The sequence below is a fragment of the Podarcis tiliguerta genome, assembly GCF_965153285.1.
Source record: "Podarcis tiliguerta genome assembly, chromosome: 8".
NCBI classification, from domain to species: Eukaryota; Metazoa; Chordata; class Lepidosauria; order Squamata; family Lacertidae; genus Podarcis; species Podarcis tiliguerta.
Window position 1 is genome coordinate 33,567,237 of NC_139541.1, and position 71,650 is coordinate 33,638,886.

The following is a 71,650-nucleotide window of genomic DNA, read 5'->3' on the forward strand; positions in this document are numbered from 1 at the left end:
ACCATACATTTAAAGCCAATCACCATCCCCTTGCAGAAAGAATCCTGGGAACTGCAGTTTTGCCCCTCACAGAGGGGCTATAATTCGCAGCACCCTTAACACACTGCAGTTCCCAGGATTCTTTGGGAGAAGCCAAGTGCTTTGCATTTGTTTGAGATGTGTGGTATGTGTGCTATCTCTGCATACATCATCTTGGTCGCCCTCCTCTAAACATGTTTCAGCTTGTCAATATCCTTCTCAAAATGTGGTGCCCAGAACTGGACACGGTACTTCAGGTGGGTTCTGGCTTTTTACCAGACCCTCCCTAAGCCCAGTGCCATCCAGATATTCTGGACCACAACTCCCATCAGCCCCAGCAAGCACTGAAAATGGCCATGTTTCTTGAAGGGAGCTGTAGCCCAAAGCATCTGAAGGGCATCATGTTACTTCTGAGTAGACATGCATAAGGCTGCACTGTAAATCAATAAAATCAGAGCAGCTTTCACCTTGTGGCTCTGTAAATCACACTCAGCATGCAAGCCTCTTCTAGTCAATGAGAAACTTCTGAATAAAGCAAAATACACAATCTGCCAGAACTATTGAGATAAAATGTCCTTTGACTGAAATGGATTTCATGGTTGAAACACAGTGCTTTCCTCACTGCCATTGAGAGCGAAAATGGCACTGGGCAAGAGAATTGTTATATTGTAAGTATATTAGCATCTTTTTTTCCTTTTGATTGGGAAAATAGCTACTTACTACATTTCCAAACATCAAAATCTGAATAATGCAAGGTTAGGCAGCCTGGTGGGTAAAGGATGCTGTCCTTTCATGTCTCATTATGTTGTTAATTAGCTAATGTTTGTAAAGCACTTTGAAGATGAAAGACACCCATATAAGTTCCAAGTATTATTATCTCTGGAGACCTTGGTTCAAGTAAGAGGTGCCTAATTACACATGCAATAAATTAGATTTAATGAATCATAGAATCCTGCTTTCTGCATTGTGCAAGCTTCGATCAGCCAGTATGATACATGGAAATAATTCTCCATGATGATGGAGCCACAGATTAAAATTTCCAGAGAGAAAAAGAACAAATGTTTCCATAAAGCGACAGCTTCAGAGGTGTGGATGGTCCATCTTCTTGCTTCAAAGTTGCTCTGGTTCCTGAATGCAATGATGCTCTCTGGAGCATCATTCTAGACTCAGTTCCTGGTCCCCAGCTCCCAGCTCCCACTCATCTGCCTTTGGGCTCAGCTGCTAGGCTAGGAGAATGAGCTCAAAGAAAGCACAATACACAAGCCAACTAGTCATATGGGCAATGTGACCTGTTTGTCAGTGGAACAAAAGCAGAAATATCGTTTGCCAGTATTGTCCGGTGACTGGCAAGTGACACCCCTGTAAGAACAGAAACAGCTCATCAGTCTCCAGACTATTCTAGTTCACTCAGCGCTGGCATGCCATGCTCTAGAAGAAGTCATGCAAGACCTATAGGTCTTTCCCAGAAATGTATTACATGAAGCAGTGCCTAGATGCTGATTTTGAGCAATCATTTTCTGAAGAACTTGGAAGAACTTTCTGGAGAACTTGGACTTTCTTGGAAAGTTCTCAGCAGCTTTCCAGTAGTGGTGGGGTGGTGTATTACCACTAATACCAGTCTTCACCAGCAATGTGCAAGCACATAAAAAAAGTTGTGGCGTGTTCTGGGGCACATTCTTAAGTGCACCTTGAAGTAAAATGCTTGAAAACCATTGCTTAGGAAAAACTGTCTCCCAAGGGCTTTCACAGCATCAAGGTGAATGACAAAGATCTGAACCCATGTTCAACAATGCTGAACGAGGCTTACAGGGCATGTAGCATCTTGATGCACCCTGAGCCACCGAGGATATACTTTTATGTCTTGGCATTCTCCACAGACTCTTGGCCATGAGAAAAAGTTATTTATGGAACTGATGGGACCAGCCAGTTTCCCTTGATGCTGTCTGGATGAAGTGTCTGCAAGAAATCAAAAGCAGAAGAAGGGTTTTCGACACCCAAAGTTAGGGCATGAACTTGGAGCATGGTAACATTGTCCCTTCTGGTTTTGCTTTCAGGGTGGAGGCTTGTCATAATTTTGTGGGCCTCACTTCCCCATATAGCAGACAGTTCTGGGAGGGCAGCCTTTTACAGCATCAGCTTTCTGCTACGGGGAGAACACAGAAGGTTTATGCCTTTGTGCTTATTTATTTGCTCCATCTAAACTGAAGCACTCTGAAAAGCTGCAAAATGGGGTTTTCAGAGCAAAACCAGGAAGGAGGGAGCAGATTTGTATTAAAAGCACTGAGGATGTTTCTAAGTGGCACCCTCCCCTCTACAAATGTTGCCCATCTTCACACAGACAATCAGCTGATCTTTAAAGCAGAATCAGATCCCTCAAAACCAAGAGCAGGCCCTCACAGCTCAGTGAAATTCCTCTGCAAAAATGTGCCCTGTTTCTTTTACTGTCTACAGCTCTCTCTTCCCACCTCCAGTCATGTTCAGTAATATGAAGTTCCATGGCCTGGAATGCCTTCTTCCCCACTTTTAATTGGATTTTTGGATGAGGGCTAACTCCCAGATCAGACTTTGACCAGCTCCAGTAAAACGGTCTCCGTGGGACCTTAAGGTAGGCTTAGCCAATGTGGTGCTCTCAAGATGTTTAGGACTTTGATTTCTATCAGCCCCACCCAGCATGATGAATAGTCAGGAATAATGAGAGTTGTAGGCCAGAACATACAGAAGGCATCACACTACCTCTGCTTTGAGTGTGTGGAATGCATGGCTCTCCAGATGCAGCTGAACCACAACTCCCATCAGCCCCAGCAAGCATGGCCAATGGCAACATCAGGAGGCCAAAGGTCCCCGAGATCTGATTTGGAACGTAGGCTAAGAAAGAGCGTCTATCATCCCAAATAAGGGAATGCCTCAAGGGGGATGATGAAGGGGTTGGAGCAACTCTCCTATGAGGACAGTTTACAACATTTGCAGCTTTAAGGCAAGAGGGAACATGTGTATAAAATTATCCATAGTGTCAAGAAAGTGGTTAAGGAGATGTTCTTCCACTCTGTCATAATACTAGACTTTAGGGCTATCCAATGATTCTGAATGCTTGGAGATTCAGGACAGATGATAGAAGGTGCATACTTGGAAGTATGAAATTCACCCCCAAATGAGGTAATGGTGGCCACCAGCTTGGATGGCTTTAAAAGAGGATTAGATAAATTCATAGAGGATAAGGCTATCCATGACTACAAGCCTCAATGGTGATATTCTGCCTCCAATGTTGGAGGCAGTATGTCTCTAGATTCAAGTGAAGAGAACACCTTTGCCTTCCTATCCAGCTTGTAGGCTTCCCACAGGTATCTGGTCGGCCACTGTGAGACTAGAAGGGCCTTGGGCTGGATCTCACAGATCTCTCGGGTTCCTTAAATTAAAAATTGTTAACTAGAAAAAACACATGCCCAGTACCTACTTGCACGCAAGCTATTCTTCTGTCAGATCAGAGTGGCTTTAAGCTTTTATTAATAATAAATAAACAACAACAACAACAACAACATAGAGCCAGATTGCTGCTGCGCTTTATTAAACAACAACAACAACAACAACAACAACAACAACAACAACATAGAGCCAGATTGCTGCTGCGCTTTATTAAACATTTTCTCAAATAGCAGTAAGGCTTTGAAAAATAAAGCACTGATAAGTCAGTTGTTAATGGTAGCAAATCTAGTGATTGCCTGTTTTAAGAAGGATTTTGTCAGGAGCAACTAAAGAATATTGGAATAAAAAGATATGGCATATAGCTTTGGCTGAAAAGTTGACAAAATGCAATTGGCTAGGTGAGGTAAAAAAAGAGAGATCACTTTGGATCGGAATGGTTTGGGTTTTGTAAAGCATTTGAATAAGATAATTATTATTATTTATTAAATTTATAATCAGCTCTATACCCACAGGTCACAGAATGAGTAGTGTAATGTCACCATCTTGGTATGTTAATTTGTGGAACTCAAAGCTGTTTATTTTTGCTACAGTAGCATTAAGAAGTAATGTAATGGGAACATTTGTTATCTTTCTACTGGGGGGGGGGGAATTGTGTGATTATTGCTGTGTCTATCAGTCTCTGGAACTGAGTCAGATTTATGTTTGAAGTTATGTTTAGAATCTTATTCAGGTTTTGCATTATGGGTAAAATCTTTCTCTATAAAATTATATTTAAATAAAAATGTAATTCAATAATTTACACAAAGGAAGCTGCTCTGACGACAGCAGCATCTCTCAGCTTCTGGGAGTCATTTTGGCATCAAAATCTCTTATCTGAGTAAAACCTTATTTCTCACTAATTTCGTTTTCTTCTTTCAGCAACAAAAGAGTCACAGTCTATTTGCACAGCTTCTTTTTAAAGAAATGAACCATTTATTTAATCTCAAAAACAAAAGAGGCTTCTGATCATGGTTTTGGAGTTTTGTGTTGGTTTTCTTTTCTTTTCTTCATGGCAGTCCAATAAACAGCAACTTTGGATATAACATCTACTGTACCTCCAGGCCATGGTAAATGTTTTAATAGTGCTGCAAACTTCTCAACTAACTTTCATTTAGTTATTTGTTTACCATGAAAAGGTTTGATCCTGATGGCTTGCGACTACAGAGCTTTTTACAAGCAGGGTCAAGGAACTGTCAGACGTCTTGAAGCTCTGAAAGTAGAGAGGACCCTCTTCTGCAGTCAGATGCCCAGAACAGCTTGCTGTTTAAAGCTTTTTCTGTGGCCAGATCTTCATGAAAAGGGCACGTGGGAATTTAGGAGCCACACACTTTGTTCAGAGATCATATCTGGAAAAAGCACAAGGGGGAAATGCTATTGTTTGTTCAGCAGGCAAGGGATTGAGACCTGGGTTGCTGGCCAGAATGGGGTTGTGTAACTCTTAGGGTACTTACTGGCTAGCGTTCATACCATCATTGATTACAGTGGTACCTTGGTTCTCAAACTCCCTGGTACTCAAACTACTTGGAACCCAAACTCTGCAAACCCAGAAGTAAGTGTTCTGGTTTGTGAACTTTTTTTTGGAAGCCAAACGTGCTCCGTTTTAAGCGTTACGCTTCCATTTTGAGTGCCACACTTCCGTTTTGAGTGGTACCCTGAGGTCGGTCTGTTTTTGCTATTTATTTTGCATTTTTGCTTTTGCAGCTCTTTTTGTTTTGTTTTTGTGGCTGTGTGGAACCCAGTTCAGCTACTGATTGATTGATTGTTTGACTGCAATACATTGCTTATTGCTTTCATTTTATGGTTCAATGGTCTGGTTAGATAGTAAAATTCATGTTAAATTGATGTTTTAGGGGTTCTTTTTAAAAGTCTGGAACAGATTGATCCATTTTGCATTACTTTCTATGCGAAAGCATGCCTTGGTTTTGGAACTGAGTTCCAGAACTGATTAAGTTTGAGAACCAAGGTACCACTGTATTTGCAATACTTTTTTGTGTGTGAATCTGTGGGGCAGTCTAATTATAGATAGGGTACCACAGAAATTCCCCACAATTTTTTCCAAAAACAAAACATCCTGGAATGCATTTTAAGGACTGTGTATTCAGTGCAATTTTTCTAGAAAAAGAGGTGCCGGAACTAATCATGGACACCCCCCTTGTTCTCTTATAATGGCAATAACACCCACTTGAGAGGTGCCGGAACTGAATTCCAGAGAGTTCCGGCTGAAAAAAAGCCCTGTGCATAATTAACGACACATGAAAGCAAATGCCATAAAAATATTTAAAAGGTGAAACAGAATTGAGACAATGGGAATGTTTTGAATGTAAGTCATAGATATTCTCTCTCTCTCTCTCTCTCTCTCTCTCTCTCTCTCTCGGTAGCTTGGCTTGAGTTTAGCAAATGAAAACCTTGTCTTCTCGAGAGTCATTTTTCCCTGCCGGGATTTGCATATACATATGATATCTGTTATACTAATTATATCTATTTTCACAGGTATAGGCAGACGTACCCCTGAGCAGTGGCACCCATTAACCGATCAGGCAAGGCTGTGTGCAGCTGTGTTTTGATCAGTGGGAAAGGTTTCCTGGCACCCGAGAACTAAAATCACCTTCTCGAGGATGACAAGTGCATCCTAGCTGCTCTTGCGAGCGAAAATCAAGGGTTTCAGCAAGTAAGGAAACAGAGCAACTACCACAAGGAATTAAAAAGGAGGGAAATAACCTTTAATCACAATGACTGCGCAAACCATGGGTGGTCGCCAGTGCTAATCCTGCTCAGAGTAGACCCACTGAAGTTGAGAAGCATGGCTAATGTAGGGTCATTAATTTCAGTGGGTCTGATCTGAATACTTGGTAGAGAGCAAGAAAATGTAAAATGCCCAATGGGGCCCAACAATTAGCTAAAATAACACTTCCTTGTGAAGCTCTGAACCTGCTCGCTCACTTCCTTACTTGTTCATAAGAACATAAGAAGAGCCTGCTGGATCAGGCCAATGGCCCATCTTGTCCAGAATCCTGTTGTCACCGTGGCAACAGCGCTCTCCCCACCTGAGATTCCCAACAACTGGTACTCAGAAGCATTACTGCCTGGGACTGCAAGAGCAGAGCATAGACATCCTGGCTAGTAGTAGCCACTGAATGTGTTTAATTCTCTTTTAAAGCCATTCAGCTCGGTGGCCACACCTGCCTCCTGTGACACAGAGTTCCATAGTTTCATTAAGAGCTGTGTGAAGAAGTCCTTTCTTTTTTCTGTCCTGATTCCAACATTCAGCTTTATGGGATGTCCATGAATTCTAGAGGGGGGCGGGATTCCCAATCTGCTTTTCTGTGCCACACACATTTTTATAAATACCAGGCATGTCACCTCTTGCTCAACTTTTCTCTAAGAAGTTGCCCAATGGGGTCCTGAAGCAGTTGGCTAAATGCCACTTCCCAATGAGGTTCTCAGGCTCCTTGCTCACTTTCACACTTTTTCGCATGTGCACCACACAAAAAGATTCCCAGGGGATACTTCCTGGTTCTCAGCGGACTTCCGGAGCTGGTTTCCAGAGGACTTTTCTTCATGCAAGGCGCAATGGCTTTTCTCTCCCCAAGGTGAGAGTAACCTGCCCAGAACTTCAGGAAAACATGGTGGGACATTTGTTCTAGCAATGGTTCTCCTGAGTCTATGCTGCCACAACCTGTTGCTGTTCTAGTTCACACCAGATGTTCAATGCCAGACCAGCATCCTTGAGGTCTGTGTTGGGCGCTTTGAGTCATGAATGTAAATGCAAATCTATTCCCATCCCTTTCTCCCTTTCGTTTTCATCTTCGGCTGCTGTCTTTCTTGGAAGCCCTGCATGGTAGAAACTGAAAACAGTTCTCTAGATATATAAAATAACCCCCTGAATCTTGACGAAGATTCTGATTTTCTAAAACGGGGGCTTTTTTCGCATTAGCCATAGATTTGTGTATTTGTTTTATTTAACTGTCTTGGAGCGGACAGTATCGCTGACCATTCCTTCATCACATTTGCACTTAACCTTTTGCCCCGACATTGGCTAAGCATCCTATCGCATATCACCCTAAGGGACTTCTCTCCCTCACACCCTTTGCTTCCTTCATCATTTTCTCCAGATTATTCCACTCCAATCTCAGTCGTCTTCCTGATTCCATGAAAGGATCTGTCAATTATCTTTTAAAACAGAAAAGAAGAATATGTTATTCTACTTAAAACAATCAGTTCCTGGGGTCACACAACTGGTTTTCCATCCCCACACTTTGCTTTTGGTTTGCTGGGGCTTATGAGCAATTTCCTCGTCTGCAGACGCTTGTGTGCGTTTCATACATGCACTGTAAATTTTAATCAGTTTCAAACCTGTTTAATGTTTCATGGATCCCAGTTAGGGCTATAGTGTTTAAACCAATTAAGCAATCAGCTACAAAGGTGTCATGGCAATCAGGCAGTGGTTTTTTTGTTTTTGTTTTTTTTAAGGATTATTTTTCAGACAGAGCAGAGGAGCAAAGAAGCAGCCTTATACTGAGTCAGGTCATTGGTCCATTCAGCTCAGTGTTGTCAACACTGGATTTTAGCAAAGTCGCATAGATAATACAGATGGAGTCCAGGGGGAGAGAAAACCCTGATATTACTGTAGCTGCACTGAGGAAAACTGAACAAAAGCAGTGTATAATTTGAGGAGAATGGACCAGGAGGCTCTTGCCTTTCTTACTTTAGGCCTTGTACACAGCAGGGAAACATTCAGACAATGATACCGGGGGTGGGGAGAGAGAACCTCCCTCAGAACTACACAGCCAATCATGGCAAGTGCTACCTCAGCAAACATCATGCCACTCTGCTTGATTGCTAAGCAGCACATCCGCCACCTTCTTGGTTAGCTGACTTACTGATACAGTGGTACCTCGGGTTACGAACTTAATTCATTCTGGAGGTCCATTCTTAACCTGAAACCGTTCTTAACCTGAGGCGTGCTTTTGCTAATGGGGCCTCCCGCTACACTGCCGGCATGCGATTTCCATTCTCATCCGGGGGCAAAGTTCACAACCCAAGGTACTACTTCTGGGTTAGCAGAGTTCATAACCTGAAGTGTTTGTAACCCGAAGTGTTTGTAACCTGAGGTACCACTATAATAGAATTAACCCTTACATTGCAAACCAAATGATTCCTGCTATTAGATTTCCAACTCTGGGGGCATTCACAGCCCTATCTGGAGATGCCCAAGACTGACCCTGGGACCTTCAACATACAAAGCAGATACTTTAACACTGAGCTACAGCCATTTAGGAACTGATAAATGCTTCAGATGGTAAGCACCAACTTGCAACATGCTAGGCTGGTCATTTTTCAATTTTTTTAACCGTTATACAGTAGACTAATTTCTACACACACACACACCTCTATTCTCTATACCTATTTTGACATTAAGTGGTATATATTTTAAAACGTAAAGATAAATATGTCTGCCTCACAGTTGTATCAAGAATATCTCAGGGTGAAAACAAAATGATATTGATAATGCTAATGACAGCAGAACTTTACATCACGGCAAAGTCAAATAAACCAGCAGGCCCCTGACTGCACATCCAAAGTTCTCTCTCCCATCAAAGAAGAACCAGCAAACCCTGCAGAACTTTCTCACTTGCTCTCAGTCTTCTTGACATGCAGGCGTTTTTGTATTCCCCGAAGCACTCCTGGCAGACCTGAGAAGATTTTTTCCCCCTGAATATGATTGATTGGATAGGGTGTTCCTTTGAGCCTTGGAACGCCACCACAGGGTAAGGTGTCAGCTTCTCTCCAGGAGAGCATCTTCAGCATTCAGAGTGCTCTAGTCATTGCACAAACCATTTTGGCAGCAAGCTCTCCGTGCGCTGGGCTGAGGCCTCACATCCTATGTCTCATGCGGCCCTTAATTCAGAGGTATCTGCATGGTATGTCTCATGAGCACAGACGCACCGCTGCAGCCACACATTCAGTTTTGCATGTCGATTTGCCCAGTGCACACATCCTACATTTAAAGCATGCTTTAAGTACGTGGCTTTCCCCAACCCCCCCCCCCAAAATAAATGCAAATCCTAGGAATTGTAGTTTGCTAAATGTGCTGGCAATTGTAGCTTTGTGAGGGTCAAATGGAAGTGCCCCAGATTCTTTGTAGGAAGTCACATGCTTTAAATATATAGAATGTATGTACCTGCAATCTCATAAAGGGCTGGTTTGTGCATTCATCTATCATTCGGTTACTTGATTACTCAAAACTGAAAGGGTGCTCACACGTTACGCTCAATGAGTGTACAATCTGTGTATACAAATCATTGAGCAGCACTAATGAAAAAGGGTATGCTCTTTCACACAAATACCTGTTCACCTTGAACCTGTGTTCAGTATGGCATATGATTTAAATGCACGAAATAAATAACTAAATTTCATCGCTGCCCTCCCTCCAACAACAGCAGTTGCGTATATGCACAAACATGGCGGGCTCCAGACTTCAAAAGGCCCTCATCCTCTTGCCGCTGTGAGGCAGCAGCCAAACACTTAGGCCACATTCTGACCATACATTTAAAGCGTTATGATACCACTTTAAACAGCTATGCGTTCTCCACCTCCCAAAGAATTCTGGGAGCTGTAGTTTTGTTCAAGGTGCTGAAAGTTATTAGGAGGCCCCCTATTCTCCTCATAGAGAAACATTCCCAGAGTTAGTGGAGGAGAGGGATTGATTGTTAAACCGCTTCGGAATTATCACATGTTTATCACATTTTGAAGTCTAGTAATCTACATTATGGAAGGGACACGGGTGGCGCTGTGGGTTAAACCACAGAGTCTAGGACTTGCCGATCAGAAGGTCAGCGGTTCGAATCCCCGCGACGGGGTGAGCTCCCATTGCTCAGTCCCTGCTCCTGCCAACCTAGCAGTTCGAAAGCACGTCAACGTGCAAGTAGATAAATAGGTACCACTCCTGCGGGAAGGTAAATGGCGTTTCTGTGCACTGCTCTGGTCTGCCAGAAACGGCTTAGTCATGCTGGCCACATGACCCGGAAGCTGTACGCCGGCTCCCTCGGCCAATAAAGCGAGACGAGCGCCGCAACCCCCAGAGTCGGTCACAACTGGACCTAATAGTCAGGGGTCCCTTTAGCTTTACCTTTAATCTACATTACCATCTCAAGAGCATCCTCCCATTAAAGTAATGAAGTCTGGAATCTAAAATGCCTGAAGATAGGGACATAGGACGTTGTCTTATATTGAATCAGACCACTGGCCCATCTAGCTCAGTTTTGTCTACACTGACAGGCAGAGGCTCTCCAGGGTTTCAGGACGGCCTTTCTCCCTGGAGATGCCAAGGACCTGATCAATTGATCATAATTATATAGTCTCATAAGAACTTAGGAGTCTTTATTTCTTTTCCCACACCCTCCTATCTTTCTTCCTGTAGTTGTGAGAAGGGTGTGTGTGTTTTTCTTTTTTCTCTTACTCTCCCCTCCCCTTGCCTTCCTACTAAATCTTCATTGCAGGATGCAGGTAAGAATGGCTCCAAAATATGTATTATTTATGAACAGCCACGTCCTCCCATTATGATCTGGATTGATTGTGTCAGGGATGCTTTCGGCGATGTGCAAAAAGTCAATGGCAAGAGGGGTGGTGGTGGAGAAAAGCATCCTCAACACCACCTCATATATATATATATATATATATATTTGCTTTCGTAGATTTTCACGGGTACAGGAATGCAGGTTTTGGTGTCCTCGGGTGTCTTCCCGTGTAAAAGTTGGGGTGTCTAGGCGACGTTTCGACGAGGTCTCACTCGTCATCTTCAGGCTGGTGCTTTCGGCTTCTTGTTACTGGAACAGAGCAGGATCTCAGTGTTTGAGTTCCTATAAATACTGTTGAGGAGGTGTGGTGTATAGCCTCCAATGTTCTGGGCAGAGAGGAGGTTCCCAGGCTAGTGTGCCTTTTCTTCTTTTGTTCCTTAATTACTTGAGGGATATCTTGAGTGATTTCTTGAGTGATTTCCTGAATCCCACTTAGGTGGGTCATTAGGTGTGGATTAGCTGCTAAAGCCTTCGTGTCTTGAACTCTTGAACTTTGTGAAGAGTTTTTCTGAGAAGATGGCTGTACTGCACTTGGTTGTGCTCTGGCTTGGCTTCGTGTATAGGGGCGAGCTGTGGTTTTGTGGCCTGTGCCAGCCAGATCTGTGTAGGGATTGCAGGGGGGTGCAGCATCCGGAGGTGCCACCCTGGTTTGGCTACTGGATGGTGTCTGTAATTTATCTGTGGAGAGGGTCTGGGTTTGGGTCTGGTGTGGTTGATTGGTGATGGCGTTCTGTGTGCCTCTGGATCTGGTGTCAGATTTTGTGGGGAGGGCTAATTTCCAGATGTCTGGCAAGCGGGATGTGTCGTCACGCTTGTTCATGTTGTGAGGGTGTTTCTCTATCTCGATGGCTTCCATGATTATTCTCTTGTGGTGATGTTCCATGTTAAAGAGCAATTTGGAATCTGCAAAATTAATTTCGTGTCCTGTTTCTTTCATGTGTTGGAAAAGAGAGGAAGTTTTTTCTTCTTTTTTGACGGCATTCTTGTGTTCTGCGATACGTGCATTTATTCGTCTGTTTGTTTGTCCAATGTACGTGGCTGGGCAGACTTTGCAGGGTATTTCATAGACCCCTTGGTTTTCCAACTGAATTTTATCCTTGGGGTTTCTGAGGATATTGGCTATTTTTTGGTTGGTGCAAAAGGCTGTTTTGATATTGTGTTTATGGAGGATTTTGCTAATTTTATCTGTAGTGCCCTTGATATAAGGAAGGAGGGCTATGCCATTGTTTTCTTCTGTGTCTTGGTTTTTGGGGGGTGTTTCTTTTTGGATTAGCTTCGTAACCCTGTTTTGCTGGTATCCATTGGCAATTAACACATTTGAGAGATTCTGTAACTCAGTTGTCAAGTGGTCTTCGTCAGCCAGGCGTTTGGTTCTGGAGATGAGAGTCTTGGCTACGGAGTTTATTTGTGCAGGGTGGTGGTGTGATTGTGCATGTAAGTAGCGGTTGGTGTGTGTTTTTTTCCGGTAGATAGTGTGTCCTAGGGAGCCATCAGGCTTTTTGTAGATTAGGACGTCAAGGAAGGGAAGTTGGTTGTTGGCTTCTATTTCCATAGTGAATTGTATTTTGGGGTGTAGGCTGTTGAGATGTGTGAGGAAGCTATCCAGTTTTTCCTTCCCGTGTGGCCAAATTACAAAGGTGTCGTCAACATATCTGAGCCAAAGTTTGGGTTTGTGTTCTGACTTGTCTAAAGCATTGGTTTCAAAGTGTTCCATGTACAGGTTAGCGATGACCGGTGAGAGGGGTGATCCCATAGGTGCTCCTTCTATCTGTTTGTATCTTTGTCCATTGTGGATGAAGTACGTGTTGGTTAGGCAGTGGTTGGTCAGGTCCAAGATGTATTCGGGGGGATTGTATTTGTTTTGAATGGCTGTCAAGGCTTCATTAATGGGCACTTGTGTGAAGAGAGATACAACATCGAAGCTCACAAGTAGGTCATTGGGTTGTAGGTTTTGCTTCTTTATTGTTTCTATGAACTGGAAGGAGTTTGGAACGTGTGAAGAGATGGATTCTGCATAGGGCTGAAGTTGCTTGGCGAGAAATTTAGCGAGATTTTGTAGAGGTGAGCCTATGGAGCTGACTATTGGTCTGAGTGGTGTTCCTTCTTTGTGTATCTTGGGGAGGCCGTAGAGTTTGGGGCATCTGGATGATTTTTCTCTGGGGATGATTCTTAGCTGGATTTCTTCACTGATAGGAGAGGCTTTTATTTTGGATTTGGTGGTTTTTTCCAGATAGGTGGTGGGATCTGTTTTTATAGGTTGGTAGGTAGGGTCTTGGAGTAGATTTGATAGTTTTGCTTGGTAGTCCGATGTGTTCATCACAACAGTGGCATTACCTTTGTCTGCTGGGAGAATGATTATGTTGTTGTCTTTCCTCAGGTTGGTGAGTGCTTTCTGTTCTTCTTTGTGTAAATTGCTTCTGGGTGGTTTGCTGGAGCAGAGGATGTTGGTGACTTCAAGTCTGATTTTATTGGCTTCATCTGGATTGATTTTGGTTAGGCTGGCTTCGACTCCGCATATGATGTTTTCCGTGGGGATGCGTCTCGGGGCGACTGCAAAGTTGAAACCTTTGGAGAGTACTTTGGTTTCAGTTGAGGTGAGGATCCTGTCTGATATGTTATGTACTGTTTGTTTCATGGGTTGTTGTGGAGGGTGGCTGGGCTTCTGGCGTTTCTCTAGTTTGTGGAGTTTGTTGGTGTGTGTGTCTGTCTTGTGTGAGGTCTCCGTTTCAGCTCTCCAGACGGCTAGTTGTTTGCATTTGTCCCAGAGTGCAGGGTGGATTTTGTTACAGAGTTTGAGGTGAAGAGTGAGTAGATCTTTGTTGGTTTGGTTTAGTAGGTATCTTTTCTTGTGTAGTTCGTTTCTGATTAGAGATAGTTCAGTTCGTTTCAGGATCCTTTCGGTAGCTGGGGTTTTAGAGTGGAATTTAAGTTGGAAGCATGTGGGAATTAAGTTGTTGTCTCGGCAGTTGCGTAGGAACAAGAGATCACATAAGATGGTGGCTCTTCGGATTTCTAGTTTCTCGTAGGTTCTTGTCAGCTGGAAGGTTTCCTCCCCGTAGAGGTGAGATATTTGCTTTCGTAGATTTTCACGGGTACAGGAATGCAGGTTTTGGTGTCCTCGGGTGTCTTCCCGTGTAAAAGTTGGGGTGTCTAGGCGACGTTTCGACGAGGTCTCACTCGTCATCTTCAGGCTGGTGCTTTCGGCTTCTTGTTACTGGAACAGAGCAGGATCTCAGTGTTTGAGTTCCTATAAATACTGTTGAGGAGGTGTGGTGTATAGCCTCCAATGTTCTGGGCAGAGAGGAGGTTCCCAGGCTAGTGTGCCTTTTCTTCTTTTGTTCCTTAATTACTTGAGGGATATCTTGAGTGATTTCTTGAGTGATTTCCTGAATCCCACTTAGGTGGGTCATTAGGTGTGGATTAGCTGCTAAAGCCTTCGTGTCTTGAACTCTTGAACTTTGTGAAGAGTTTTTCTGAGAAGATGGCTGTACTGCACTTGGTTGTGCTCTGGCTTGGCTTCGTGTATAGGGGCGAGCTGTGGTTTTGTGGCCTGTGCCAGCCAGATCTGTGTAGGGATTGCAGGGGGGTGCAGCATCCGGAGGTGCCACCCTGGTTTGGCTACTGGATGGTGTCTGTAATTTATCTGTGGAGAGGGTCTGGGAAACCAAGGGGTCTATGAAATACCCTGCAAAGTCTGCCCAGCCACGTACATTGGACAAACAAACAGACGAATAAATGCACGTATCGCAGAACACAAGAATGCCGTCAAAAAAGAAGAAAAAACTTCCTCTCTTTTCCAACACATGAAAGAAACAGGACACGAAATTAATTTTGCAGATTCCAAATTGCTCTTTAACATGGAACATCACCACAAGAGAATAATCATGGAAGCCATCGAGATAGAGAAACACCCTCACAACATGAACAAGCGTGACGACACATCCCGCTTGCCAGACATCTGGAAATTAGCCCTCCCCACAAAATCTGACACCAGATCCAGAGGCACACAGAACGCCATCACCAATCAACCACACCAGACCCAAACCCAGACCCTCTCCACAGATAAATTACAGACACCATCCAGTAGCCAAACCAGGGTGGCACCTCCGGATGCTGCACCCCCCTGCAATCCCTACACAGATCTGGCTGGCACAGGCCACAAAACCACAGCTCGCCCCTATACACGAAGCCAAGCCAGAGCACAACCAAGTGCAGTACAGCCATCTTCTCAGAAAAACTCTTCACAAAGTTCAAGAGTTCAAGACACGAAGGCTTTAGCAGCTAATCCACACCTAATGACCCACCTAAGTGGGATTCAGGAAATCACTCAAGAAATCACTCAAGATATCCCTCAAGTAATTAAGGAACAAAAGAAGAAAAGGCACACTAGCCTGGGAACCTCCTCTCTGCCCAGAACATTGGAGGCTATACACCACACCTCCTCAACAGTATTTATAGGAACTCAAACACTGAGATCCTGCTCTGTTCCAGTAACAAGAAGCCGAAAGCACCAGCCTGAAGATGACGAGTGAGACCTCGTCGAAACGTCGCCTAGACACCCCAACTTTTACACGGGAAGACACCCGAGGACACCAAAACCTGCATTCCTGTACCCGTGAAAATCTACGAAAGCAAATATCTCACCTCTACGGGGAGGAAACCTTCCAGCTGACAAGAACCTACGAGAAACTAGAAATCCGAAGAGCCACCATCTTATGTGATCTCTTGTTCCTACGCAACTGCCGAGACAACAACTTAATTCCCACATGCTTCCAACTTAAATTCCACTCTAAAACCCCAGCTACCGAAAGGATCCTGAAACGAACTGAACTATCTCTAATCAGAAACGAACTACACAAGAAAAGATACCTACTAAACCAAACCAACAAAGATCTACTCACTCTTCACCTCAAACTCTGTAACAAAATCCACCCTGCACTCTGGGACAAATGCAAACAACTAGCCGTCTGGAGAGCTGAAACGGAGACCTCACACAAGACAGACACACACACCAACAAACTCCACAAACTAGAGAAACGCCAGAAGCCCAGCCACCCTCCACAACAACCCATGAAACAAACAGTACATAACATATCAGACAGGATCCTCACCTCAACTGAAACCAAAGTACTCTCCAAAGGTTTCAACTTTGCAGTCGCCCCGAGACGCATCCCCACGGAAAACATCATATGCGGAGTCGAAGCCAGCCTAACCAAAATCAATCCAGATGAAGCCAATAAAATCAGACTTGAAGTCACCAACATCCTCTGCTCCAGCAAACCACCCAGAAGCAATTTACACAAAGAAGAACAGAAAGCACTCACCAACCTGAGGAAAGACAACAACATAATCATTCTCCCAGCAGACAAAGGTAATGCCACTGTTGTGATGAACACATCGGACTACCAAGCAAAACTATCAAATCTACTCCAAGACCCTACCTACCAACCTATAAAAACAGATCCCACCACCTATCTGGAAAAAACCACCAAATCCAAAATAAAAGCCTCTCCTATCAGTGAAGAAATCCAGCTAAGAATCATCCCCAGAGAAAAATCATCCAGATGCCCCAAACTCTACGGCCTCCCCAAGATACACAAAGAAGGAACACCACTCAGACCAATAGTCAGCTCCATAGGCTCACCTCTACAAAATCTCGCTAAATTTCTCGCCAAGCAACTTCAGCCCTATGCAGAATCCATCTCTTCACACGTTCCAAACTCCTTCCAGTTCATAGAAACAATAAAGAAGCAAAACCTACAACCCAATGACCTACTTGTGAGCTTCGATGTTGTATCTCTCTTCACACAAGTGCCCATTAATGAAGCCTTGACAGCCATTCAAAACAAATACAATCCCCCCGAATACATCTTGGACCTGACCAACCACTGCCTAACCAACACGTACTTCATCCACAATGGACAAAGATACAAACAGATAGAAGGAGCACCTATGGGATCACCCCTCTCACCGGTCATCGCTAACCTGTACATGGAACACTTTGAAACCAATGCTTTAGACAAGTCAGAACACAAACCCAAACTTTGGCTCAGATATGTTGACGACACCTTTGTAATTTGGCCACACGGGAAGGAAAAACTGGATAGCTTCCTCACACATCTCAACAGCCTACACCCCAAAATACAATTCACTATGGAAATAGAAGCCAACAACCAACTTCCCTTCCTTGACGTCCTAATCTACAAAAAGCCTGATGGCTCCCTAGGACACACTATCTACCGGAAAAAAACACACACCAACCGCTACTTACATGCACAATCACACCACCACCCTGCACAAATAAACTCCGTAGCCAAGACTCTCATCTCCAGAACCAAACGCCTGGCTGACGAAGACCACTTGACAACTGAGTTACAGAATCTCTCAAATGTGTTAATTGCCAATGGATACCAGCAAAACAGGGTTACGAAGCTAATCCAAAAAGAAACACCCCCCAAAAACCAAGACACAGAAGAAAACAATGGCATAGCCCTCCTTCCTTATATCAAGGGCACTACAGATAAAATTAGCAAAATCCTCCATAAACACAATATCAAAACAGCCTTTTGCACCAACCAAAAAATAGCCAATATCCTCAGAAACCCCAAGGATAAAATTCAGTTGGAAAACCAAGGGGTCTATGAAATACCCTGCAAAGTCTGCCCAGCCACGTACATTGGACAAACAAACAGACGAATAAATGCACGTATCGCAGAACACAAGAATGCCGTCAAAAAAGAAGAAAAAACTTCCTCTCTTTTCCAACACATGAAAGAAACAGGACACGAAATTAATTTTGCAGATTCCAAATTGCTCTTTAACATGGAACATCACCACAAGAGAATAATCATGGAAGCCATCGAGATAGAGAAACACCCTCACAACATGAACAAGCGTGACGACACATCCCGCTTGCCAGACATCTGGAAATTAGCCCTCCCCACAAAATCTGACACCAGATCCAGAGGCACACAGAACGCCATCACCAATCAACCACACCAGACCCAAACCCAGACCCTCTCCACAGATAAATTACAGACACCATCCAGTAGCCAAACCAGGGTGGCACCTCCGGATGCTGCACCCCCCTGCAATCCCTACACAGATCTGGCTGGCACAGGCCACAAAACCACAGCTCGCCCCTATACACGAAGCCAAGCCAGAGCACAACCAAGTGCAGTACAGCCATCTTCTCAGAAAAACTCTTCACAAAGTTCAAGAGTTCAAGACACGAAGGCTTTAGCAGCTAATCCACACCTAATGACCCACCTAAGTGGGATTCAGGAAATCACTCAAGAAATCACTCAAGATATCCCTCAAGTAATTAAGGAACAAAAGAAGAAAAGGCACACTAGCCTGGGAACCTCCTCTCTGCCCAGAACATTGGAGGCTATACACCACACCTCCTCAACAGTATTTATAGGAACTCAAACACTGAGATCCTGCTCTGTTCCAGTAACAAGAAGCCGAAAGCACCAGCCTGAAGATGACGAGTGAGACCTCGTCGAAACGTCGCCTAGACACCCCAACTTTTACACGGGAAGACACCCGAGGACACCAAAACCTGCATATATATATATATATATATATATATATATATATATATATAAAGTTTCCTGCAAAAGGTGGGGGGGGCAAGAAATGGAATCCGAGGGATATCTATTCTAGAGAGAGCATTACCGGCACATTGCAACATATCGTGATTGCTGCTGTGAATGTGATTTACAGCTGTCCCCGGTGCTGAAGATCAGAAATATCCATGCACAAACACATCTTCCTTTGAATGATAGCGAGGGGCAGCCTGACACACATCTCTTCCAACAAGATGCCTCTGCTTCACCCCCATCACCACCATGGCCACCTTCCTCCTTTTCCTCCCCTCCCTTCCATCTTTCTTCCTTTTCTTTTTTTAGTTTTCGTCTTTCGCTCGAGGGAGGGAAAGAAAGCAGTCGATCAATAGGGCGTCTTGAGTGAAGTTGCCCGCAGCCCAGCCATTGCTCAGGATGGACACTAGCGCATGCCATCAATAGCAGTAAGAGGCTGTCTCCGACAGAAATTAAGACCCCTTCTTCTGCATGGATGTCTGGTGGCTGCTGATAAACATCTCCCAGACCCATGTCCAGATTGCAGCAAATAAACCATCTCAAGTGCAGGGCGGTGCCCCCCCTCCCTGGTGGGTTTTCTCTTCGCATTTGTCCATTTATTTACTGGGATATTTGAAAACTCATCCTGTTCAGGGAGTGCAAGGCGAGGGCTGTGATGACATTCAGAGCCGGCCCTATCATTAGGAAGATTGAGGAGTCTTATTAAGCGAACCATGTTGTTGTTTAAGTGTTTGAACTGTTTTAATATTGTAGGTTTGCATTGTTGCAGTGCACCCGGAGACCTAGGGGTGAAGGGAGAGTAAGAAATTGAAATTATTATTATTATTATTGGTAAGTGATATATCTTTATCAACATGAGGAGTGCCAGATGGATTTGTGGGCATTGCTGTCAAGGGGATTCAAAGCATATATAGTTTAAATCTCTCTGTAAAATATGACAAGGGGAAGGAAGGACACAGGAGAATCATGCTGATAATTTGTGCTTTATCTCACAGGAACCTATTCCACTCTGAGGGCCACATTTCCTTCTGGGTCACCAAAGTGGGCGGAGCAAAAAATGCAAATATTATATTTGTGCAGTAGACTAGTTCCTACACATTTTACATACCCTCCTCTGCCCTCCACTCAGTCAAGCAAGAAGCATGATCAGAACTCAAGGACACATTCCAGGCAAGCAAAAACATGTGACCAGGACCAGGGAAGGGTATGGCTTGGGAAATTCCCATGGAGTTTCTGATCCCTGTAACATTAGAGCTGGATAATGCAATGGGAAGCAGTTTGAACACTTGATGAAGGGCTTGACCACACTTCCGCTTGCCCTACCACTTCCCCCCAGGGAAACCCGCCGTTTACTGCTGAATCAATTGGTTTTTCTGTTTATGGATGTTCAGATTCACTGGTAAACAGCAGGTATTCCTGGGAAGAGTGATGGGACAAATGAAAGAAAATGCACAGACTCATGCCTAGAAAGCATAGGGCAAGCAAAAAAACCACTTGGACTCATGCTTTCTAGGCACAGGACAAATGTGGATGAGCCCAAGCACCATAAAAATGCTCAGAATCATGGTGTTCTGAGCTCTCTAGTTTTACACACAATGCACTGCTTACGTTTGGATGTATATACACCATACACATAAAGCATATTTAAATCCCAGATCCCTGCAGAGAGCTACAATTCCCAGCACCCTGAACAAATTACATTTCCCGGGATTCTTTTGGGGAACTAATGTGCTATAAATGGACTTTAAATGATCTTGTGTTTGCAAGGGGGGAAATTTCTATGCCAGGATAAGGGAAACTTTGGAACTGTATTCTGTTTCTTATGGGATATTGATATTCTGGGACAGGCAGGCAGAGACTTTGCAAAGAGACTTTTGGCAATCATAATAACTTTTTAGAATAAGCGGCATCTGGCCATCCAAGATTTATAGATACAGTATGTGCTAACAGTTGGGCCAGATCATAAGCAGTCAAACACAGGTAATATTGCTTTCCCATTATTACCCTCATGCTTTTCATATCTATGTTGCATTTAATTTCTTCAAAAGAGGAAACATTAGCAAAGTGGTTGATGGGTCTGTAAGTGATTGAAAGCTGGGCACAGAGAAATGTATTGGATTACATATTTCTCTGCAAAACCCGCCAGCAATTAATTTAAATCATTTCCCTAAATCAAAATAAGTAGAGCTTTCGGCAACCTTTGAAGTTTAGTAAGTGTTTAGACGGTCCATAAAGCTCTCTGAAGTGCCTCCCACCTCATTTAAAAGGGGGTGGAACTAGGAGTGGGCTGTGCAGGGAGGAGAAAGGATTTGGGGTGAGCTGTGAGGGAAGAGGGTGGGGCAATTTATAAGGGGGTCGGTGAGGGGCGGGTGAGATGTAAAGTGAGAGGGGTGGGGCAGGTTTAAAGGAAAGAGGGGTTGGCCAGGTGTGGGGGAAGAGGTGATAGCAAAGGGGGCAGTGAGTAGGCAGGCTTGATGAGTGGAGCAAGTAGGGATGACAGCCGTGTGTGTGTGTGTGTGTGTTGTGTACTAAGCTTGGATCCTAGAACAATAAGCAAGTAGGATCCTAGAATGCAACAACTGATTGGCTTACAGGAAAAGACCAGTCAGGCTCCAGGAAGAAGTTATTCAGCCTATTAGGCTGGTAGGATCGTAGAATGCAACAACTACAGTGGTACCTCAGGTTAAAAACTTAATCCGTTCTGGAGGTCTGTTCTTAACCTGAAACTGTTCTTAACCTGAAGCACCACTTTAGCTAATGGGGCCTCCTGCTGCCGCTGCACTGCCGCTGCACGATTTCTGTTCTCATCCTGAAGCAAAATTCTTAACCCGAGGTAATATTTTTGGGTAAGCGGAGTCTGTAACCTGAAGCGTATGTAACCCGAGTAGCTGTAATTGGCCTGCAGGAAAAGACCAATCAGGTTCCAGGAGGGAGGCAAAATCAGCCAATCAGATGGGACTCATTTTGTAAATAATGTATATAAAAGCCTGAGGGTTGGGGGGGCAATTCAATCACTGTTTTACAAGCTGCAATAAAGAGCATGAAATCACTACAGGACTCTGAGTATATTTCAGTGTGTATCAATAGATATAGATAGAGCAAGCAATACTGGACGTGGGCTAAGAAGACCTGGGTTCAGGTGTCTGCCTGCAGATGGTGCTCACTGGTTAAGCCTAGTCTGCCTCTAAGGGTTGCTGTTATGCTATAAAAAAAAGCAGCCTGAGATACTTGAAAGAAGAGCAAGTTTAAAACAAATCCTAAGATACAATATTTAAAAGTTTTCACTACATTGGCCATGCTTTGCACTCTGTGTGTGTGTGTTTGAGAGAGAGAGAGAGAAATAGAGAGAGAGAGAGTGTGTCAAACTTTTCCCTTTTCCTAGCTTATTTATACATGCCAGCAACTGAAAACCGAATATTTTCTGATATCTGGAATTCACAGCATGTCTTGCTGCTAAATTGCCACCTTAAACCTCCCCCCCCCCCCATTTACCTTCACTGAAAATGCATATTACATCAAAGTGATAGACACATGCAGAAAGAAATGTCTATCAACAGTGACGATTTCATTGGGAAGTTTGTAAAGTGTAACCCATTTAAAGTGACTTTGATTCTGGGCAGTTCTAGACAGATGCCACCAGAATCCCAAGACTCTAGCACATATTGGAGAGAAATTAGGTTGCCCAATACATTTTGCATATTTGCCCTGCCTAGAGATGCCAGGATTTGAACCTGGGACCGTTTGCTTGCACAGCACGTGCTCTACCCCAAAGTCACAACCCTCCTTCTTGAATCAACTATAGGAGGCTGCAAAGCTGCCTGCTGCTGGGCTAGGGAACCAATTTGTATCACAGTCAAAGAATCCTGGGAACTGTAGTTCTTTAAGGGTACTGAGAGTTGTTAGGAGAAGCCACAGACAGAGCTAAAGTTATCAGAAGTTGAACAGTCAACCCCTCTTCCCAGGGACTTCTGGAATGGAGCAACTCCCTTATGACAAAAGCATTCAACCATGAAACACATGGTTAAGCTATGGAACAGACTCCCACAGGAGACAGTAATGGCCACCAACTTGGATGGCTTTAAATGAGGATTGGACACATTCATTGAGGAAAGAGCTATCAACGGCTAATAGTTACAATGGCTGTGCATTATCTCCATTGTCAGTGGCAACAAGGCTTCTGAATACCAGCTGCTAGAAACCACAGGAGGGGAGAGTGCTCTTGCGCTTGGGTCTTGCTTGCAGGTTTCCTATATGTATCTGGTTGGTCACATTTCAGTCCAGCATCTTGATTCAAAATGGCACCCAGCACCCAGGTGGTGATGAAGTCTGCCACTCGCAACTTGGGAACCTTTGTGCCGAGTTTGGCACCCAATCTATGTCCCCAAATTGGTGGTGTCACACCAAAGTCATGTTTTGATCCACCATCTTAATTCAAAATGGTGCTCAGCATCTGAACATCAACAACGTCTGCTGCCCTCACCTTGGAAAGACTCATGTCAAGTTCGGAGATATGTCAAGAGGCATTTGAACTTGCTTAGAGAGAACAGACAGACAAACCACTTTCCAAAATTTATAGTAGATGCAGGAACAGGTTTTGGCGTGCAATGCTACTAGAAGTTTGCAAGCAACACCTAACCTATTTTCTCTTTTGACTCAGAGAAACTCCTGCATCCTTCATGTGTTAGCAGATGGCTTTTGCATTTAGCTCTTTGTGGACAACTGCTTCTTTTGTTTTGTATAACTATGGTTCTCCCTAACTATTTGCTATTTTGTTTCCTCCTGAGCTGCATAGAGGGACACAGGTGGCACTGTGGGTTAAACCACAGAGCCTAGGACTTGCCAATCAGAAGGTCGGTGGTTCAAATCCCCGCGATGGAGTGAGCTCCTGTTGCTCAGTCCCTGCTCCTGCCAACCTAGCAGTTCGAAAGCACGTCAAAGTGCAAGTAGATAAATAGGTACCACTCCGGCGGGAAGGTAAACGGCATTTCCGTGCGCTGCTCTGGTTTGCCAGAAGCAGCTTAGTCATGCTGGCCACATGACCTGGAAGCTGTACGCCGGCTCCCTCGGCCAATAAAGCGAGATGAGGGCCACAACCTCAGTCGGCCACAACTGGACCTAATGGTCAGGGGTCCCTTTACCTTTTTTAAGCTCCATAGAACCCAAACGTTCATGGGTTACACAAAGGCACAATGTCCAAAATTGTGTTTATGCATCACCATTGTGACAGGGGCATGTCTCTTGCCTTGCAAGCAAATGCTTAGATTTCTGTTCCAAAAAGTCCAGTGCTAAAAACCATATATTGTGGGAGTATTTAATGTAAGGTATTTTTTGTGCTGTTTTATGCTTTAGAAGCTGCCACAAACTTTCAGATAATGGCAGGGTATGACTTTTTTTAGAAATAAAAAATAAAAAATAATTTCAGTTGACTTCCCCACCCCCAAGATGGAAAATTAAAAGGAGACCACGGAGGAACTCAGGAGACCTCCAACACTGTTAATAAGTCCTTTCAGAAGCCTAATTCTTTCCAGATACAAATTGTGCAATTATTTGGAATGTTTAAACAAGCTAAGACCCTTACAAATGATACGCCATCGTTTACAACAGTGTTAATGCAAAATGATTTATATGTTGCCAACAACAAAGAACAGTTGCGGAGACGGCATCAGTTCATATGTGCAAAGGATTATTGGAAGGTCTGCCGGCCCATTAAATATCTCTTAGCCAATTAAACGTTTGGCTTTCAACTGATTCATTGTGTGATAGGTTCAGGAGTGGAGGGAGCGGTCTTCAACCCTCAGTACATTGCTGGACTACAACTCCCATCAGTCCTGTCCAATGGCCACACAGCAGAAGCTGGTGGGAGTTGGATTCCAACAACATCTGAAGGGCCACCCTTTACACTGCAATCCTGTCTACTCAGAAGTAAGTCCTACTGAGTTTGAATAGGGCTTAATCTTCCTGGGTTCTGTCCAGGGTAGATCCACTGAAATTAATTTAGACCCGTTAATTTCAATGGGTCTACTCTAAGTAGAACTCAAGTCACATCCACCCCATACATTTTAAGCACAGGGCTTCCCCCAAAGAATCTTGGCAACTGTCGTTTGTTAAGGGTGCTAAGAATTGTAGCACTGTGGGCATAAATACAGTTCCCAGGACTTTTTGGGGGGGAAGCCGTGTGTTTTAAATGTATATTATAACACACACACCCTGCCTGCAATTAAGATTGTCATCTTAATTTCCACACAATAACATCTTGCAATACTTGAATGAAGTGACTTTGGTGGCAGAGAAGGGATTGTGAAAGAAAGGGTTTCAAAGAAAAACACAGAAGGGAAGGAGGAGGAAGAGGAGGAGGAAGAGGAGGAGGAGGAGGAGGAGAAGAGGAAGAAGAAGAAGAAGAAGAAGAAGAAGAAGAAGAAGAAGAAGAAGAAGTTTATTTATTGCTTATTTATCACACTGATATACCAGCTTTATCTTCCAAGGATCTCAAGGTAGCATACAAGCTTCTCCTCCTCCCAATTTCATTCTCACAACAACCCTGTGAGGTAGGCTAGCCTGAGAGATGGTGACTAGTACAAGGTCGCCCAGTGAGCTTCATGGCTGAGTGGGGATTTGAACCCTAGTCTCCAAGGTCCCAGTCTAACCAGAAGGAAGAGGAGGAGGAGGTACATGACCAGCTCTGGGCTTTTTCCGTTTCCAAATTTAAAACATTTTCTGAGACAAGTGAAGCCAAGAGTGCCATGTTTCTGTTCTCCAAATCGGCTATGAATTTTAAAATATACCTACTTACTAATACTGGCAGAGATGTGGGACAAAACTGGAGGATCCTTGGAGAGGGCATTCTTGGTGATAAGTTCGGGATCTCCCACCTCACAGATCTGTGTCTTGTATCTTCATTATTCAGCTTTCGGCAAATGCAGATGGGGGGTTGGCTGAGGTTAGTGGGGCAGTGCTGCATTTTCCCTGTTGGTCCAGCTTCTACTACAGTGGTACCTTGGGTTAAGAACTTAATTCATTCTGGAGGTCCGTTCTTAACCTGAAACTGTTCTTAATCTGAGGTACCACTTTAGCTAATGGGGCCTCCTGCTGCCGCTGCGCGATTTCTGTTCTCATGCTGAAGCAAAGCTCTTAACCTGAGGTACTATTTCTGGATTAGTGGAGTCTGTAACCTGAAGCGTTTGTAACCCGAAGCATCTGTAACCCAAGGTACCACTGTATTTAGAGGTCTCATCCTCCTCAGTTTGGTTGGTCTGCTTCTAAATATGATTTGTACTTCTGCTAACCCTGGAGTGCCTCCAAGCTTTATGCTGCCTCCATCTTGTCAGCGGATGGTGCTATTTTGTCTACACAAAGAACCCAGTCGGAGAACTGAGTTGGCTATTTGCATATCACAAGAGAATCCAACATGGCGCTTTCCGGTTGTTGTTGGACTCTAGCTCAGCCCCAGCTCAGCTGATCAACTATCAAGGATGATAGTCTGGAAGGCACCATATTGGCTGCCCTGGAACATAAGATCATGTGATACAATGCCTTCTTTTTTTATCTTGACCTCTGGCAAGGCAAGGCAGGGGGGGAGTGTGGGTCTCTCTAACAGTTACAGGTTTAGTATACTGAAACTAAACACTCTCAAAAGAGTCTCCTGTTTTGACACAAATAGTACAAAAGCTGTCGCACTGTAAACGCCTGCCACCTTTAACATTATGCAAATACAGTTTCGGCACTTAACAATGCATTTATATTGAATTCAGTGCAACTTTTTAAGAAAATGTGCAAAAGAAATTAGGTTCACTTTATTAGTTGCAAATGTTAAGTCACGTTGCATCGCCCACCTTCTACCGGGAGATCTTCCTGTCCTGCCGTTTCATATTCACCCTCGGCACAATGGGCATTTTGGAAGCATAAATCAAGTACTGTCTCACTTAATATCATAGGCAACCCATCAAGCAGAAGCCAGGAGCAGGGAGGTCTGTTGCTCCCCAGGCAGGAACCTATTGTAATCTTCCTGGTCAGGAGAACATAAGAAGAGCCTGCTGGATCAGGCCAATGGCCCATTCAGTCTAGCATTCTGTTCTCACAGTGGCCAACCAGAGGACAGTGGGAAAACAGCAAGCAGCATTTGGGCATGAGAGCACTTTCCCATCCTGTGGCATTCAGAAGCACAGTAGCCTCCAACTATGAAGGCAGAGCATAGCCATTATGGCTAGTAACCACTATGGGGGCCACTGCAGCTCATGAACCTTTTATTGCACAAGGACTGCTCTGTTCAGGTAGTCCAGAGGGCAGAATGTGGCCCTCCAGGTCTCTCTGTCTGACCTTCAGGACTCTTTGTAGTTTATCAAGGGTGCTGAGAGTTATTAGGAAAACCAACCTTAGAAGGTTCCCTGTGAGGATGCTCAAGGTTCCCCCACTGCTGCTCTGCCCTGTAACACCCCCCCCCCCAAGGTGGAAGTGAAGCAATGCAAAAGTCCCTGGCCTTGCATTCTAATAAATACAACTGGACATGATGAAAATGGGAGGTGCAGGTCGAATCACACCATAAATTTTTCATGCAGTAAAATGCTGCAAGTGGCAGAATGGACTCTACCATTACTGTGGGGAGAGGGGCGTCACATTTTTTTAATGCTCTAATATTTAACCCACTGCAAGTAGAAGCACAAGACTAGATTTGGCTGGGGACGGATTTGACTATCATACTCCATCCCAAAGTGCAAGGGTTTTTTGGTTTAGTTTTAATCTGTTGCGAGCAATCAGTGAACTGCCCATTTGCTTCATTTGACAGGATTGCACCTCGCATCCAATTCAGATCATAATCTACTGCAAATGCCAAATGTTGTTTGGGGTGGTGGAGTTTCCCCCAGCGCAGCCGGAAGCCCAGCGCTCCAAGGTTGCAATCGACAGGGACTAATAGCCACCTCCTAAACTGCTATCATAGATGTTTTCTCAACATTTGTGTGTTGCTTTTAATCATCATCTTGCTTTTAATCATCATCACCACCACCACCATCATCATCCTCCCAACTTATGCCTTTCATCTGGGGTTTGATTTCCAGCAATTGCATTGTATATATGCAGGGGAGGGGGGGAAGAGAGATGCCATTTCAGGTTGTGATTTGAAGGTCCACTGCAGCTTTGATACACCAATTAAATTAAGCTATATGGGAGTAGTAGTGGCTCATAAGGACCTGGCCAGCATCTATGAGGAGGAAGAGATGGAGGATTTCCCATCTGAAGTTACTGCTCCTTGCAGACTTTCAAAGAACAAGAAGCAGCCTCAAATATGGCAAGCAAAATGATGCCCAGTTCAGATTTTGCAGAACAGAGCTATGTTTAAAGCAAATAAAAGTGGAGGGTTACATGCAGAGCCAGTGTGGGTTTGTGGTTAGACTTGGGAGAGAACAGGATTCAAATCCCCACTCAGCCATGAAGTTTACCTTGAGCCAGTCACTGCCACTCAGCCTAACCTGCCTCACAGGGTTGTTGCGAGGATTAAATGGGGAGCCAAGAGAACCGCGTGTAACATCTTGAGCTCCTTGGAAGAAAGATGGGTGACAAATGCAGTAAGCAAACTAACTAAGCGGACCCACTGAAATTAATGGACCCAAGTTAGTCATGTCCATGAGCTTCAATGAGTCCACTCTGAGTAGGACTATCATTGGATGTCACCCAGAAGTGAACTGTTTCTGGACTGCTGAAGGCAGAAATGAGTGTCCATAGATGTTTCCAGCCTTCCTACCTGCAGAGAATGCTTCCCCCATCCGCTTGACTTGGCAGGGTCCTGCATCTGAGCTGAGGAATCCCACAGTCAACCAAAGACATTGTGCTACTGAGGAGAAGACAGTGCTGTCTCCACACCTCAACCCACATTGTATCCTGATGCCAGCTGTACTGGCAGCTGGATCTTTCTTCAACATTGATTAGAGAATAGTTTCCTCAGTCCTACTTTTCGGAGTGCAGGGCATGCAGCAATGTGGCATACACAGCTTTGTCTTCCAGCAAAGCAGAATGCTCTGCGACCTCAAAAGGAACACCCAGAGGGCCTGGTCACTGCTGGCCCTTTACGATACATCAGCACCTGCTACCTGAGGCAGCCACCTCACTCTGCCCAATGGTAGAGTTGGCTTGACCCTGAGGAATCATTTCACATTCCAAAGGATTCTGAGAGGTGTTTTGTGTATGCACATCTAGGACTGTATATGACTTGATTCATCCTCCGAGTTGTTCCTCTGTTTAAACAGAGTTGTTTAAAGCAGATTTAAAGAGCATGGGATTTAAAGAATCCTGGGAACTGTAGTTTATTTGGTGTGCTGGGTACTGTGGGAGTAAACTACAGTTCCCATAATTCTTTGGGGGAAGCTATATGCTATAAAGATATAGTGTATATATGGCCCCAGAGTAGGATCTGCTCTGAATGTGACTAGTGCTGGATACAACCCGAAGACATTAATTTGTAATTAGTTAACTAATATGTCACCTTTCTCCAGGGGGCATAGCTGGGATTTCCATCATGGTCTCCCATCCAGGCATTGACCGGATCCAGGCCTGCTTAGCTTCATCTGTCTAGTTGTATGGTGTGCCCCCAGAGTATGTAACAGGATCAATAAGCTCAAGTATGCTGGACTGTGGTCTTTGACCAAGAACACGTTTCCTGTATGATGCCAGACATCTTCTCGGTTATATTTGCTGTTCTGCTTCTCCAAACACATCTTTTAAAAAATGTGCTGGGATTCTATTTTAACTCTAAAACACCTGAAAGCATTCTAAGAACACGTCAGGGAGTAAAAAACAACAACCCCAAGCTTAGAGTGATTTACTCCAAAGTGTACACCTTTAGCATTGCCCCATAACAATCACATATTTTAAAATGCGGACTTTTAAAGCACATATTAACCTGGAGTTGTCCCTTGAGAAATGCCATTTTAGCACTGAAGAGCCCTGTTGTAAATAATCTATGTGCTTCTTCTGATTCAGACAATGCATTTAAGATGATCCACTTTGCCTGCCCCCCCCAACCGTTAACAAATTATTCCTCTCTGTTATTTAGTCAAAGGAAACTTAGCTTTATTAAATATCCTCACTTAACTATCCTATCCTGTTGACTGCCGCATTGATTTTAATAGAAGCACAGATTGATCCATTGGCTAAAAGCATGGCAATCAATTGGCGGGCAAAGCTCCTTAATCAGTGGATGGTCCTGTCTAGGAGGAATATCACGGTTTCCACATAATCAATATTACAAAGTAATAATCATGCTGGCCAAATTAATGAGGGGGGGACGCACAAAAGAAAATGAGTTTTGCATCTGTAAACTTAATCAGAACACCTGAAGAGGCAGCTTACAAAAGCTGTGAGGCTGCATTGACATTTGTCTCAAAGTTTAATGTTAAATACTCAGAAACACTGTGGTTAATTCTTTAGATGATGCTGAGAATACCACCTCTAACCATTCAGGGTGGAAACTGCAGCCAGAGGAAGATGATTTTCTACCACCTGAACTGGGGCTTTGCACCCTCCACTCCAACCATTTGATAACACATTAATTGACTCTTTTACTTAGAACCCCACCCAAAATTATTTTCTGGATTTGCTAACATACAGACTGCTATTTTTCCTTTTTATTTCCACTCTTTGGAATGAAGTGTAACAGCTCATGTTACGGCTACAACACCCAGCCTAATTTCTGTGCCTTCCTCTACCCCTTCTCCTGCTTTGAAGAACCTCTTGCCTGATGAAGAGTTTTTGGGAAACATGAAAACTTACTTTTGTGACATTTTTTGTTGCTGCTTCTAATAAAAGTATTTCCCAGTTGTGGATTTTGGAGAGCTGTCCCCTTTTATGGGCCAGCACAGCTACCAATGTTTCCTATAGGTGCATGAGATATTTGTATGGTGAGGAGGACTATGCTATGCTTTATAAATCAGCTTTGCTGGATTAGATCAAAGTTGCATTTCATTTGGTGCTCTGCTTCCTCCAGCAGCAAGCCAGATGGAAGCTCCAGAAAGCACAGAAACTGGGCATGGAGGTAACCAACAGCCTTGCTTCTCCCCAACATCTGGAATTCAGGGGAAGGGAATGCCATGAGCTGAGAAATCCACACACAACAGACAACATGGGGGGGGGGGGGCAAACTCCATTTTGCAGAGGAGGCTGGAAAGTTCCCTCCTGGCAAAAAAAGGACATCGTAAAAACATGGGTAACCTGACCTCTTCATCAGGCAAAGTGGAGAGGGAAGGAGACTTCTGATCCCTTTCAAATGACGGTGAGAGTTTTGATACAGGGATCTGTGTACCCTGATACAGGGATCTGTGTACCCAGAAGTCTTGATGGAGCTGTTAGCACCGTCTTCTAAGTTGATGTCATTGCATTGTTAACATCTGCAAGAGGGGTAGGTGGAAGAGATGCAGATGACATGGTTACCAAAGGATGCTGCAAATAGTAATTTTTTTCAGGATCTTAGGGCAGCAAATCTCCCTGAACAGGGCAAAACCTCTCTTGAAGATGAGAGGCGCTTCAGAAACAGTTTGTGAGCTAGCATAGGGATCAGTTGATTCAAGAGTAAGCCATACTTACCTGGGAATAAGGCCCATTGAATTAAGTAGAACTTCATCTCAATAAACACATATATAATCAGTTAGGCAGACAATAATTTATTTAGATAAGCCATAACAGAATAGAAAGCAAAAAACCTCAATCAGAGTTGAGCCACGAATGTAGCTCTTAATTTACTGGCTTAATTTCCAGAACAAATAAGTAAACATACAAAGTTACATAATTTTAATTATCAAACAGCACACACACACAAATATATATATATATATATATATATATATATCCTGAGATCTTGATACGCATGATGTCAGTCAATTGGCTATGTCTATACCACAGTTTGGGATTTAGTTGCAACTATCTTAAGTCCATGAGATGTAACTGTGGTTGATTTTTGGCTGAATTATCCCCCATTAATTTAAGAAGCCTAGCAACATGTAGAATTGAGAGCCAGCCTGGTGTAGTGGTTAGAGGGTTGGACTAGGAGCTGGGAGACCAGGGTTCAAATCCTCTCTTGGCCAGATGAAGCCCCCTAGGTGACCTTGGGCCAGTCACTGCCTCTCAGCCTAAACTACCTCACAGGGTTATTGTACATGGTTCTCTCCCTTAATCCCCACATCACCTTGAACTCCTTGGAGGAAAACGTGGAATATAAATGCCTTTTTTAAAAAAACAAAATTGCAGTCCAATTTGGGGATTGCAGTCCAATTTGATGGGCTGCACAGCTTTTTGGATTCTGCCCAGGTTGGTTTATTACTGACATTCACATTCATCAGAAAGCACACTTGTGTTGTTGTGAAGAAACCTAAGGACCTAAGTTAACTTTCTTAAAGTATCTTGTACCGCAGGTAAGCCTCTTCCCATTCCAGCCGATTTGCCTAGCCCACAATTTGTACCTCTCGAAACTGACATCGTCCTTCTGGAACGTTTGCCTCCTCACCTGAAACAAGCATATTCCATACCAGAACTGTAATAAAACAGCGGAAAAGAGCAAATTAAGAAGGCTCCGTACAAGAGTCTGATTGATTGGGGCCGATCTGATTATTTCCCTCTGCAGGTCGGATGTGATAGCTGTAAATCTCCAGATGATCAGTTTGCATCCAAGATCCGGGGGCAGCTGAGGTGTGAAAACGAGCAGGCAAAAAACAAAAGCGAGAAAAGCCAACAAGAGGGGGCGGCGGCGGGGGGGGGGAGGCCACTGAGTAAAATACTTTCACTCTTCACTGCTTATGACACTGGTCAATTTCATCCCTTTCTCGTGTTTTTTGTTTTTGTTTCTGGTTTTTTTAGGTAAGCACCTCCTTCACTTGGGTGCTTCCCCCACCTGTTCTCCCTCTCTCTCTCCTCAATTGACATTGCTTATGATTCAATTATAAGGCTAAAAGCTGAGCTGGCTGAGCAATGATCAATTATTAGTTGTCAGTAATAATGGCGAAGCATTCGATTTTGGTCCTGGCGTTCTGCAGGATGATCATTAGAAAATAAATCAAAAAGGGGGGGGGGACGGGAGGGGGGATAGGGGAGCTATCGACGGCCCGCTTAAAATAAGGGGGAGGTCATCTCTCCCGCCCCCTTTTCTCTCCCCCACCCCTCCTCTGTCAAAGTCGAGGGGCTGAAATGAACCGCTTGATCACAGGAGATTGATAGGGAAACAGGCAATTTCAGGAAACAATTTTCGTTGCATCTTCTGGGATGGCGGCAGAGCAAACTCCAAAGTCTCTCGTGGAAGTTTGATGTGCATCTTTGAAAGCGCCGAAGCTCCCATTTTTATTTATTCGTCTCTCTTTATACTGGAATTCTCCTGTCTGTTCAAGATACGGAGGTTGACATAGGTCTTTTTTTGCACAGTTAAGGTTAAATTCAGCACTGCAGAATAATAAATTTGTCCAACATTCCCCCAAAATCAGATATTGATATGGAGATTTTGCTTAACTGATTTCTCTCTCGGGCCACAACTAACAACACGCGGTTTTTTTCCTCCAAGTGCTAACATAACTGCGAAAAATATTTTACAAAATAATACTGTACAGTATATGTTTTCCTACTTTCCCTCCACATGGAGGTTTAACATGCGCAAAATTTTGTAAAGGCAACGTGGGATATTTTTGACATCTCCCGCAATGTACTCTGGAATGACTTCAGTAAATAAATGTCAATAAATTCTCCTATTTTTGCGCTGCGGCGGTGAAGAGTTAATTTGATGGCTTTGCGGGATTCGTGAGCGCCTGTTTCACGACGGAGGCGGTTGTAGAAACGCTTCGGTGGAAATGTGTGCAGTTTTGGGGTGTGCCTATTTTAAATTCAAAATTTGAAAATTAAATTTTTTTTTTATTATATATATGTGTGTGTGTGTGTAGATATAGATATGTTGATATTAATAACGTTTTTGACATTTTGAAGTCAACCGGAAGATGTCTTTCTCAGAAGTTGCTAGAGGCGCGTGGAAACTTAGAAGTGAAGTGTGTTTTCTACAAACGCCAGAAATCGCAGCTGGATTTTTCAAGACCGGGAAGCGGCGTAGGAAATCGCCCTCGGAAAATCAATGGGCTTTCCCACCCACCCCCTCTCTGGCCGCGGAGCGATGCCTTCATTATTAAACTCCGCGCGGGCTCTGTGCCTTTTTAACCCCTGAGCGGTAAAGGTTGCTCTGCCTGATCCCGAAGCGTAAGAACAATGATCCGGAGCAAAGGTGCGTCGCATTGCCTCTCTCCGCCGGCCTGAGCTGCAAATTATCCCCGTGTTTGCAGGCTCCTTCCAAGACTCCCTCCGCGCGATCGATCCCCCAGTGCGGCTGTCTCTCCTATCGCGGGCTTGATTTGCATTGAAGAGAGTGATCCCACCTTCACAGACCCTTCAGATCCTCAGGGTGAAAGGAGGAGGAGATCTTGGAGAGGGGGTGAAATCTCTTGCATTTTGCCATCTCCCTGGGGGATGGGGGAGGGGACCAGATCGCGGTCTTTACGTGTGTAAACACTTCCAACTCCTGTTCCAAGCAATGACGTTTAATTGAATGATTGCTCGCAGGATACAATAAAGGCCGATTCTTCTTTCTCCGTGAAAACAGCGCTGTTTTCTCCTAACACACAGCCCTTCACCCCCCGCCCTCCCTCCGAGCAACCCCCCCTCACCCCCCCCAGACATACCCTAAGCAAAAGGGAAGAAAAACCAGCAAGAAATAACCATCCTTGTAGTCCGAACGTAGGCATGTTTACTTGGAAGTAAATCGCACGGAATGCCATGGGCTTTCTCCCGAGGATGCCAGCACAGGATTTGCAGCCTTAAATTAAGCACTATGCAATTTCTTTTTGTTTCTTTCTTTCTGCTGGGAAATGATTAAAAAGAAAAAGCTCAACTTTCGCCAATTGCTTGTTTTTCACTTTAAATGGCTTTCTGCAGCTTTCTCATTTTTCTTGATAGTTTGGAGAGATCTCTTTCAAATAGATCGATATATGTATATATATTAATGGCCATTGTGAACTTTGGTCGTATTTTAAGCGCCCTGTCTGAATCAGAAATACACTTTTTTGGAAATTTTGTTTTGTCAGGTCTAGTAAAAAAAAAGAAAAGGTGCGATGTCAAAAGATAATTTCTCGTTGCATCCTATGGGGAAGAACTTTTGGGAAAGAAAAGAGGCGGTGCGGGGGAAGCAAGCTATTTGACAACAACACCCCAACCTTGTGTAATGTGGTTGCAAATGCGAGTTAATTTCCAGCGCGTCTCTAGCTTGCAAGAACTTGGAAGGGACCTAAAGACTTGCTTGGCCAAAGGCAATCCCGAATCGGGAAAGCGTACCGACCTGGTGTGTAAATAGGTGTATACACATTGTCTGCTCCTAAGAGTGTTGTGTCTAGGGAAACACACGGAGAACAACAGTATGTAAGTTTCTCCGCCGGTTGAAATTGACAAGGAGGAGAGAGGCGCGCCCAGGAGGACGAAGGTGGTGTCTGATTCCCTGCCCGAGTATATTCATCTCTGCCGAAGCATGTCTTTAAATATTCAGTGCAAAATAATGACATCCGAAGAGCGCGTTATTATCTTCATTTTTCAACATCTTCTCAAGCTGATGGCTCCGTTTGTCTTTTGATCAAACTCTTACTGTACCCAAGAAACCACTGTTGCGGGGGGGGGGGGAGAGACGGGAGGAGAAGCAGCGAGAAATATCGAGAAACACACACACTTCCAAGAGAGATCCTTGCAAGAGAGGCATCGCCCAATTCTATCCAATGGCCAACACGCCTTTATGCTTTTGGAGGTGCGCATCGCCTCCCACCCACTTGGTAAACGCTATCAGGGTTTTAGCTCTTTTAAATTAAAAGAAGCGAGGATTCTTTTTGGAATGGGGGTGGGGATGAAGACTGGGCCAACTGAGGAGGGCAATCTTTTCCTTCCACCCAGCCCCCCTCCCCCTTTTTTAACCGGCTCATTTGAAATTGTAATGAGTTGTATTTGATCAAGCGTCTGCTATTACAGAGAGTTTGTTAATATTGATACCAAGGGAAAGAAGTCGTTTCAATCACAGAGTAAATAAGCCGGAGGAGAGGGTGGGAAAAGAGGAGGAGGAGGAGAAGGAAGGAAGGGCGGAGTTGTGGCTGGGTGAGGAAAGAGGAGCGGACCTCTCCAAAGGGTTACAGGACCAGGATCCCAGTGTCAGCTCGGGGCTTAATGCGAGTTGAGAACGGATCGAAAATCTACTTTTTCTTTTAAATTGCTGCCGGGGGGCGTGAGAGAGAGGCTGGTTATTTTGTGTACGGGACAAGAGGGAGAGAGAGGCCCCCTACGAAAAACCTTGAGCACCCAGCGTTTTGGGGAACCGGTGCCCAAAGTTCTGGAGCCTGGAAGGCGCTGAGCATTTTTGAGGCTCGGATGGTTGCATGGCGGTTGTTGGTAGGAAGGGACCCATGGGTCCAGCCCCACATGCTTTGGCGTTGGGAGCCTGAGGCTGGATCAGGAGACGGGGAGAGATGACGGGTACCCATTGCGGATGCGCGCGCGTGTGGAATCCAGACCTAGACGGCTGTCAGTAGGCCGATTGCGCTACGCGGCCAGGTTAAGACGCCGCGTTTCCCAAAGCGCGCTAGGGACCTTTTAACCGGAGGATCGGTTCCATCTGTGCAAGCAGCGCAGCGCACAGGGCGATTCCCAACACAGTATGAACCGATCCCTCAAAAGCACACCAGATCGGGAGGGGAAATTAAGTTCGTAGGCTTTCCCTGCCCCATAATTTTTTTTTTTTAATCGTATAAAGTTATCCGTTGATTCGAATTGCCTGAACGCGGCCGTTTCAGGCTGCGACCCGCAAGTCACTCAATCCGGAGCAGAAGAGGCGCAGGCCGTTTAAGAGTTAAGCGCTTTGAGGATCGCCAGGTTTTCAACCCTCTTTTCTTCTTCTAGGCACAAAAGGGATCCTCTCCTCTCCTTTCCTGAAACACACGCCGAAGTTGTGGCTTTTAAAAAAATAAATAAAAAGCAGCTCTTTGCAGGAGTGGCAATGCTCAATGAAGGATGAGGGAAGGTGCAGATAATGGGAAGAGATAAAGAAGAGCCCGAGGGATAGCGAAGTCTCCTCTCGGAACATGTCCGGCACCATATATACAAACATCCCCCCCACACACACAAGACATACACAGTCCACATCAGTTTATTAGTCTTCTGCGATTTTAATAAAATCATCCCATTATTAACACTTATGGGAGAAATTCACATCAGATGATTAAAAGGTGGAAGGAGAGAAAGGTGAAAAATGAACAAGGCTAGGAAAGGGAGAAAAAGGAAGTTAAAGAGAAGCAAAGAAACTTTAGTTGCTCGGGAAGTGAGGGGAAATGATCAAAAAGGGAAAGTCAGTTAATATGTAACCAAAAGAGCACTTCAAAGCGCAATCCAATACACATGTATACTCAGAAGTAAATCCCACTGAGCTCAATGGGGCTTACGCCCGGGTAAGCAGGTAGAAGACGGCACAGCCTGTCAAACGAGTGGGAAGAAAGAAGAGCAAAGGAAAAGTGCAGCGTGCGGCTGTCGCCATCGCCTTTCCCCTTCGAGACCCCGCCCCCTTCCTCCCTGGCCCCGCCCCCTCCTCCCCAGGATTCCGCCAGGGAGACAAGCCCGGTCGTTTCCGCCACCAACCTCGTCCAGCCGCCTGCTCAGGGTGATTGACGCCGCTCTCAGCCAACGCCAGCCGCAGCTGCGGGGAAGCGGCCCCGCCCCCTTGGCCGCCGCCACCGCCGGGCGAGCGAGCGAAAAAGTTTGCCGCGATTGTCCTGGGAGGGCGCGAGGCTTAAAGGGCGAGCGGGCGAGCTTCCTCTTTTCAGCACCCTTCGGGGCCCGTGATGGATGGCGAGGAAGGAGGGGCGCGAGGAGGAAGGGGGAGGGAGCAAAGGTGGGAGTTGCTAAAAACACACACACATACCAAAATCCAAGAAATGGAACTTTTCCCCTTTTCTTGTTTTTTTGCGGCGGCATTAGCCAAAAGACATCCATACAGAAGAGGAGACCGGAGATGATTTACCAAAGGTATTACTGGGTTGGTTTGCTTCGAAAGTCCTCAAATATTGCTCTGAGACCGAAACTTTAAAATGACAGCTATCCATGAATCGGTGCTATTTGTTCCAGCGTGGGCGATGGCGAGGCGATGGGGGCAGGAGCAGAGATGCTTCCTCGACCCGTCTCCCCACTTCTCTGTTGCTGCCCTCGTCGCCTCTCAGGACCAACCCCCCAGTTCCCGAGGTCTTAACGAAGTGGAGACCATCACTCGCCTTTTGCCTAAACCACTTTTCTTTCTTTCTTTCTTTTGCATCAAAAGAAAGCCGAACGCTCTTCTAACAAGATACGATCCTTACTCGGAAGTAAGTCCCCCTGAAGCCCGGGAGGCTCCCGAGAGAAAACATGCAGGGTGAGATCGGGTCAGTTTTTTCAAGAATAAGACCCTCCCCCCTCCCCAGGATCCTGCGATGCCATGCACACTTACCTGGGAGCAATCCCCATTGCAAACAGTGGGACTTACTTCTGAGTAAGCAGGGCACAGGATTTAAACCCACACTTTAAAGTTGGCTCAGATAGGATAACATGGAACACTTAAAAGTTGGCTAAAATAGGATAACATTTCCCACCCCCCCTTGGGAAAAAAAGAGAGGAAAGTGGGGGGAGGGAAGCAAAACTCCTGGAACGGGAGGAAGCATCCCCAGCCAAAGAGAGAGAAAAGTTGTGGGGGGTTGGAGCGCATTCCTATAGTAACAGGAGCGGCGTGCTCAGTCCCAGCTGGTTGCTAAGAGGGTTAAAAACTGTATCCAAACAGCTTTTCTGGTTAGGCTGGGGAAGGTGGAGAGCGCGCGAACGGGGGGGGGGGGGGGTGGAGAGAGCGAGGGGGGGCGGAGCGGGTGGAACCCTTGCCACATGGGCCGGCTCATTGGGCGGGAGCGGCGGAGAGACAAGGGTCTCCAGCAAATCAGCGGCTAATTGATTAAGGCGAGCTCGTTTGAATAGAGCTGGTCCTGTGCCAATCGCCTTTCAAAGAGCCCCCTGTATGATTAATCGCAATGCATTATTGATAATCACAATTATAGTAAGACACATGCGCGGTGCGCGGAGGATCGGGCAAGCGGGAGGAGGCGGGAGAGGGAGGGGAAGCGCCAGGAGGAGGAGGAGAAGGAGGGGGGCCAGGCTCGATTTCCGTAATTTTGAGAAGATTTTTTTTTAGTAATTTTTTATTCTGCCCCAGCTGATGTTTGCGCCAGCATGTCGCGGAGGAAACAGGCGAAGCCGCAGCACTTCCAAACCGACCCCGAGCTGGCCTCGAGATCTCAGCGCAATGGTGAGCTTTTTTTTTTAAAGGGGGGTGAGCAGTTGCGTCCTGTTGGGGTGGCTTTTTTTTAAGGGAGGGGGGACCTTTTTTTAAGAAAAAAAAGGAAGAAATCGCTCTCGCTCGCTCTGTCCTGCGCGCGATTTCCCTCACTTCCGACCCATAGAACACTGATATATGTCTATCTCTTTCTTGTTAAAGCGATTATGGATCCCCCCCACAAACAATCGGAACAAACTTACCTTCGGGGTTAGAGACGGTGGAGGGATGAGAGAGAGAGAGAGAGAGAGAGAGAGAGAGAGAGGCAGAAAGAGAGAGTCAGAGAGAGACTTTGGAAGCAAGAGCGTGAAGTTGATCAGCTGGAGTTGTGACTTCTTGCGGATGGTTCGAGTCCTGGGTGGTTTCCTTCCTCCTCTCTTCCCGCCCCCCTCCTCAAGCCCCGTCGCTGCCCTCTGTGTGGATCTTTCCCTCGCTGGATCGTTTTCGATCTGGCAAGCGGAGACCGGATCTCTCTCAATTAGCCGCACCGCCCCCCTTCCCTGAACACGCACGCTGCCACTCGCACGTTGATCGGAAGCGGAGTTGGGGATTTCTCTTTCCCCACCTCCCCTTTGGGGAAAGATGCGCAGGACCTTGACGCCCCCCCTTCTCTTTCAAGGGGTGCATCTCTGGGGGCCTGAATCTTAAAATAAAACATCGTTTATCCAAAGATCTCTCCCCCCATTTTTTATGGAGTCTCTTTTCGGCTTCCCTTCCCAGCCTTGCCTGAGAGAGCTGCCCTGGAATATTACAACTTTCCCCCCTCCTCTCTCCAACGTGAATTTTAGAGGAAGTTAAAAAGGGGTTGTTGTTTTTTAATCCCACGTTTTCCAACAGCAGGGGTAGGTGGGGGGTTGGCAGCGCCTCCTTCGCTCCCGGCTGGCCCCGATGGGTGAGTGAGAGCGAGGTCTCCTTTTCCTGGCACCCGGCGCGATGCACTCCTTCCTCTTTCGTTTCCTTCATCCCCCTCTCCTCCTCGGCGTGCCCAGCTGGCCGGCTCAGCTTCTGCTCCGCCGGGCTCCACTCTCGCGTTGAATTTTCTTATCGTCGCGGCGGATCTGTGTTCGAGTTTGTCCCTTTCGGCTATGATTGCTTTGGGGGGGGGGTGTATGCCAAAGGTTCTTCGGCGCGCACGGGAGACTTTGGCGATCGTGGGAAATTTCCATTTAAAGTGGTGTGCGCGCGCGCGTATCTCGGTATGTGGCGGCTTGCCTTTTAATGCCTTTGGTATTGATAATGCGGGGGGGGGGTTAGAAAAGGGGCCCCCTTTTTTACCTGTGCAAACCGGGTGAGTTTCTGAATTTGGGGAAGGGGGCGGCGAAGCCCGCGAAGAGGCCTGTCGCTGGGTGCATGGATCATCAGCAGAAAGTGGGGGCTTGTTGTGGAAAGCCCCGAATCCAAAGGAAAGTTTTCTTTTCGATGCCAGGCTTGTCAGTTTCTCCTGCGGGCAGAGGAGGAGGGCACAGCAACGTGTCTCTTGCTCCAAAGTTGTTTTGTGGGGGTTTTTGGGGGGGTGGCAGAGGCGTTTGGGGGTGCGCTATGCTCAGATCGTCAGCAGGAGATGCAAAGTTCTCCGTTTGTTTTTAGCAGAGGAAAGTGAGGGGCGAGAAGGCACTGGGGCAAACCTAAGAACGGAGAGCGTCCCTGCGCGACCCTCCGTTCCTCCTCCGCCGAAGCAGCAATGGAAGGTGGCCGGGATCGTTAGGGGAGGATGGCAAGAGAGAGGAGGATGTTTGTGGTCGGAGTACTTTTCCCAAGGAGGCTTACTCGGGAGTAAACCTTTCTTGAGTTCACGGCACTTCTAGAAGTGCGAATTGGATTGTGGTAATTCGTATTTCGTGCGTGTGTGTTTTGGAAAAATCTTTTTCATCTCCTTCAATTTCTATACACAACAGATAATGCTCGTGAGTTTGTCAGTGGATTCAGTGTCCGCATGTAAAGTATGCAAAATGCGTGGTTGCTTTACACTTTTTTCCGTGGGGAGGGGGGTTGAGAGAGGCTGTAAAAAGAGAGAAATTGGTGGTGGTGGAGGATGGCCTGCTCTGCCCAGCTCTTTTTTAAGACGTGCAGTTAGGGTGGTACTTCCAAGGACAGTGGGCAGCCTGATAAAAGCTGACTCTAAAAATCTACACAGAAGGATGGTGACCATGTTGTGTTTCCAATAATACAGATTGTATAGAAAGAATATATATATATAGCGTGGGAGCTCTTCAATTTGATTTTATTTTTTTGCAAGGAAACAGTCCTAATCCTCCTTTTTAACAACTCTTCCTGCCCTCCCCCTCTCGCCTTCACACACATATACAAACACCCTGCACGTTTCCAGAGCAAATTTCTGTCTGTCTTAAGGGATTTGGCCAGGGGGGTGATCTGCAAGAGTCTGTGTGGAGTGAGTCACCAATAGAAGCTGTGCCTCTCCCACAGTCCCATTTAAACCCCCAGCTTAGTCATTAAAAGTAGCAGTCAACAGACAAGCCCCCTCTAGCCCCCGAACCTTTCAGCATCACCCAGATCAGGGCAGCCAGTGCGGAAGGCATGGAAGTTCTTTCATTTGTCCTTTTCATGCCAGCTTTATGCCACCACCCCACTTTTTTTCTTTCTTTTTTAGTATTTCTCCCCGTTTCCATCAGCTACCATATCCCCATCCCTCATCCCCCCCCCCTTTTGTACTGAAGAGACCTTAGAAAAGTTCGGCAACAAATTGTGCCAAAGGAACTGCAAGCAAGTTTCTATTTCCCTGGAAATAAAGTATCCCTTGGTGGTTTTATTATAAGGCAACTTATTGGCAACTTAAAAAAAACAAAAACAAAAATTCATGTCCTATCCTTTCTCAAATTCTTGACATGCATTGGAATTCTTGTAAGAAAACTTCTTGACCTTCTTCTTTCGACTTTGCATGAGTTGTTGTCCCTTCAGTTTATTATCTAATCTCTCTGCTCAGAAATTGGTCAGGCACATATATTTTGCAACTTCATTTTTCTGCCACCAACTCCAGGTTGAAATTTCAAGAATATACTGTAGATCGCTCCTTCTTCTTTTTATCTTTATTTCTCTACAATAGCTCTAAAAGAAGAACTTTGTGGTCTTCAAGCTGGGATAGGAATAAGCAAATTTATTATCTTTACCTTGTTGGATGCAAGAGAGGGGACTGCTTCCCCCCCACAAAAATAAAAAAATCTACTACTCTTTGATAGGTCAAGGCATCTTCGATTTGTGAAGACCTAGCCAGCTACATTTCTCCACCCTCTATATTTTAGTCTCTGGATTCGTTTTCTTTGTACGCCTCTTCCAAAACCACCCTGCTGCAGAGTTAGGGAGGAAATTCATCTTAGGGAGTTTTCATGCCTGTTGCTAACTTGATGTGCTTAAAATAACTAGATTTCATCAAAGCACAATGATACGAAGACAATACTGGTCCAGCTCTTTTTAGTCACTAGCTCACTTGTATTAACTATATAATGCAAGCCTGTTTTTCTCAACCCCCCCCCTTTTTTGCTAGTTCATTGTTCTTCGGGAAAGCATTTGTAAGAGTTAGCATTTCTAACAGCTATCTTAGTCTTTCTTCTTCTCCCCCCCTCCCCTTCCTTACTGGTAATAGATTTAGGTTATGGCTCCCTTTACATGCTTGGACAATAAGTTTGACTAAGTTGCCTGGAGGCTATATTTTGTAATAGTGTTAACAGGATTGAGTGTTGTAATAATATTGGTATACAATGGTGTTGCTAAAGCCTTCAATACGGACAGTTTCCTTCACTATATGACCTATATTTTGATGCCCTAAAATTGTACACAGCCTTTCATATATGTATAAATATATATACGCATGCACAGACACACATACACTCTTATCAAGCTGAGATTAGGCAGGGTAATTAAAAGCTCAGGAAAGCACGGTGTTTTCTATCACTGTTAATCTAGACATAATTGCTGTGAAAACAAATTATATATCTTACAAATAAAATGTCATAGAATTGCCCATTTAGAGCTGGTTTCATTTTCTGGTTATTTCCGCACCCCCCTCTAGTAATCTGTTTTAGAATTCAGATCTCAGAAATTTCTCGACCTGCAGCTGTCTTCTCTTATTTATTTAAAGAAACACTTGCCCTTCTGTGGCCTAGTTTTTATCCATCTTTTCTTGAGAATTTTATACAGGTACCTTTTCTGACACTTTGCTATTAAAACTTCTGCTGGCCTTTTCTCATTCTTTTCATTTGTGCTGCTGAAAAAATTAGGAACGGTTTTGGTGCTGTTGGGCGAAAAAAAATTTCCCCAACAGTGGAAACGGTAGAGCAAACATCTGGAGTTCCAGACATAAATTGTATTCAACAAGTCATTGGCTGCTGTTGGGGAAAATATACAGCTGAAGAGTTGCTTCTTCAAATTTAGGGTTCTAATCTTATCCTCATTTACCTGAGACTAAGCCTTTTTCAAATTCAGTTTGGCTTGTTTTTGAGGATACATGTGTGGGATTGCACTGCTGTCTAAGGTTTCTAGAATACTTGTTACATTTCGAGTTGGCTGTATACTCCCCCCCCCCCTTTAAGCTTTTTTTTTTTAAGAGGGTAATGGCCTAATCTTAACACAGAAGCAGTATTTCTGGAGCAGAGTTATTCAGACTATTGCAAAGACTGGGACAGAAGGATAATCCAGAGGATACAAGGTGCTAACAATTCCCTTTGGGCATGGGAAACACAAACTCTGGGATTCATAGTGAACTATTAACCTACCCTGACTATCTACACATTTGACATAATTATCCAAGTTATAATGAATTACATTTTCAATTAACACCATTTGAAATCAGGCTTGCTGAACAATGGTCTCTCTCTCTCTCCCCCCCCCCCCTTTATTACAGGATAAGGCATTTCTTTTCAAAAGACCGAATTATTTTTGGACAATTGCGTATGTACTTACATTTTAACAAAATAGAATATTTGAGACGAGTCCAGCACAGGCAGAAATGCTAAGAATAATTCATGAACGGCCCTCAGTACTTTGATTCAGAAGTAAATCTTGTTTTAAATGAATGGCAATTGCTTTTGTACAGATGTGTTAAAGTTGCAGTAATACAATCAGTGTGAAACAATTTTGAGAGTCTGGGGTTGTGTTCGCGAAATATCGTCCTTTGCCCCTTTCCGAGCTGCATGTTTTGCATCCCGTCCTCAGAAACCTCATTTAACTTTTGTGCAATCACTTCCAAAAGTAGCTGTTTCAATAGATTGTCCTTTCCTTTTCTCCCCGTTTGACTCCTGATAAAGATCCTTTCCAGAAGGGTGGACTTCTTAGGTGTAGAAACATCCTTTTTGTTGATCACTGTGGCAAATCGTATCAGCTGGAGAAGGGAGGGGAGAGATGCAATAAATTGATAATAAGCTGGTGGAGGGTGATTGTGGGAAGAAACTTCCAGATAACCGCTGGTAAAGGCAACCTGAGAGAGGGCCCCAATCAATGCCTCTTCTACCTTTTCCAAAAGTGGACAGTGATATCTCAGCTATATATATATATTGGTCCTTTTTCGGGGGGGGGGGGGGAGCCAAAAAGCAGACTTGTCTCCCAGCAGTGTCTTTGCTCAGAGGGCTATTAGTTGGGGATGTTTGGCCAATCCGTGCTAGGGGGAAACCTCGAAGTGTTTGGATGTTTTAACCTTTGCCAGCCTCCTTCCAGTCAAAGGTGACAAAGTTCAGATCACAATATGCAGTTCAATATCTTGCCGGTGACCCCCAAATAGAGTCTTACCAGGCGCTTAGCAGGAAGCTGCTAGTTTATTTTAGCTTCACCTTATCAGCCTCGCTGCTTTTGCTAACTCTTATTCCCTTGTCACCCCCTTGGACGCCAGACCCCCAAAGAGGGGATTGACAGCCAGTTGCCACAGCGCCTTTGCCTCTCCCCCCCCCCCCACTCCAAACAACAGGGATTTGGTTTCTTGTTCCTTTGCCAATGTTTGCATAGCCAAAGTTTAGATATTGCTTCTCTCCCCCCCCCCCCCACCTCTCTTTCCCCTTCTCTTTAGTTTCTCACTGGAACAATGAAACTGCTCTCAACTTTTTGGGAGAAACTGTTGCAGCAGGAACCCCACCTAGTGTTCGTTTTGATTCAACCATAGGAAAGTGTTTTTTTATTTTAAGTAGCTACGTAGGTAGGTCCGTCTCCCGGCTTTTAAAAATAGAAATGCTCTTAAACAGTGGAAATCAATTAACAATTGGGTTAATTGAAAGGCGCGTCTGTGTATTTGATCTCGGGTGGAAGAATCATTTTCTGAGGGGTTTCAAAGGGATGGTGGCAATAGTTGTTTGCTAGTTGTTGTAGGGAAGGACGGAAACTGTTGGGGAGAGAGGGTATATATTCTTAATATATTGCCCCTATAATGCCTCTACTAATGTTTGAATATAAATACAGCTGTGATTCCCCCCCCCAGCTCATTTTTAAATTATGAGAAGGAAGAGACTACGATTGGCCTTGCTTTGCATATGTATATGCTAACTTATCTATAAACTTTATTCTTGTAATGGAAATATCAATGTGAAGTTGTTCTGTGAATGTTGAGAAATGCATTCTAAAGAATATTTATTCATAAAGTGGAAAGGCCTTGTTCAATCTCATTGCTTTGCAGATAGACACTTAGAGTGAAAGGGGTTGCCTCTCTCCCAAGATTTGTGGAAGATGACTGAATGTTTGAATTTTTCTTCTGAGGTTTTTGCCTCAAAGCAGTTCAAAATTTCTCCCTTTGGAGAAAGCAATCAAGTTGGCATGAATAGTTAAGGTTGGCAGCAGAATTCTTGCAGTTTTTGTAGGAACCTATTGATCCTGCTCTTGACTGGTGGATGTAGGCCTTGGAAAGCAAAGTTCCCTGGGTGGCATTTTTCCTTTTCTGTTTTAAAAAATAGGCATCTGCTGTTGAAACTTCATTTTCTTATAAATACATCTTGATATAAATACATCTCTTTGAATTTTTCATTTCAAAAGTGCTGCCTGCAGATATATTATCATGCTTCTTTTTAACAAGATCTATAAAAGATTAAATCTTTCTGTCAGGTGATAGGCACAGTTGCTTTGGTTCATCATGTCGCCAATTACTCTGATTAAAAAGCCGTTAAGGAAACACTGCCTTAATTTTTGTTTCATTTCGGGGTTTTGTTTTTTTGAAAAAAAAATATGACTTTAAATTAGTGGAAGCTGCTTTAAGCTGTAATGTATTTCAGTTTCTGAAATTTCTAAGCATGTTTTAATGAACCTGAGAAGCAATTGTGAATTTAGGTTATTCCTGATTAGCACGTGAGCATTTTCCCCTGTGTGTGCCAAACAGTGGTAAGAGGAGACAATGCCAGTGTCAGTTTTACAATATTTAGCATGCACATATCAAATTTGTTGAGGAAAAAATAATCACTAGGTATTAACGCTGGGGAAATAAAGTTTCCTTAGCGTACGTCTTTTGGTACAGGTTTTGCGAGTAAATCTCATAGTTTTGTTTCTTCTTAACTTGGCCCTTATGAGTGCAGTATAATATTACTTTATTTTTTAAAAAAGCGATGGGTACTTTAAATCCTGTAACTGGAACGTGTTGTGCTGAGCATTGCAACTTAAGGTAGCGAAAGAATAGCGAGCGCTGCAACTTGACATGGAGGACATGTGTTGCATTTTGTGTGCAGTGAAGTATCAGGCAGGTAAAATAACAGGGCCTTTGTAAACCAGGATTATAATAATCTACTGCAAGGGTGAAGAAAGGGAATTGGAACAGGTTTTAATTTTCAGTACAGGCGTGCTAAATATTTGAAGCAAATCCACTGTCATGTGTACAATTCATCAGTTGGTTTTCTGATTTCTCTCTTCTCTCCCCCCCCCCCCCGCAAGTTATTTAGTTTTGAATCTGTCATTATTTGTCTAAGCACAGCTGACCAAGCAAAACCATGTTTTAAAGTGGGCTTTATGTTTTGATAAATGTGATCTGGTTGAAAAGTATTTTCGACTGAATGTGGAGCTTAATAGAACATGCTGACATAATAGTTTTAATGCATTTTGTTGAAAATGTGTGAACAAACAGAATAGCTTTTGTTCCTTCATAATTGGCTGTAAAAGTAGATGGAAACATCACCATTACATATGGAAATGTGGAAGAGAGAAAGGAATAACATTTTCGGTCGGCTATATTCAGAATTGGATTCCCTGGTTTTAAAATAAGCATCTAAAATGGATGCCTCATTTGAAATTAGTTGTCAAAATACAATGCTCTAAATGGAATGTTTGTCACGATGGATCTATATATTTTATTCTGCATGAAACAGGGAAATAACTAAAGCAGTGTATGCAAATAGACTGCATTTAATATTTCGCCTTACCTTTTTTTACGCCCATGAAGCGAAGTACCAAAATTGCAGCCTTAATATGCTAGGATGTGACAAGAGGCAGGGCGACCAAATATTATTATTTTAAAATGGATTGATAATTATCCTTTCCCAGTAAAAACTTTTGTAGAGGGGTATCCATTTTTTTTTTTAAAAAGAAAATAATGCAAAGACTGTATGGCATATTTGCCCCATAGTATATCTTGAAACGAGTTCATTTACTCTTCTGTATAAATGTAGAACTCTAAAGTATTTGTTGTTTAAGGAAACCAAGTGCAGTTCTTTTTCTCTCTCGGTGGGTCCAATGGCTGTGTAAACTTGGATCAGTTTTAACTTGTAAAAGCAAACCCTTCTTCACCCCCCCCCCTCTTTTCCCAGGAACTTTTAATGTTCGTTTTCTTCTGAGATTTAATTTGGAAGTCATGGAAACTACCTATTATCTGATTTTAGTGTTGCAGCAAAACAGGCAGGGAGGTAATCCTTGAATTAAACGAGCTCCCCCCACCCTTCCCTGGCTTTCTAAATTGACCACACACAATCTGTACAACCAAATTCTGTGTCCTCATGCTGAGAAAACAATAGGGAACCATCCTTTCTTTTGAATAAGATCAGCTAGTTTGAAGTCAGAGGCTTCTTCTTCTTCTTTTTGTAACGATTAATTTACAAATGGATCTCAGCGATAAGAAAAGGGAGCAACCAGTGATAACAAACATGAAATGAAAGGGGGTTCATCTAATGAAAGGTTCCGAGTTATCTGCTAAACAATTGACAAGAGTTAAAAGCAAATAGTTTTGATATGCACTCAGACAAGGGAGATTGCAGAGGGTTATCAACCTTAACAACCCAGATTGATTTCTTATTGTATAGAAACATTTTCTCTTAACAGCTCATCTTCTCCCCCCCCCCTTTGATGGTTTCTCTCCCCCCCCCTTTCCCAGAAATGTAAAGTTTTTAATGCTGCTTTTATAGATATGAGGTCATACTCTGATCTAATCTCCATGGTTGTAAAGTACAATGACTGCAGGCAGTTGTGGGATCTTGTATACTCACAATGGGGTTACCCAGAGATTTACACTGGTACCACTGAGGTTAGAATTGGCATCATAAAAGGCAACTTAACACCCCGATCCTAAGGACATTTAGTTGGATGTAAGTCCTAAGCGTTCTTATGAAGAAGTCGCCACATTGAATTCACTGGGGCTTACTTTGGAATAAGTGTGGAAATCTGTGCTGGGGACCTGCAGTTCTGGATGAAGCAATTGACTAGCAAATTAAAAAATGCATAACATGTTGAGGGCGACTTAGGGGCTTGTGGAGCTATATAGCAGAGTGGAAAGGACTCTGCGGTCTTCAAGTAAGCATCATAAGTAGGATTAGGCAACAAATGCTTGATTGTGAAAATATGAATATTATTCTTTGACAAGGGATTTCTCATTTTTTTTCCATTTTATGTGTAACAAAGGCTTTAGATGCTGTGGGGTGAACTTTGGAAGGGAAAACCAATGCTTTGTAGGAGGATCAGAGTTAGCTCTGAGTTATGCAGGAATGGGAAAGCTAGCTTGTTTGTTTGTTTCTCGTTCATGTCAACCTGAAGCTTGGGCGATATGTGCTCCCCCACCTCACCCTTCTCTCCCCCCCCCCCCATTCTTTCTTGTCAGCAACTGATTGGGACCTTGAACGACTACAAATTAGTTTAGTGACGGGGTGACTGTCACTGATATCTTTGAATCGGTTGAGGATGAACAAGGTTGACGGGGAGCTTGAGAGTCTAATGAGTCCTTCAAATGCTTGATTTGCCACTCGGTGGACAACTAGGCAATAAGCAGTATGAAACATTGGAAATCAATACCTTGCTATGGAATTTCATTATGCCCCAATGTCTTTGGTTCATACTATTTTATCTTTTGATGGATTATCTGGAGGAAATGATCATCTGAGACACAGGTAGCCATAAAAAGCACCCCTTGTACAGTCTTAAAAATCAGTCATGGGCAACCTCTGTGAAGTCACAATATTGATTTTTTTCCACATGTATGGCCAGTCTTGGTCTGTCTTGGTAGTGGGAGAAAGTGGCAGATCTCACCAAAACGTCTTGGAGGGAGAAAGAAAGATGCAATGCAAGGCCTACAGGTTTCTTCTCTGGTGCTTGAAGCCATGCACTGTTGCTAGGAAGCGATATTTACAGGCTAGGGAAGCGGGACACACAATCCCTAGATGGAAATTTGCATGCTCTTTCGGTAGCTTCCAGCACCCCAATTCTGGCACCAGTACTGACTGCCTGAACCTCCCACCTTCCTTTGCAGACCCAGTTTAAGGCTGTTATATGCATGCTGTGTGCAGTATTCCTTTACTCTACAGTAGCCTGACCTGATAACATAAAAACAAGGCTAACAATGGAGGAAAAATGGAATGAATCAACAATGTTGTGCTGAATACAAACATAATCAGCCACAACATGTGAAATGGTGCCTGGTGCACTAAACGGCACTCTTCGTTTCGGCCGCCTCCATGTGTGCAGAAGTCAAATTGCACCTTTTGCCCCATCTCATCCAGAAATTTAATTTCTAGGGATCATCTAGAAGGGGCCTGAGAGTTTAGGCCAAATGTAGTCTACAAACTGCCCTCCAGATGGACTGCAACTCCTATAATCTCTGACTATTGACCATGACAACTGGGACTGATGGGAGTTGTAGCTCAAAATATTTGGAAGGTGCCACATTGGCTACCCTTGCTTTAAGACCATGTGGCTGCAGATTGGCTTTTTTTTTAAGTCACTCATGAAATAGGGAAAGCAACTTATTTATCATGGACAGGTACCAGAAATATCAGGGAGATCTTGGGGACAGAAGCAAAGAGTGTAGGAAAGTGAAGGGGTGGTTGAAGACTAAGCAGGAAACCTTTTTGAGATAGGTGCGCTCTAGCAAATCTTAACATCGCCTATCCTACAGACCAGATTTGTGTTTCTGCTCAGTTGCTAATCTTGCTCTTTTTCTTACCCCCCTCCCTTTGCCTTGATGTTTTAGGAGACACGCAGAAGGGTCAAACAAATCGAACCACCAAGGCGAAGGATGCCCACGTCTGTGGCAGATGCTGTGCTGAGTTCTTTGAACTATCGGATCTCCTGCAACACAAGAAGAACTGTAGTAAAAATCAATTAGTTTTAATTGTGAATGAAAATCCTGTTTCTCCTTCTGAAGCCTGCCCTCCCAGCTCCCCTACTGATAATCCTGACGAGCAGAGGAATGACACAGTTAATAACATGGATCAAGTAGACCGCAGCAGCCATCCTGAGCATAACAACAAACTTGACAAAGAAGAATCCATGGACGTGGAGGCTTCCGGCGTTAGTAACGGCACTAGCGGCAGTTCCCAGAGCGCCAGCGATAGCGTTGTGAGTGGTAACTGCTCCACCATGGGTACCTCAGCTATCACAACCTCTCTACCTCAAATAGGGGACCTGACAACGCTAGGCAACTTCTCGGTCATCAACAGCAACGTCATCATTGAAAACCTTCAGAGCACGAAAGTGGCGGTCGCCCAGTTCTCGCAGGAAGCGCGGTGCAATGGCGCCTCGGCTGGCAAGCTGGCCATCCCTTCCCTCATGGAGCAACTGTTGGCATTGCAGCAGCAACAGATCCACCAGTTGCAGCTGATTGAACAAATTCGTCACCAAATATTATTGCTGGCTTCGCAGAACGTGGACCTGCCAACGTCTCCCAGCCCCTCTCAGAGCACGTTACGAACATCTGCCAACCCCTTGTCCACGTTAAGTTCCCATTTATCCCAGCAGCTGGCTGCGGCGGCTGGGTTGGCACAAAGCCTAGCTAGCCAGTCTGCCAGCATCAGTGGTGTGAAGCAACTGCCCCCTATACAGCTACCTCAGAGCAATCCTGGCAACCCGGCAATTCCATCCAGTAGCGGCTCATCTCCAAATATTAACCTATCTGCAGTGGCAATTACGGCACCATCCTCTGACAAAGGGGCTACAAATGCTGGTGGCCCGCAGCTTGGCAGCCCACCAGTGACAGCGGCGTCCTCACCAGTTTTTGCAATAAGCAGTTTATTAAGCCCTGTATCGAACCCTCTTCTACCTCAACCCACCCCTAGCAACTCTGTGTTCCCCAGTCCTTTGTCCGGTCTCGGAACGCCTGCAGAGGATTTGAGCTCCTTGGCTGCCCTGGCCCAGCAAAGGAAAAGCAAGCCCCCCAGCCTGGCCACCTTCGAAGCGAAAAGTGCTTCAGACGAAGCATTCTTCAAGCATAAATGCAGGTTCTGTGCGAAAGTGTTTGGGAGCGACAGTGCCTTGCAGATCCATTTGCGTTCTCACACCGGGGAGAGGCCGTTCAAATGCAACATCTGTGGAAACCGGTTTTCCACCAAGGGGAACTTAAAAGTCCACTTTCAGCGTCATAAAGAAAAATACCCTCACATTCAAATGAACCCGTACCCAGTGCCAGAGCATTTGGACAACATTCCCACAAGCACAGGTATCCCGTATGGAATGTCGATACCACCCGAGAAGCCTGTAACAAGCTGGCTGGACAGCAAGCCAGTGTTATCCACTTTGACGACATCAGTTGGCCTACCGCTTCCTCCCACAATTCCGAGCTTGACCCCTTTTATCAAAACAGAGGAGCCTCAGCCTATTCCCATCACTCACCCTTCATCTAGTCCCCCATGTTCTGTGAAAAGCGACTCTGGCTCCATTGATCCTGCTGGGAAAAACTCCAACGGGCATTTAGTTGAAGGGGAGGCGGGCCCCTTGCTCTCCTCCAATGACAAGCCAGAGGAAAGCACCCAGATGCCCAGCGCCTCTGCTAGTCTTAACAGTTCTGTAACCTCACCGGCAGCAGATTCAGGTTCCATCAATGTGGTCACTTTCACCAATCCACTGATGCCTCTCATGTCGGAGCAATTTAAGGCCAAGTTTCCATTTGGGGGGCTGCTGGACGCAACGCCGACCTCTGAGACCTCCAAACTGCAGCAGCTAGTGGAAAATATTGACAAAAAGGCAACCGATCCCAATGAGTGTGTCATTTGCCACCGAGTTCTTAGTTGCCAGAGTGCTTTGAAAATGCACTATCGCACACATACTGGTGAAAGGCCCTTTAAGTGCAAAATCTGTGGCCGCGCCTTTACGACAAAAGGAAATCTCAAGACCCATTACAGCGTTCACCGTGCCATGCCCCCGCTGAGAGTGCAACACTCCTGCCCAATCTGCCAGAAAAAGTTCACCAATGCCGTTGTGCTACAGCAGCACATCCGGATGCACATGGGCGGACAGATACCCAACACACCTGTGACAGAAAACTATCCCGAGTCAATGGAGTCTGACACAGGGTCTTTTGATGAGAAGAACTTTGATGATCTGGATAACTTTTCTGATGAAAACATGGAAGACTGTCCCGACAGCAGCATACCAGATACCCCGAAATCCATTGATGCATCTCAAGATAGTTTATCATCTTCCCCATTGCCACTGGAAATGTCAAGTATTGCTGCTTTAGAAAATCAGATGAAGATGATTAATGCGGGGCTTGCTGAGCAGCTTCAAGCAAGCTTAAAATCTGTTGAGAATGGGTCGGTGGAAGGGGACATCATGACGAATGATTCGTCATCCATTGGTGGCGATATGGAAAGCCAAAGTGCTGGGAGTCCTGCTATTTCAGAGTCTACCTCTTCCATGCAGGCCTTGTCCCCTTCCAACAGCACGGCTGAGTACCACAAGTCGCCGTGCATCGAAGAGAAACCACCAAAAATGTTACCGAACGATTTTGCCAACGGTTGGCCTCCAGCCCTTGCAAACGGTGGTGCTTTGGATTTGACGTCTGGCAACCCCGAGAAAATGATTAAGGAAGAGTCCTTGAGCATGCTGTTTCCTTTCCGAGACAGAGGCAAGCTGAAGAACACAGCCTGCGACATTTGTGGCAAAACGTTTGCATGTCAGAGTGCCTTGGACATTCATTACAGAAGTCATACCAAAGAGAGACCATTTATTTGCACAGTTTGCAATCGTGGCTTTTCCACAAAGGGTAATTTGAAGCAGCATATGTTGACACATCAAATGCGAGATCTACCATCACAGCTGTTTGAACCCAATTCAACCCTTGGCCCCAATCAGAACTCTTCGTCAGCGATGCCCGCTAACTCCCTCTCGTCTCTGATAAAGACGGAGGTTAACGGTTTTGTACACAGCGCTCCTCAGGACAGCAAAGAGATGTCGCCTGCCCTGGTTCCTTCGGGGCCTCTGCCACCTTCAGCTACATCGCCAGTCTTGCTTCCGGCTCTCCCCAGAAGAACGCCGAAGCAGCACTACTGCAACACGTGTGGGAAAACCTTCTCGTCCTCCAGCGCTTTGCAGATCCATGAAAGGACTCACACCGGAGAGAAGCCTTTTGCCTGCACTATATGTGGAAGAGCTTTCACAACAAAAGGCAATCTTAAGGTACTTCCTTCCCCACCTCTATAGTCATAATATTCTGGCTTGCTTTTGGCATCAAATTGCACTTGACATATTTGGGCCTGGTTTGTGCATAACCATGGTTTATTCAACAAACCACAAGTTTTCCCACAGATGATCAAAACAAGCCACCTCTTGTTTCTGTTTTCCAACTGCTGACTTATTCCTTTGTAGTTTGGTTGAGTGCCTTGGGTGGTGTGGTCAAACAAACCATGGTTAAGGGAAGGGTGCTGGGTTAGCGCAGTAAGGCCAAGCAACAGTTAAAAGAAACCAAAGTTTGTAAGCCACCCATGAGTCATGGCTTCAGATTCAGGTTTGTTGGCAGGAAACAAATCAAACTGAACATGCTGGGCAGGGTTCACACATGACACTACACCATGGTTTAATAAATTATGGTCTAGCATTGTGTGTAAATTGGGCATTTGCATTTCATGCTGTGCATCCTGTCTTTTGTCTGCAGTCTCCAGGAGAGCTCCACATTTTTTACATGGCAATCCTAAACCCTTCCTGTACACTGATACTCCCATGTAAATTGTGAATGGAATACACTCATTTTCACATGTATGGAAACCTGGGCCAAATTGTGTTTTGTAGCACGTGTTCTTAGATGGACCTCTTCAATCCTTTTATGGTTCTGTGATGCACATACCCAGCAATGGTGCTTGCTGCATGCAATGGAGGGGCATTGCCCTCAGATTACTGATACCTGATGGCAAATCAGAGCAGGAAGCTCTGTTTTGGGGACTGATGCTAAGGCAAAAGCTGTGTGGGGTGTCAATATGTGTGTATGACTATACCATGTGTTACCCCATCTACTTATAAAGAGAAGGATTAGTTTGCTTTCCCCAGGACTTTCAACTATGATTTTTGGGAAATGGGAAAGGAAGGGGGAAAGCTTCTGCTTCTGCTGAAACTCCAGGTTAGAAAGGTAATCTGGGTATTGCTTCCATCAGTCAGAAGATAAGGCTCCCAGACCTCAATATCCTTCATCCCTACTGTTTTTGGATATGATATCAATGGTGTCAGGTGCCTGGTGGAGCAGAAGGCAGGGAGCTCAACAGGAGATGCTGCCAGAGCCGATGACTGGCAGAGCCAAGTAATTCTAGTTTTGTCCCCGTCTTCCTCCCTGTTGAGTTTTGTAAGGGCAACACCGAGATTAAAGAGTAGGAAGGTGACAGGCAGTGTCCCAGATTGGCCTAGTGGACCAGCCTCCACTATGCTATTTATTTCTTTTAAAATATTTATAGGTTGCCTTTCCAGATGAAGGCCACTCAAAGCAGCACACAACAGTATTCTGCGCAGTGAATTTCTTAATCTTTTTCCTCATTTGCCAAAAATGTTTATTTCTTTTCTCATAACCCAACTTATTCTCCTACATTACCCATGGGAGTGTGCCAGTGTTAGAAAATAAGATATATAATCTAATCACCAAATGGCACCTTAAACCTAGGTTACAGTCACCACAATGAATTGTCTAGGTGTCATTCCCCCCACCCCAATTGATTTTTTAAATCACCATTATTATTTCATTTCATTTGGTTACCTATTTATATTTCATAGAACAAATCTCAATGTGGTTTAAAATACATTAAAACATCAGATAAAACAATCCAGAATAAAACAAATACAAGCTTCAAGAAAAATATTTCAAATCCTTCTCTTAGTGACATTTTGCTTTCCCCAGTCACCACCTGGTATCCAGAGATTTCCATGTGGTCGCAATTGCACCCACCAAACACACCTGGTGCCTGGCTAGTTTCTAACACTGGAGTGTGCATGTGGCTTCTAAGTCATCACCTGTCTAGGCACTAATCACCTTAGCTTTAGCAAGATGATGGCTTCCTGTGCTTCCACCTCAGGCTGCACCCAGGAATGTATTCTCAGTTCCTGGCCAATTATTTCCATGCATAACAGCTAGAAGCATATTTGCATACATCTGTGTTAGTCTAATCACTGTTTTGTGTTTTCAAACTTCATTCCCCCCCCCCCACTCTTTTTGGTGAATACAGAATTTTATAGACTCCCCAATTAAAGACACTCAGAAAGTGTACTTTGTATATATACTCAGAACAGCAAAAGAATCCTCTCGTTACACTTAAATTACTCTTTTCGTAATGTTAAAGCAGAGCACCACAAAGTCCTAAATATGAGCAAGATCCTAGCTTTAATTGCAAATCTAGCTTATGTTTCTTACTGGCATGTGTTGAAAAAGCAAATGTGCTTCATTTATATAACCAGTGCTCCCCCCCCCCCTAAAAATAAATGTTTAGGGGTACTCTCATTTTCCTACTCATATTGAAATACTGCCCTCAGTGAGGCCAAACTTAAGTTCACAAAATGTTTAGGGGTATGCGTACCCGTGCGTCCCGTCCCCCCCAGAAAAAAGGACTGTATATTACACCGGTGAAGCACTTTCAAATGCGCATCTCCCCTCCACCCCCTGCCAATGGTCTTTCCCTCTAGAGATTTTTTGCAGAGGCGATACAAGATGAATAACTACTTTCAGGGCATCCGGCCTGCACATGTTAAGCTCTCCAATGAGCAATTAGTGGAGGACATTTTCAACCATTTTAACTGGACATTTATAGGGGAAAGGGGTGTCTAATAAAGTAGTTGGCATTGTGATGGCAGTGGGTGGCGAAAATAGATCGAACTGTGCAGGCCACGCTAAACAAAACACATTTAATAAAAGCGAGGGGTTGTAAAGTCCATCTTGTAGGCAGGAGAAACTTAGGCTGTTAGTTGAACCAGATGAGCTGTCGTTGGTTATTGATTAAAAAGAGGAATTTTAACCTTTTAGCCTTTCGCATGGCCTTCTAGAATGGGAATGGTCAATGTCTGTATTCTAGGAAGGGGGGTACACGCACACATTGCTATCCAGGCAATGATCTGAGGAATGAAAGTGTATATTGCAGCATAAAGGGCTCCCCCGCAAAGTGGTTAAGCTCCACAGTAGAGCTGGGCGGTGCTCTGTTCTGGCATCAGAACCCAGGTGTAGCATGCCCAGCAAACAGGTACTTCAATGGTTCTCTTGCCTCTGAAATCCCAAAGAATGATGTCTCATTAAAGGTGTGAACTAGCTCTATTTTTGCACAACTTTCAATGTTGTTTCCCCAACCCCCTTCCTTGGCAAGTGCAAAGCGTAGGCGGGCTGTTTGAACCTTCCTCTTGGTGTTTGCTTGCTGCCTCTTTTCCCTTCCCACCTTTACTCAGTCACAGAACTTGAGGGAAATCTGGCAGAGTTCCTACATGGTCCAGACACAAACCAGAGCCAATCCTACATAGCTTCAGCAAGGTGCCTATGTCATACATCCTCAAACTAGGCTTAGGGAAAACTGAGGTGCCATAGGCTGCCCGCAGCCTGCCAGCTAACCATCTATCTGCTATAGATTAGGGGTGGGGAATCTCAGACCCAAGGCCCAAATATGCCCTGCCACAGGACATAGTTATATCCCTACTTCTCAAGCCATAACCCTCACCAGCATTGCTTGGTACCACCTTTAGGGCTTGTTTTTGCTTGGCTAGAATGTATCCTTGCTCTCTGATGATGCCCCTCACTTGCCTGGATTGAGAACCAAGAGAGAGAGAGAGGTGTGTGTGTGTAGAAACTTGCCCACTTTGCAAAACTGTGCATATATTTCTTTATATCTCCACCCACTTTGGTCTCTGGCTTTTGGCCCCTGGATAGTTGCCTAGAAGGGCATGTGACCCATGGGCTCAAAAGCTATTCCCCACCCCTTCTGTAGACAGCAAGAACCAACGATGGAGATGCAGTGTTTTCAGGTATTTTTGACGGCTGTGAAAATAACGCCTGCCGCTGCTAACCAGTCTCTCTTTCAGGTTCACATGGGGACGCACATGTGGAACAGCACACCTGCCCGGCGAGGCAGACGGCTTTCTGTGGATGGCCCCATGACTTTTCTCGGAAGCAACCCTGTAAAGTTTCCAGACATCTTTCCAAAAGAGTTGGCCGTGAGGTCGGGAAATGGAGATCCGTCCAGCTTCTGGAATCAGTACGCCGCGGCTCTCTCCAACGGCTTGGCGATGAAGACGAATGAGATCTCGGTCATTCAGAATGGTGGCATCCCTCCAATTCCTGGGAGCCTGGGCAATGGGAGCAGCTCCCCGATTAGCGGCTTGACGGGCAGTCTGGAGAAGCTCCAGAACTCAGAACCTAACGCGCCTCTAGCTGGTCTGGAGAAAATGGCAGGCAGCGAGAATGGGACTAATTTCCGCTTCACGCGCTTTGTGGAAGACGGCAAAGAGATTGTAACCAATTAGGACACGTGTTACGAACATTCCGGCAGATATTGCAACCTAAGGTTGTGCAGGTTTTTGTTTTCTTTGGAAAGTTGGGGGGGGTGGGGGCGAATTGACAAAGTGACATTAAAAAAAAGACATTCTTTTGTACCCTGTTCGACATCTAGAGTTCTAAAAACAGCTTATTTATTAGTGATATAACTTTTTTTTTTTTTTTGCTTTGCAAACACATGCAAGCATTAACTTTGGTCTTCTGTATTTTGAACTAAATACTAATTGACTAGAGTGCTGTAACATTTATGGCAATGCAAGTCTGTTCAGCTAGGTGGTCTCGTTCTGGCATTTAACTTATTTTCTATATCCAGTTTAACATGAACTTTTTGTGGGGGCGACACAGTGCCTCCGTAATCCATTTCTCCCACCCACCCATCACCCCTCCCCCTCGTAACAAAAAGTCTGTATATGTGTATACTTCGATCCCGATGGGAAAAAGAGATTTATCGGCAAATACGTTGTTTAATTCTCCAAACAGATTTGCGCACAGGATTTGAAAATGGACAATATAAAATTCAACTATATGCATCCTCCACAACAGGCTCGATTTGTTTTTTGGTTTTGAAATTTTTATTCTAAAATTAAAACAGCTTTTTTTTTGGTGGGGAGGGTGTGTGCGTTAAGACTTAACTTTCTCCCTCCTTTTTGAATTGTCCTTCATACTGTGCTTGAGGTTTTTGGTTTGTTTTGTTTTTTTACTGAAGTTGTCTTAGATGTTAATAAGTTTCTGTACAGTAAACAAGCAAGCAGATGATTAGAGGAGGTCCAAAAATGCTTTTGGTAGTTTGAAACGTTTTGCCTTGTAGGTATATTCACATAGAGGGAGAGAGAGAGAATGGGGTGGAAAGTGCTGGACATTGTGCTGCTATAAAAAGCATCTTGATCAACCTTCCATGGACAAATTCAGATGCTCCTGTATATACAATGAGAAATCTCGAGTTCATTAAAATGTACATATGTTCCCCATGAGCTCAAACCCAACTTCTTGACTGAGAGAACAAGAATAGCGTTCGTTTTATTTTGTATTAAGTCTGGGGGGGGGGGTGATTGGGAAGAAGCCTTTGGACTGTTACATGCACTTTCTTGGATAACTGAAAGGAAATAGGTCCAGTTTCTTCTAACATTTAATACTTAACTAACAGCAGAGATACTGTAATTTTACGTGAGTAATCAAATACATTTTTTTTCAACAGATGACGTTGGTAATTTTCTCTGTGTTTGTGTTTAAAAGAGAAGGGCTTTTCTTCCAGAATGGCTCTGGATTGTGGCCCTTTGGGTTGTATGTTCCTTTTAAGAAAATAAGGGGATGTGGTATATGACATTACACACAGAGGTGTACGTGCAAGTATACTACCCCCCAAAAAACCCCTTCATGGCCAATGTTCAGGAAGGATGATGGGAGTTGTAATCTGAGACATGACTCACTTAAGTCTGTTAATTTCTGTCGGTCTAGTGAATTTGGTTGGATAGAACCCACCTTTTTCTATTTATCTCTAATCCCATTCTGGGACTGGCTTCTCCATCTTCTTCTCCTTCAATCCATCCATCCCTTGTCTCTCTCTCTCCTTCCAGTTAATTCTCTTCCTTCCCTTCCACTTGTGTGGACCTTCCCTCCATTGCCTTTCTTGTCTCCTCTCCCTTTTTCCCTTTCCTCCCCTTCAACTTGGTAAGCTGCAACCACCCTCTCCAGCTCCCACCTATTTGACCCATATATCGGAAGCTGCGGCGGCTGGCGTTGGCCCACCCAAAAGCCCTGCAGGTGGGACCACAAAGCTGAGTTCCATCTGAAAGTAAGCGAAGGCTCCCTAGCAGTCCCCAGTCCCCAATGAGAAAAACACAGCTCTTGAGTAGGCTTGTAAATGACTACTTGTGGCTAGTCAGAATTTCCTTGAGGACAACCAAAGTTGATTGGATTGTTTTTCACCTGGGCAAGTGACCAAAGCAGGCATTGTGTTGAAAGGGCTATTAACTTGAATAGACATTTTTACAAGGCTTCTCTAGAGCAGAAAGGAGTTTGGAACTTTCCATAGAGTATACAAGAACTTTAACAGATTCTTAGCCTACCTAAGAATACAAACATTGATGTATTTGATGGATGTTTGAATGGCCTCATAGGGATGGGTGATATATCATCTAAAACCAGTTTGAAGTCCATATTGTGATACAGGTTTTGTAATTTTTGACCTGGCAATATATTGCGAATCATGATGTATGTTAGGGCTGAGCGATGTCTTTCAACATTGTGATATATCACCAGCTAAACATCACAATATACCAATATATCATGATGTCTGAAATAAGGATGTAACTATGCAGAGGTAAATGGGGTAATGTCCTGGAAACTGCTACTACTAGGGGTCTGATACATTATTACTAACCTTTAACATATCGTTCAGGACATGGGTGGCGCTGTGAGTAAAACCTCAGCGCCTAGGACTTGCCGATCGCATGGTCGGCGGTTCGACTCCCCGCGGTGGGGTGCGCTCCCGTTGCTCGGTCCCAGCGCCTGCCAACCTAGCAGTTCGAAAGCACCCCCGGGTGCAAGTAGATAAATAGGGACCGCTTTATAGCGGGAAGGTAAACGGCGTTCCGTGTGCTGCTCTGGCGCCAGTTCGCCGGAGCAGCTTCGTCACGCTAGCCACGTGACCCGGAAGTGTCTGCAGACAGCGCTGGCTCCCAGCCTCTAGAGTGAGATGAGCGCACAACCCTAGAGTCTGTCAAGACTGGCCCGTACGGGCAGGGGTACCTTTACCTTTAACATATCGTTACAACTGTTATTTTATAGAAGAGAGCAACAGGGACAGAAGGAATCACGAGAGAAGCAATGACTGGCTTCACGGCTATTTCCACTTCACACTTTTTTTTACATAGCACACACAAGCATCATTATTTGCAATATATCTCAGTGTTGAATATTATGAAACAGTTACCACAATGTGAACGTCAAACCAATTTTGGACAATGTATCAATACATTGCCCAGCCCTAGTACGTGTGTGTATGTGCGCTATGCAAAAATCACAATGCAGGAAAAACCGTGAAGCCAGCCAATGGCTCTACATAGCTCCATCCTTATTTCAGACATTGTGATATATCAGTATATCATGATATTTAGCTGGTGATATATCATGATGCTGAAAACCAGATATCTCCCAGCCCTTGTCCTCAGATACTGTATATCGGGGTCTTCATGGAGGATAAGGCTATCAAGGGCTACTAGCCATAATGGCTAAATTCTACTTCCACTGTTGGAGGCAGGGTGCTTCTGTATTCCAGTTGCTGAGGATCACAGATTGAGAGAATGCTTCTGTGCTCTGGTCCTATTTGCAGTCTTCTCAGCAGTATCAGGTTGGCCACTGTGTGAACAGAATACTGGACTAGATAGATGGGCCTTTGGTCTGATCTAGCAAGGCTCTTATGTACACTATTTGATTAAATTACCTTTTCACAAGCTTGCTAAGAGGGTAGTTGCTCGGTCCCTGCTCCTGCCAACCTAGCAGTTCGAAAGCACATCAAAGTGCAAGTAGATAAATAGGTACCGCTCCGGCGGGAAGGTAAACGGCATTTCTGTGCGTTGCTGGCCACATGACCCGGAAGCTGTACGCCGGCTCCCTCGGCCAGTAAAGCGAGATGAGTGCCGCATCCCCAGAGTCGGCCATGACTGGACCTAATGGTCAGGGGTCCCTTTACCTTTATGTAAGAGGCTAGTAAGTTTAAGTTTCTATGCTGGGCACAGAGAAGTGCACTTTTCTATGTAGCCAGCATAGAAATGCAGGGCACCAGCCTCCTTGCTCAGTACAAAAAATAAAATAAATGCAGACTAGTAACAATGCTTGTTTTAATGTGGAATTCAACTTGTTTATTTTTATTTTTTAATGCAATGTTTTCATGGGCATTAACTATTCTTATGAGAGTTATTTTGAAGTTGGAAGTTGGGGAGAATGATTGGATAATTCTGATATTTCGAAGTGCCAATTGCAGAGGACTGCTTCCTTGCTTTTTATATATATAAAAGATGCAGGTGGATCTATAATTCCAGTGCACCTGCTTTGGGAAATGCTTTGCAGAGTGGGGAAAACTAATATTGGGAACAGCTCCCAACATCCCATCATGGTCATTGGCCATGCTAGCTGAGGCTGGTGGGAGTTGTAGTTCAGCAACTTTGGGAGGCCGGGCCAGATTAGGACCTTGAGAGAGATCCTCAGCATTAAAAAGATTCTGGTGCCGCCCCCCCCCCCAATGTAATTCAAAATAAGAACAACACTAACCCATGAAATATTTTTTTTTTAAGTGATGCAAAACTTGAATGTATACTAAAATGTACACGCGTGTCTTGAGCAACACATGACAGGATCTGATTTCCTTGTGGTATTTCAATCTACATTATTAGGATGAGTGCACCCCTTGGTTTAAGTGAGGATAAGTAAGGAACAGAAAACAGCAAAATGGAGAAGCGTGTGGAGAGCGTAAGAAAGTCTAAATTCTGTTTTTCCCCATGATGATAGCTTGAAGTTTTTGGTTCTTGAAATATTGAATTCATTTTAAAATGTCTTCTTCTTTTTTTAGTGCCCTAAGCTAGGGCTGCCATACACCCACAATTTCCCAGGCATACCCAGGATTCATCCGTTGAAAATAGCGCCTGGGCAGAATTTCCAAAAATCAGTTAAAATTTCCAGGAAAATTTAGGTGTATGGCAGCCCATATGGGAAGTGTTGATTTCCCAGCAAATTTCCTAAAAAATAGCTCAAACACAGACACACACACACACACACACAAGATTTTGAAGGGGGGGGGGAATGCTTTACAACTTTTGTTTCCTGATTTTCACTTTTTGAAATATGGCAACCCTACCTTAAGCATATGCTTAGTCCAGCATTGTCAGCAGGGCAAAGATTCTCCACATCTGATATTGGCTGTGTTGCCTACTCTAAGGTCCAAACTAGACATGTTACGATTAGCATGCACACACCACCCCCACCAAGCTGCAGTTGTGAGAAGCCTGGGCAGCCATGGGGAGGGGAAGTTGTAACACTTTCTCCCTCTCTCCTCTCCACAGGCCTGACCCAACCCAACCCCAGCCTGCCCGCCCCCCTGAAGCTGCTATTTGCATTTAAAGAGACTTCCACTGAAATGCAGTGAGTAGCTTTAATGGGAAGGGATATCGGTATTGGGACTGGTGCTCTCTAACTTGTTTCAATTTGCAACAATTTTCAAGTCCACTAGACGGCCCTTCTCCATTTCTAATTAACAAAGGTGCCAAGGAAGCTGCCTTGTTCTGAATAAGACGGTTGGTCCATGCAGCTCAGCGTTGCCCACTTTGACTGGCAGTGGCTCTCCAGGAATCTTACCTCAGCCCAACTTTGAGATTGAACCTGGGACCTTCTGCATGCAAAGTACAGGGTGAGTCCTTTAAAAGAGGCCCGGTGGATACAGAGTACACATGTTCCACGGGGCCTCTTTTAAAAAACTCACCCTGTATATGCTGCAGCTACAACCCTTTCCCAACCCTTATTCCAGCACATTATTTTATCAATCCTTTAACCAGTGGGCAGCTTGACATCTGCATGTTTCTTAACAATAATAATAATAAAAAATGGCACCCTGATTTCCAACCAAATAAAAGAAAAGTTCCGTACTCAATGCATTGGCCCTCTGTTTACTATACCTGGCCTGTGCAAAGTGAAATGTTGAGCTGACTCCTTTTCACATGTGTTAATAGCCCTGAAGAGGTTTTGGCTCTCCGGTTTGCAGATCTGGCTGCCGAAGGAGCTCTTGTGAGCCAGTGGAGCTAGAACACTTGTCACAGATGTGATAAAGAATTGGTGGTAAATCCTCCGCCTTTGTGTCAGGCTTTGGCAAGTGTTGAGGATTGCCTTCTCTGCTCTATGACGTGGGGGTGTTTTTCTTTCTTTCTTTAAAGGTTTAAATCCTATGATATGGAAGCAATTACCAAATGCTAAAAAGGGAAATGGAAAGCAGAAAATGCCTGCTCTTACTCTTCCTATTTGAATCTGGATCGAATTGTACTTTTTGAAATTGTGAATCAAACCTTTAGTCCTTCAGCTTGATTAGGATCAAAATATAATGCAGTGGTACCTCGGGTTAAGTACTTAATTCGTTCTGGTGGTTCGTTCTTAACCTGAAACTGTTCTTAACCTGAAGCACCACTTTAACTAATGGGGCCTCCCGCTGCTGCCGCACCGCTGGAGCACGATTTCTGTTCTCATCCTGCAGCAAAGTACTTAAAGCGAGGTAATATTTCTGGGTTAGCAGAGTCTGTAACCTGAAGCGTCTGTAACCCGAGGTACCACTGTATTTATGTGGGGGGCACAAACTATTTGCAATATGAGCTGATGCAGATACCTTATTTATACAAATTGGCCACAAGCAACTTGTTGAATTAATGTACTTCTGGGTGGGGAAAAGCTGCAGTTAGAAATGGGGAAACTGAGGAAAATGAGGCAACTTGGAGTGGGTGGAGCTCTCCCCTTGCTAAAGCTGGATCCCACTGCAGTTTCCTGCCCCACTTCCCCTAGATATCTCCTAAGGGTACCCACATCCCTCAGAAGCAGCTGCATACACATGCCCTCCAATATTTCTATGATCAAAATAGGGACGTCCCATTCTTTAACGATAATTTTACTATTTATACCCCACACATCTTACCGAGTTGCCCCAGCCACTCTGGGCAGCTGCCATCATATATACTAACATAATAAAACATTAAACATTAAAAAAACCCTTCCCTATACAGGATTGCCTTCAAACAGCTCAGGGGTCGGATAACTCCATACCCTCCAACATTTCTCCAATGAAAATAGGGACAACCTAAGGAAAAGCGGAACATTCTGGGATCAAATCAGAAACAGGGATGGCTTCTCTAAATCAGAGATGTCCCTGGAAAATAGGGACACTTGGAGAGTCTGCAAAACTTTTGACTCTTGACTTCTGTAGAACATGTCAAAATCCCAGACCCCATCTGCACTATACATTTAAAGCAGTGTTGTATCACTTTAAAGAGTCAGTCCCCCTCCAAATAATCATTGGAAATGTACTTTGTTAACCTGGCAACCTGGCTGTGTGATAGGCGTGGCTTTTTGAACTGACCAATCACATTACAGATAGCTCAGTTCTGGAACAGGACAAGTGGGTGTCCTCCCCCGCTGCACCAGCAACATGAGTTTTGGGTATGCTAGCTTCTAAAAGTGGTTTCCCTTGAGCTGCAAAGTGCTTACATGACTTCAGAGCCTCCTTGGATAAGTAAAACTGTATTTGTCTCCTGATCATTTATTTCCAGAGACACTTTATAATCTACTAATACTGTCTAAATAAAGGGCAATCCTTGGCTCCATGCCTTGTAGGGCCATTTTGGCTATCATATATGACATCAGACACAAGGCATTTCTAACTTATTTTCTGAATTCTTCGAAAGGGACAGACTTGTGGCTTCCCATCAACTGCTTTTACTGGGGGGGAATATGTTGTAGAGCTTTAGAAAAGGGTGACTCTTGGCCAGATGCTTTATGGGTTTTGGCTTTCTGTGTGTGGTTTTGTTTTGGTTTTGCCTATCTCTCCCACAAAGCCTGGTTCATTGTCCTGAGTCATCTGAAGCTCTTTGATCTCCATGCTCCTTTTTTGAACCCTGCCTGCTCTCTCTGTCCTATGAATTGCATAAGTTGCTCTCTCTACAGGGTTAGGGTGCTTGATAGTTCTAGATGGCTTTTTGATCCCTTTTCTCACTAGGAAGACGACATAATTAATTGAACGGAGAATGCATTTTGGGGTGATGCAAAAAGAGGTAGCTGGTGACTCTGCTTATTTATTTATTTTATTTAAAATAGGCAAGTTTTTGGGGGAAAGGTTAGGAAGTTGTCCACCACTTAGCTTCTGCTCCCTTTGCCCCCACTTCCTAGAAGATGTTGTACTCAAAGTGCGATTGGGGGCTTCCAGGTGGGGACTTTATGCTGGCAACAGTTCATTCAGATATGGGGCTGTGTCTACACACTGCCATTTACTCTGCATCCAGTGTGCTCCCACTGCTGGTTTGGGAAGCAGCATGTCATCAGCCACAATCCAAATCTGTTCTGTTGTTCTTTGGGAACACTGTGTTTCCCCTCAAACCAGCTTCGATCTGAATTGAGCAGAAGAGAAATTCAGCTGCATTTTAAGCTGGTAAATGTATACTCAGCTGGGCCTATTGGTAACAAAAAATAAAAATAAAGGACTTACTGGATTTACCCCAGAAATGGATTAAATGGAAGGAAAATCCATTTGTGTCTGGATGCCAGTGGCATCTTGTGGGCTCTGTACCACCCCCAACCCCAACCCCTGACACGCATTAGGAACTCCTGTCTTGCAATACACAACCATCTTTAAGCACCCTTAGTTTGAATTGTTTTTAATGTGGAAGTTGGGGGGGGGGTTAAATAGAGGCCACATTTACAACATACGTTTAAAGAACTATGATGTCTCTACAGAAAATCCTGGGAGTCATAGTTACAGATGCTGAGAGTTGTTAGGAGCCCCTTGTTCCCATTCTCAGAGATACAATTCCCAAAGTTCCCTGGAAAGAGGCATGCAGTTGCTTAAACCACTCTGGGAATTGTAGTTCTGTGAGCCTGTATCTCAGTGGCAGAGCACTTGCTCTGTGTGCGGAAGGACCTAGGCTCTAAGCTGCGTCTGGTGAGCTGGGAAGCTTCCCTGTCTGAAATCCTGGACTACATCGACTTTTGGGTCCAAGGCAGCTTCCTACGTCTCCTGTCTTTAAATGATGGGTGCCGCTCCACCAGTGGCTCTGTGCAACTTGCGTGTAGAGGAGACTCTGCTCCGAGAGCAGCTGTTTCGTTTTGTTCCTTTTTCTTCTTAAAACCTTGCTCTATTGAAATCCTTGGCACAGGATGCCAGCTGGGCTTGAGCACAAAAGCGCCTGCAGCTACTTTTTGGACACAGAGATCAGGTGCAGCTCCCGCGAGTGAAGCATCTGCAAGAAGGGCAGGAAACACAAACAAATGACACCCAACATGAAGAATGTGGAAGGTCGTGAAATAACTCCGGGCTCCGAGCTGAACCGGCCTGTGCTTTTGTACCTGGAAGTATCAGGTGGCAGCCATTCCCATTTCAGCCGGATCCTTCTCAATTATTTTTGGCACGGCGAGTGTCCCAAGAGCACCTGAACTGTGGCATTGTGGGAGCGGGTCAGGCGTGGGCTTGATCCGCACCTGGGTGAGAGAGAGAGAGAGAGAAAGAGAGAGAGAGAGATTGAGAGAGAGATCACTGAGGAGCAGGAAGGCATCCTGGGTGGGCAGTGGGCCTTTCCCCTATGGAGATGCAGGGTTATGGGCCTCCCCTGCTGCCAGCGCTGTCACTTCTGAGTGTGGAGTTCTTGCACCACTTCCGTGCAAATGCATCTCCTCCTCCTTTTCAAATGGAGGGAAATTTCACAAACCTCCAGCGCTTGGGCCAGTCAGCATCTTTCAGATGAACCTACCTCATAGGCTTGTTGTGTGTGAGTAAAAGGGGAAGGCAGAAGAACAGAGTATATGTCACTCTCCACTTCTTAGGAAATGGGTGCAGTAAAAATCAAGTGATGGGGAAGATGAATGCCCATGCATGTATGAACCAATATCTAAGCTTCTAGCCCCTGTGATTTCTGTGCTCTCTGTTTTATTCTGCATGGCTTTTAAAAAGCACCTTCAACCACACAGAGCACACCACACAGTTTGGGAATCATTAATTATTTTTATTTTTATCCCTTTTTGAAAAGAAAAGAGAGAGGTAGGGAGTCTCACGAACCAGGCCAGAGTGTTGCTTTGCTATAAACAGTGCCAGAATTTCACCCACAGCGCAGGGCTGCTCTCTATTCCTGGGCTGACCTATGCACAACAATGGGCTGTGCTCTCTCTGCTGGCTTTGTCAAAGCAGTAATTAACCAACCTTCTCTCCCTGGAGCTGTGCATATTCGTGCTGGCACCATCAATAAAAGCCAGCGTGCATAGAAGAAAGCAAACAACACATTCAAGGAGCCTTCGAAGGCCTTTAAGCAGAGGGGGTAAATCAATCGGTGCTTGTCAAATGGATAAAATAAAGGCAAAAGGCATTGGGGAGGGGGATTCGGTTACCTAAAGTCTTTTCAGCCCAAATGCTTTTAAAAGTTTTTTTTAGAAAAACAAAACAAAACATGTAACTTTCCCCTCTGGTGTATGTGTGCAGTTCTTGGTTTTATTGGTGTTATAAACTCCTGACTTGGTTCATTGGGGAAGGGCCATTGCTGAGATGCAGAATTGTAGAGTTGGAAGAGACCTTGAAGTTTGCTTAGTTCAACCCTTTGCAATGCAAGAATATGCAACTGCCCCTTATGGGGATCGAAGCTGAAACCTTGGTGTTATCAGTACCACACTCTAATTTACTAAGTTGTAAGGGGAAGACCTTTCAGGCTCCAACTGCAAGATCCTTGCTTGAAGCACACACCAGACCACTGTTGAAAACCAGGATCCCAAAGGACTTCAGCCAGAGGCCAGGCAGCCTCCTGTAGCTCTGGTTTCTTCCATGGACTGGACGGTTGGACTGGATAGCTTCCAAGCCCCCTTCTAACTCTCCTGAATCTATGTCAGTATGGAGAACCTTTGGCCCTTCTTTTGTTGCTGAGTTACAACTCCCATCTTCAACTTGCATGGTCATTCGTCATGCTAACCACTGAAGCTGATGGGAATTGGAGTCCGTGAACCTTTGAAAGGTTACAGGTTGTTCATTCCTAAAGCAAGGTTTTCAAAAAGTTAAAATGGACTAAAGCTCACATCAACTTGCTAAACACCTGGGTAGGCTGATAAAATCCTACTGCTTGATGCATTGCACTCAAATCAGCACCCCATTGACTGGAGCCATTCCTTATTTGGCTCTAGACAAGGTGCGGCCATGAGAAGTGCCTGAGGGATCGGGCCAGTGGTTCATTTTGTGCAGCATGCTATTCTCACAGGGGCCAGCCAGATGTTTGTGGGAAACCTGCAAGCGGGACCCGAGCACAAGAGCCTTCTTCCTGCCTGTGGTTTCCAGCAACTGGTATTCAGAAACTTTGACCATGGAGGCAGAGCATAGCCATCATGGCTAGTAGCCATTGACAGTCTTTTCCTCCATGAATTTGATTCTCTCTTAAAGCCATTCAAATTAGTGGTTATTGCCCATTTACAGTGGGAGGGAGTTCCATAGTTTAACAATGCATTTCCCACTCTATCCTGAATCTTCTGCCATTCAGCTTCTTTGGAAGTCCATGGGTTCTAGTGTTATGAGAGAGGGAGAGAAACTTTGCTTTATCCACTTTCTCCATGTTATGCAAAATTTTATATATATCAGGCCACCTCTAACTCAATTTTTCTCTGAGAAGTCCTAAGTGTTTTTGCAGAGCCTCAAGACATCCTTCTCCAATGAATCTGACACTAATGAAGCTGTGCTGATGTGAACAGTTGGAGGAAGAGCTGCGAAATGTATTGCCCTCTAAGGTGTTAAGGTGAACACACCATCCTACTGCCTACAGTAATGGCCATCTGCTCCCCCAATTCCTTCTGGACTACCATCATTCTTCAGTGCTGCCCTGTCTGCGCTGTCATCTCCATTTACTGTTGCCATCTGAAGGCCGACTCATGGGCCCACAGCAAACCCGTGTAACTTGCTCAGTTCTTTTCTTTCAAAACATCATTTGCATATTTTGAAATCATTTTCAGACCCTTTCTTCCTCGGGGGGGGCGGGGGGGGGGGAGGTCCAGGAAGAGGATGGAATGGGTAAACAGCTGGGGCAAAACCCCCCCCCAAAACAGATTAAGCAGGCGTTCCATGGCTCCTCTTACGACTTTTGCAACCACAGTACTGCTGCTTTTCACTTTTTAAAAGTAAATAAAAGCTGGTGGTGTTAGGGGAACCCCCTGCAGTGTTTTAATTATGGGGTGAGGGCAGGCAGAGGGTCCCTATACTGTTTATATTAGGGTTTGGAGAAGTATGGATTTGGCTAAAATTAGTGGAAAATAGGGGTTGCACCCCTGGCCCCCCAATTTCCCATCATAATGCAAGCCTTCAGCTGCTGCTAGGGTTGGCAGACCTTCAAGTCGGACCTGAAGTCTCCAGGTGGAGGGCTGGAATCTACAGGTGGGTGAGATTGCCTTTAATATATACCAGTAATGGCCAAACGTGGCCCTCCAGCTGTTTTGGGACAACAACTCCCATCATCCCTTGCTAACAGGACCAGTGGTCAGGGATGATGGGAATTGTAGGCCCAAAACAGCTGGAGGGCCAGGTTTGGCCATCACTGATATATATGTATTTTAAAAAGTGTGCAAGCTTCAGCCCAGCACAAAGTGGCTGCAAATTATAGTACAGACATGCTGTGGTGGTGGAGTGGGTGTCAGGGGTCTGCTGTCCTCCCCTCTCCCAATGAACTTCTGTCTCCAGGGCCCATCCCTGTAACATCGCCAGGAGCTGCCCCTAGTTTTCAGGTTGAGCCCCTGAAATCTCAGGGTCTGGGCTGCTCCTGACCTCTTGACCCAAAGCGGAGAGATGGCTGTGTGCTTCATATAAGCCCCAAAACATCTGGAAGCCTTGCCTGGTGCTGTCCTTCCTCAGAGAGCAGCGGAACGTATTCTGACTTTTCTTCCCAAATTCGTCATGAGGGCTAGAATCCTGCGCATCCTGAAATGAAAGATGAGAGAAGCGAAACGCTGCCCCTATCCCCCGCCCCCACCCTTTACTTTAGATTCCCCAGAGCGCAAAATGGCCTGGGCACATTTCCTGGGTGTAATCAGAATGTTAGGAAAGCGATCTTCAGGGATGTAATTAAATGTCTTAACCCTTCCTTCAGCTGCCTGGCCTCATTACTGACGCCGATTTATCTTGCTGAGTGGGCCAGTGGAGTTGAGTGTGTGTGAATGGATGTCTGCGTGAGGTGAGATGCTCTTGGCTCCTAGAGTCATGATTTATTCAAGAGCCCCTCGCTGAGTCAGATAATGTAATTGTACGGTTATCCATCCTCTGGCAAGGACCTCCCTATTACTGTCCATTACTGGGGGGTAAGATAGGTTCCCGGGCCCTGATTCTGTCTGAGGGATACCTGCAAACAGGACTCGAGCAGAAGTGGAGCTCTCCCTTCCTGTGATTCCGAGTTACTGGTGTTCAGAGACCTGCCTCGGACAATGGAGGTAGAGCTTAGCCAAAATGGCTAATGGCCACTGGTCAACTTATCCTTCAGGAACTGGTCCTTTCAAAATATGTCGCCCATCCCCCCAAATGTCTGCTATAATTTAATTTTTTAGCACATCACAGATATGGTTCCCATCTCAGTGCCATCTCAGTGTCATTCGGTCCTGAGTTGGGCTGAGCACGTTGGTCCCAAATATTTGGACGTCTCCAATATTACCCATTGTCTTGGTGATTTGGTTTCATTCACAGAGTGATAAGCCGTATTGAAAGTCCAAAAAACCATTGGGCCCACTTTCCAGAAATGTCAGTCTGGAAAAGATCCGA

The 71,650-nt window shown here is 44.7% G+C and overlaps 2 protein-coding genes across 3 annotated transcripts; one reads left to right on the forward strand and one right to left on the reverse strand.

The window, feature by feature from the left end:
• Window positions 1–9,734: 9,734 nt before the first annotated feature.
• On the reverse strand, window positions 9,735–16,871 carry LOC310683483 (uncharacterized protein; the record flags this gene model as incomplete). Its single annotated transcript, XM_083453418.1, has 3 exons — window positions 16,765–16,871; window positions 11,487–14,261; window positions 9,735–9,763 (listed from the first exon to the last, which is right to left on the reverse strand). The coding sequence occupies exons 2-3, from the start codon at window positions 14,236–14,238 to the stop codon at window positions 9,735–9,737; spliced, it is 2,781 nt and encodes a 926-aa protein (XP_083309544.1). The 5' UTR covers window positions 14,239–14,261; window positions 16,765–16,871.
• Window positions 16,872–31,498: 14,627 nt separating this feature from the next.
• SALL1 (spalt like transcription factor 1) lies at window positions 31,499–59,117 on the forward strand. 2 transcript variants are annotated; one of them, XM_083451822.1, is made up of 4 exons: window positions 31,499–37,711; window positions 38,916–39,008; window positions 50,398–53,819; window positions 57,675–59,117. In XM_083451822.1, exons 2-4 carry the CDS (start codon window positions 38,933–38,935, stop codon window positions 58,113–58,115), a joined length of 3,939 nt encoding a protein of 1,312 aa, XP_083307948.1. In that variant the 5' UTR covers window positions 31,499–37,711; window positions 38,916–38,932; the 3' UTR covers window positions 58,116–59,117. The 2 variants fall into 2 exon arrangements, with proteins under 2 accessions (XP_083307948.1, XP_083307949.1); XM_083451823.1 differs by lacking the exons at window positions 31,499–37,711; window positions 38,916–39,008 and adding an exon at window positions 39,909–39,927.
• The last annotated feature ends 12,533 nt before the right edge of the window (window positions 59,118–71,650 follow it).

Bases quoted from the DNA above. Each gene is read 5' to 3' on its own strand.
- SALL1 (XM_083451822.1), top strand. From the start codon at position 38,933: ATGTCGCGGAGGAAACAGGCGAAGCCGCAGCACTTCCAAACCGACCCC. The intron at 39,009-50,397 runs GTGAGCTTTTTT...TTGATGTTTTAG, and splicing joins CTCGAGATCTCAGCGCAATG to GAGACACGCAGAAGGGTCAA. The intron at 53,820-57,674 runs GTACTTCCTTCC...TCTCTCTTTCAG, and splicing joins CAACAAAAGGCAATCTTAAG to GTTCACATGGGGACGCACAT.